The sequence below is a fragment of the Haliotis rubra genome, unplaced genomic scaffold (assembly GCF_003918875.1).
Source record: "Haliotis rubra isolate DU_JTF1 unplaced genomic scaffold, ASM391887v1 Scf46, whole genome shotgun sequence".
In the NCBI taxonomy this organism is placed as follows: domain Eukaryota; kingdom Metazoa; phylum Mollusca; class Gastropoda; order Lepetellida; family Haliotidae; genus Haliotis; species Haliotis rubra.
Genome location: NW_025767146.1, coordinates 1,698,988 through 1,771,076, shown reverse-complemented (window position 1 = coordinate 1,771,076; position 72,089 = coordinate 1,698,988). Strand labels below are relative to the sequence as shown.

General features: G+C 42.9%; 3 protein-coding genes across 5 annotated transcripts; all 3 read right to left on the bottom strand.

Annotated features, from left to right (window-relative positions):
* Positions 1 to 28,365: 28,365 nt before the first annotated feature.
* Positions 28,366 to 30,285, bottom strand: LOC124290225 (adenosine receptor A3-like). The gene has a single exon (XM_046726938.1). The coding sequence runs from the start codon at positions 29,507 to 29,509 to the stop codon at positions 28,454 to 28,456; it is 1,056 nt and encodes a 351-aa protein (XP_046582894.1). The 5' UTR covers positions 29,510 to 30,285; the 3' UTR covers positions 28,366 to 28,453.
* Positions 30,286 to 36,867: 6,582 nt separating this feature from the next.
* Positions 36,868 to 39,554, bottom strand: LOC124290205 (somatostatin receptor type 2-like). Of its 2 annotated transcripts, none has more exons than XM_046726918.1 (2): positions 39,068 to 39,554; positions 36,868 to 38,261 (listed from the first exon to the last, which is right to left on the bottom strand). In XM_046726918.1, the coding sequence occupies exon 2, from the start codon at positions 38,208 to 38,210 to the stop codon at positions 37,227 to 37,229; it is 984 nt and encodes a 327-aa protein (XP_046582874.1). In that variant the 5' UTR covers positions 38,211 to 38,261; positions 39,068 to 39,554; the 3' UTR covers positions 36,868 to 37,226. The 2 variants fall into 2 exon arrangements, with proteins under 2 accessions (XP_046582874.1, XP_046582873.1); XM_046726917.1 differs by lacking the exon at positions 39,068 to 39,554 and adding an exon at positions 38,884 to 38,896 and having other exon boundaries at positions 36,868 to 38,263.
* Positions 39,555 to 46,876: 7,322 nt separating this feature from the next.
* Positions 46,877 to 60,479, bottom strand: LOC124290223 (intraflagellar transport protein 56-like). Of its 2 annotated transcripts, none has more exons than XM_046726937.1 (17): positions 60,387 to 60,479; positions 59,197 to 59,334; positions 58,864 to 58,956; positions 58,556 to 58,670; positions 58,054 to 58,249; positions 57,540 to 57,609; positions 57,051 to 57,152; positions 56,501 to 56,575; positions 55,889 to 55,991; positions 55,485 to 55,594; positions 54,591 to 54,654; positions 54,138 to 54,226; positions 53,210 to 53,293; positions 52,901 to 52,970; positions 52,068 to 52,174; positions 50,805 to 50,938; positions 46,877 to 49,357 (listed from the first exon to the last, which is right to left on the bottom strand). In XM_046726937.1, exons 1-17 carry the CDS (start codon positions 60,387 to 60,389, stop codon positions 49,246 to 49,248), a joined length of 1,665 nt encoding a protein of 554 aa, XP_046582893.1. In that variant the 5' UTR covers positions 60,390 to 60,479; the 3' UTR covers positions 46,877 to 49,245. The 2 variants fall into 2 exon arrangements, with proteins under 2 accessions (XP_046582893.1, XP_046582892.1); XM_046726936.1 differs by having other exon boundaries at positions 46,877 to 48,327.
* Positions 60,480 to 72,089: the final 11,610 nt, after the last annotated feature.

Here is a 72,089-nt window from a genome sequence, read left to right as displayed (position 1 = left end):
CTGAGGTTACTGGTGGTGAGTCTCTGGGGTTACTGGTATTGAGTCTCTGGGGTTACTGATGGTGAGTCCCTGAGGTTACTGGTGGTGAGTCTCTGGGGTTACTGGTATTGAGTCTCAGGGGTTACTGATGGTGAGTCCCTGAGGTTACTGGTGGTGAGTCTCTGGAGTTACTGGTATTGAGTCCCTGAGGTTACTGGTGGTGAGTCTCTGGAGTTACTGGTATTGAGTCTCAGGGGTTACTGATGGTGAGTCCCTGAGGTTACTGGTGGTGAGTCTCTGGAGTTACTGGTATTGAGTCTCAGGGGTTACTGATGGTGAGTCCCTGAGGTTACTGGTGGTGAGTGTCTGGTGTTACTGGTGGTGAGTCTCTGGGGTTACTGGTGGTGAGTGTCTGGAGTTACAGGTATTGAGTCTCTGGGGTTACTGGTGGTGAGTCCCTGAGGTTACTGGTGGTGAGTGTCTGGGGTTTCTGGTGGTGAATCTCTGGGGTTACTGGTCGTGAGTCTCTGGGGTTACTGATGGTGAGTCCCTAAGGTTACTGGTGGTGAGTCTCTGGGGTTTCTGGTGGTGAATCTCTGGGGTTACTGCTGGTGAGTCTCTGGGGTTACTAGTGGTGAATCTCTGGGGTTACTGATGGTGAATCTCTGGAGTTACTCGTCGTGAGTCTCTGGAGTTACTGGTGGTGAATCTCTGGTGCTACTGGTGGTGAATCTCTGGGATTACTGGTGGTGAGTCTCTGAGGTTACTCGTTGTGTATCTCTGGGGTTACTGATGGTGAGTCCCTGAGGTTACTGATGGTGAGTCCCTGAGGTTACTGGTGGGGAATCTATGGGGTTACTGGTGGTGAATCTCTGGGGTTACTGGTCTTGAGTTCCTGAGGTTACTGGTGGTGAGTCTCTGGGGTTACTGGTATTGAGTCCCTGAGGTTACTGGTGGTGAGACTCTGGAGTTACTGGTATTGAGTCTCAGGGGTTACTGATGGTGAGTCCCTGAGGTTACTGGTGGTGAGTCTCTGGAGTTACTGGTATTGAGTCTCAGGGGTTACTGATGGTGAGTCCCTGAGGTTACTGGTGGTGAGTGTCTGGTGTTACTGGTGGTGAGTCTCTGGGGTTACTGGTATTGAGTCCCTGAGGTAACTGGTGGTGAGTCTCTGGGGTTACTGGTATTGAGTCTCAGGGGTTACTGATGGTGAGTCCCTGAGGTTACTGGTGGTTAGTCTCTGGGGTTACTGGTATTGAGTCTCAGGGGTTACTGATGGTGAGTCCCTGAGGTTACTGGTGGTGAGTCTCTGGAGTTACTGGTATTGAGTCCCTGAGGTTACTGGTGGTGAGTCTCTGGAGTTACTGGTATTGAGTCTCAGGGGTTACTGATGGTGAGTCCCTGAGGTTACTGGTGGTGAGTCTCTGGAGTTACTGGTATTGAGTCTCAGGGTTACTGATGGTGAGTCCCTGAGGTTACTGGTGGTGAGTCTCTGGTGTTACTGGTGGTGAGTCTCTGGGGTTACTGGTGGTGAGTGTCTGGAGTTACAGGTATTGAGTCTCTGGGGTTACTGGTGGTGAGTCCCTGAGGTTACTGGTGGTGAGTGTCTGGGGTTTCTGGTGGTGAATCTCTGGGGTTACTGGTCGTGAGTCTCTGGGGTTACTGATGGTGAGTCCCTAAGGTTACTGGTGGTGAGTCTCTGGGGTTTCTGGTGGTGAATCTCTGGGGTTACTGGTGGTGAGTCTCTGGGGTTACTAGTGGTGAATCTCTGGGGTTACTGATGGTGAATCTCTGGAGTTACTCGTCGTGAGTCTCTGGAGTTACTGGTGGTGAATCTCTGGTGTTACTGGTGGTGAATCTCTGGGATTACTGGTGGTGAGTCTCTGAGGTTACTCGTTGTGTATCTCTGGGGTTACTGATGGTGAGTCCCTGAGGTTACTGATGGTGAGTCCCTGAGGTTACTGGTGGGGAATCTATGGGGTTACTGGTGGTGAATCTCTGGGGTTACTGGTCTTGAGTTCCTGAGGTTACTGGTGGTGAGTCTCTGGGGTTACTGGTATTGAGTCCCTGAGGTTACTGGTGGTGAGACTCTGGAGTTACTGGTATTGAGTCTCAGGGGTTACTGATGGTGAGTCCCTGAGGTTACTGGTGGTGAGTCTCTGGAGTTACTGGTATTGAGTCTCAGGGGTTACTGATGGTGAGTCCCTGAGGTTACTGGTGGTGAGTCTCTGGAGTTACTGGTATTGAGTCTCAGGGGTTACTGATGGTGAGTCCCTGTCTCTGGGTTACTGGTGGTGAGTGTCTCTGGTGTTACTGGTGGTGAGTCTCTGGGGTTACTGGTATTGAGTCCCTGAGGTTACTGGTGGTGAGTCTCTGGGGTTACTGGTATTGAGTCTCAGGGGTTACTGATGGTGAGTCCCTGAGGGTTACTGGTGGTGAGTCTCTGGGGTTACTGGTATTGAGTCTCAGGGGTTACTGATGGTGAGTCCCTAGGGTTACTGGTGGTGAGTCTCTGGAGTTACTGGTATTGAGTCCCTGAGGTTACTGGTGGTGAGTCTCTGGAGTTACTGGTATTGAGTCTCAGGGGTTACTGATGGTGAGACCCTGAGGTTACTGGTGGTGAGTCTCTGGAGTTACTGGTATTGAGTCTCAGGGGTTACTGATGGTGAGTCCCTGAGGTTACTGGTGGTGAGTCTCTGGTGTTACTGGTGGTGAGTCTCTGGGGTTACTGGTGGTGAGTGTCTGGAGTTACAGGTATTGAGTCTCTGGGGTTACTGGTGGTGAGTCTCTGGGGTTACTGGTGGTGAGTCCCTGAGGTTACTGGTGGTGATTGTCTGGGGTTTCTGGTGGTGAGTCTCTGGGGTTACTGATGGTGAGTCCCTAAGGTTACTGGTGGTGAGTCTCTGGGGTTACTGGTGGTGAGTCTCTGGGGTTACTAGTGGTGAATCTCTAGGGTTATTGGTGGTGAATCTCTTGAGTTACTGGTCGTGAGTCTCTGGGGTTACTGGTGGTGAATCTCTGGGGTTACTGGTGGTGAATCTCTGGGGTTACTGGTGGTGAATCTCTGGAGTTACTGGTGGTGAGTCTCTGGGGTTACTGGTGGTGAGTCTCTCGGGCTACTGGTGGTGAATATCTGCGGTTACTGATGTTGAGTCCCTGAGGTTACTGGTGGTGAGTCCCTAAGGTTACTGGTGGTGAGTCTCTGGGGTTTCTGGTGGTGAATATCTGGGGGTTACTGGTCGTGAGTCTCTGGGGTTACTGGCGGTGAATCTCTGGCGTTACTGGTGGTGAATCTCTAGTTACTGGTCGTGAGTCTCTGGGGTTACTGGTGGTGAATCTCTGGGGTTACTGATGGTGATTCTCTGTGGTTACTGGTCGTGAGTCCCTAAGGTTACTGGTAGTGAGTCTCTGGGGTTAATGGTGATGAATCTCTGGGGTTACTGGTCGTGAGTCTCTGGGGTTACTGGTGGTGAATCTCTGGGGTTACTGGTGGTGATTCTCTGGAGTTACTGGTCGTGAGTCCCTAAGGTTACTGGTGGTGAGTCCCTAAGTTTACTGGTGGTGAGTCTCTGGGGTTACTGGTGGTGAGTCTCTGGGGTTACTAGTGGTGTATCTGTGGGGTTATTGGTCGTGAGTCTCTGGGGTTACTGGCGGTGAATCTCTGGCGTTACTGGTGGTGAATCTCTAGTTACTGGTCGTGAGTCTCTGGGGTTACTGGTGGTGAATCTCTGGGGTTACTGATGGTGATTCTCTGGGGTTACTGGTCGTGAGTCTCTGGGGTTACTGGTGGTGAATCTCTGGGGTTACTGGTGGTGAATCTCTGGGGTTACTGGTCGTGAGTCTCTGGGGTTACTGGTCGTGAGTCTCTGGGGTTACTGGTGGTGAATCTCTGGGGTTACTGATGGTGATTCTCTGGGGTTACTGGTCGTGAGTCTCTGGGGTTACTGGTGGTGAATCTCTGGGGTTACTGGTGGTGAATCTCTGGGGTTACTGGTGGTGAGTCTCTGGGGTTTCTGGTGGTGAATCTCTGGGGTTACTGGTGGTGAGTCTCTGGGGTTACTAGCGGTGAATCTCTGGGGTTATTGGTGGTGAATCTCTGGAGTTACTGGTCGTGAGTCTCTGGGGTTACTGGTGGTGAATCTCTGGAGTTACTCGTCGTGAGTCTCTGGAGTTACTGGTGGTGAATCTCTGGTGTTACTGGTGGTGAATCTCTGGGATTACTGGTGGTGAGTGTCTTGGGTTACTGGTGGTGAATCTCAGGGGTTACTGATGGTGAGTCCCTGAGGTTACTGGTGGTGAATCTCTGGGCTTACTGGTGGGGAATATCAGGGGTTACTGGTGGTGAGTTCCTGAGGTTACTGGTGGTGAGTTTCTCGGGCTACTGGTGGTGAGTCGACTCCCAACTCTCTATTGCCTGCACAACACGGGTGATGAGATTGCATGTTGACTGACGACTCGGTCACACTGATTGTCTTCCTCGGTCTTCTAGGTTTGGGTCGATCCTTCATTTACCCTGTGGCCAAGAATTTGTCTCTTAGGTCGACCAATAACAGCGTAGGTAATGTGCAAGTTAGCTCAGGACATGCCTGCCATTAACTCGCCATCGCGTGTGTTCTGAAAGTCGACGTCTTACCATGTCAAGAAAAATGAACTTTTGTACTGTCGTATGTTACATCAGTTCAGAATACTGTAATGCACATACTGCCATTATGAAATAAATTGCCCATAGATTCAAGTTGTGCTTTATTTATGCTTGTGTGTATACATTCAACCATGCGATATTGGTCAAGGATGAAGTGTTTGAATCATACTGAAACCAACCACGTTTTGTGAAAACGCAACAACCGAAATAATTTCAACTGATCAGGGAGTAAATACAATGTAGTTCCATCAGTTATATCAGACAGACAGACAGACAGACAGACATTTTACAGAAGAAAACATCAGATTTATTTCTTTTATTTTCCCAACATTATATAAAAATAGGCATAAAGTATTTATAACATTTATGTTTGTTGGAGACATTATGTTGACAAAACTGTGTTGTGATAAAGGATGTTTCAAATATGTATCAAGAAATGTATTCCTTATATCTAGGTACACATTACAATAAAGTAAAACATGTATTTCATCAATTAAATTAAGATTCATTCTTTTTGCAAAAAGGACAAAATCCTGAACGATAAAGGACATCGTTATATTTACCGGTCTCAGAACTAAGTTTAAAATTACCAATTTTGTCAAACAATTTCTTAAATATGAGAAACTGAGATAAGTTTCAACATCTAAGAGGGACTTGAAAAGTATACAATTAGAACACGTGGTTGTATTATGTATGGATGTGTACCAATCTTGTGAAAGATTATCAGACAATCTCAGTTCTATCAAAAACTGACAAACTATACTTGCTTGAGATTTTGTCCTTTTCGAACTTGAAATATGCACGTTGATTGGGACAATAGGAGTGACACACCCTTTCCACAGCATCTGTAGGATCACGACTCTATGATGAGGGTGAGTTTATAAATGACTATAAAACAGTGGTGATTCCAGAATCGATATAAGCATATGGTGCCCCATCAGTGACATCCGTTGTAAACACAAGCCAATTGTTAACAAAACGCGAATATATGGTACACGTCACAAGTTAAAACTGCCCCGAAATTAAGGTTTTCAGGTATGCGTCAAAGGTGAACATGTGCTCCCCATGGCTGCATGAACCATATAACCTTTAGAAGTCCATAAACAAGTTCTTGATCTTTTGTGTGGTACACTAAGAGTCGATGAACATTGATTTTCAATAGTACGCATTAATAAGAGTGAATATGATCATGAAATAGTCCTACAATGGGTTCCAGTGTAAATTAATATTGAATATCTTCAGGAATGTCGCAACGAGATCGTATTACTTGTGCATTTCGTTCAAGCACCATCGCCTGTTCTCAGCTGTTGGCGATATGGCCAAAATACATAATACCTTGTATATCAGAAACTGCCTTCTAAATGAGAATATACTTACAATACATGTGACAATAGCGATAATATGAAAGTATATTAAAATGAGGTCACGGTGCTCTTTCACTCAAGTACATATTACATACTCCTTAACATTTGACATTTCGTTCCAAATAATATAGTACTTGTAATATTTTGCATGAAATTCAATGAAAATATAACTATTTTTAAAAATGTGGCTACGTATTTGTCTCCATACATTAACCACTCCATTCTCTACCCTCCATTATCCCAAGTACCACATCTCCACTATGTTAGGATGAAGAAGAATCTGTCGCGGGGACATGCCCGGGGTATTTGTGACAGAATCCAGATATAATACGTTGCATTATCGAAGATGTCATTTCCTGTTCTTCCGCCAGTGTTTTGAGTTCCCAAACTGTATTGTATATCCTAATGCACAAAGTACATGTATGTCAAAATGAGTTGATTACACTTAATCCATATTGATGTGCTGTGTTATCGTGTTACAAGAACCCATTGGGAGATAGCCAATACCCTCACGTCACAGGCTGATCTGATAATGTATTCCTAATGACTGGTATTGGTTGAGAGACGGACGGAAGCCATGTCCCCACATTAATTCTGAGGATTATTCATGAGGAAAATAATAGTTTCTGTGAAAATCAAATACTTTATGTGGCCTAATTCGGCGTATTAGTATCGATGTTGCTTCATTTAGCCACACGAGTCACTGTGTTTGTGAATGCACCAGGATGACGATCCTATATGTGGATCGGTGACCGCCGGAACCTGCCACTTAAGACTTGACGAGAGAAAGACATAAGCATGGTGACTGGGCAGACATGTGGTGATGTAGGAATGTAATGTGTGTATGCGTTCAATGCTGAAACACTGTGTTTACTAAACTAGATCATATGCAGAGCCAACTATGCTCTGTAAAGTAGATCCTACACAAAACCAACTATGCTCTGTAACTTGAAAATAATTTTCCAAATGAAATAATGATTTTGATAAAAAAATTAATAAAAATGGTCTCCACTATTCGCTTAACTTTAACCAAACCGGATATTGAAAAAAGAAATAATGATTTTCATAAATTTTCATAAACTGGTCAACTTAAATCCCAGTTTATTAACCTGATAAAATCGGTTAACTTGTGATATTTTACCTGTATTTATTGGAGAACTGCTTACATATTTCTATATGAACTTTATATTCTTGTGTACTTGATTTTGGAACAATAAAAAAGCAAGAAATGCAAAAACAAAAACAACTTTACTCTGTAAACTAGATCATATACACAACCAACTACCCTCTGTATAACTAGATCATATACACAACCAACTATCCTTTATATAACTAGGTCATATACACAACCAACTATACTCTGTAAACTATATCATATACATAACCAACTATACTCTGTAAACTAGATAATATACATAACCAACTATACTCAGTAAACTAGATAATATACACAACTAACTATACTCTGTAAACTAGATCATATACATAACCAACTATACTCTGTAAACTAGATCATATACATAACCAACTATACTCTGTAAACTAGATCATATACATAACCATCTATCCTCTGTATAACTAGGTCATATACATAACCAACTATGCTCTGTGAACTAGATCATATACATAACCAACTATCCTCTGTATAACTAGGTCATATACACATCTAACTATGCTCTGTAAACTAGGTAATATACATAAACAACTATCCTCTGTATAACTAGGTCATATACATGACCAGCTATGCTCCGTAAACCAGATCATATACACAACAAACTATGCTCTGTAAAGTACATCATATAAATAACCAACTATGCTCTGTAAACTAGCTCATATACATAACCAACTATACTCTGTAAATGAGATCATATACATAACCAACTATGCTCTGTAAACTAGATCATATACATGACCAACTATACTCTGTAGACTAGATCATATACATAACCAACTATACTTTGTAAACTAGATCATATACATAACCAACTATGCTCTGTAAACTAGATCAAATACTTAACCAACTATGCTCTGTAAACTAGATCATATACATAACCAACTATGCTCTGTAAAGTACATCATATAAATAACCAACTATGCTCTGTAAACTAGATCATATACATGACCAACTATACTCTGTAGACTAGATCATATACATAACCAACTATACACTGTAAACTAGATCATATACATAACCAACTATACTCTGTAAACTAGCTCACATACATAACCAACTATACTCTGTAAACTAGATCATGTACATAACCAACTATACTCTGTAAATTAGATAATATACATAACCAACTATACACTGTAAACTAGATCATATACACAACCAACTATACTCTGTAAACTAGATAATATACATAACCAACTATACTCTGTAAACTAGATAATATACATAACCAACTATGCTCTGTAAACTAGATCATATGCATAACCAACTATGCTCTGTATAACTAGGTCCTATGCATGACCAGCTATGCTCTGTAAACAAGATAATATACATAACCAACTATACTCTGTAAACTAGATCATATACATAACCAACTATACTTTGTAAACTAGATCATATACATAACCAACTATGCTCTGTAAACTAGATCCTATACATAACCAACTATGCTCTGTAAACTAGATCCTATACATAACCAACTATGCTCTGTAAACTAGATCATATACACAACTAACCTTGCTTTGTAAACCGGATTATATACATAACCAACTATACTCTGTATAACTAGGTCCTATACATAACAAACTATGCTCTGTAAACTAGATCATATACGCAACTAACCTTGCTTTGTAAACCGGATTATATACATAACCAACTATACTCTGTATAACTAGGTCCTATACATAACCAACTATACTCTGTAAACTAGACCATATACACAACTAACTTTACTCTGTAAACTAGATCATATACACAACCAACTATACTCTGTAAACTAGATCATATACACAACCAACTATACTCTGTAAACTAGACCATATACACAACTAACCTTGCTTTGTATAACTAGATCATATACACAGTCGAGCCTGGATATAATCAGCATATAACCAAACAATAATAATCACACACGCAGCCCATTTTTCGTAAATTTGCAAAAGAACAGTGTTAGTAAGCAACGTGTCGCGGTCTACTTACTGGACTGAGGATCAAGGAAGCTATACCTTTCAGGTGACTTTACTATTATGAGTATATTCTTGATTTTCAACAATATCTTAAGTTGACGAAATGTTAATATCCAAATGCAGGAATTATACTAAAACAGCTCTGAAAGATTACCCCAGAAAGGGTGTAGTGTTTAGATATAATTAGGTTCGCAAAGACGTCCATAAGGCACATCAGCTGATCTTCGGGTATCAAATACATCGTATCTGTGAAAATCAATATATTTGTTTGCTTTGTTTGCACATTTGTTATTACATTTCAAACATTGTAGGTGTTATGTGTTTGTAAATCCTTACATAAAACAGTCTTCATTTAATCAAGCTATTTTTACTAACCTTTTCCCTTCCCATCGGTATAAACTGACTCGGTGAGTAGGCCTAAGTCCCTCAAATTAGTGGTGTCTTTGACAGTCATGGAAACCATCCTACTTAACGTTGTGACCTGTAATTCGTGAAGCATGGCCAGGCAAACCAGTGCCCGATAGCAAGTGTTCCGTTGCTCGCTACCGGAGTACGTTGCCTTATTACACTACACATCAGATCTTACAGACTGAATGTGTCAGTGAGTGAGTGAGTGAGTTTGGTTTTACGACGCTTATAGCAATAGTCCAGCCATATCGCGGTGGGGACACCAGAAATGAACTTCACACATTGTACCCATGTGGGGAATCGAACTCAGGTCTTCGGCGTGACTAGCGAACGCTTTAACCACTAGGCTACCCTACGGCCCCTTTTGTCAGTAATAATACGAACACAAGGTGAAAAAACAATAACATATACTTTATTGATGAGATCCGGAGATATATGGAGCACGGAAAATATCTTACACCGTCACAATGGTACCGTACCGGTCAGTTCCATTTGCTTAATTCCATAAAAGGTCACATTGCTTTTGTATATGTCATTAACTAATCACATGGATTTGTGTCGGATGTATCTACTCCTGGGAGCTGGTGTGCTCTGCATGATCATTATCTGGTAGTGCGCTGTGTAGCAATGTCATAGCAACTAAGCGTACAAAAGATAAATCAACAGGTCTGTAGCTCATCTCGTTATGACAGAATGGATAATGAAATACATGCATGTGGATTTCCAGTCATTTGCTGAGCAATCACCACAAATAATTGAATTGAAGTTCAGTTGTCGAGCACTTGTAAAATACACACGTTTATAACTGCCAGGTGCATGTGTGTGTTTACTTATGGAAAATATGGAAACTGAATACAAAATCGATGCACCTAACTTGCAAGTTGAACAGTTATGTAACGCCACGGATTGACATGTAGATTAAATGTCAATATTGACTGCTGATTCAATGAATGATCAATGCCAAGCTCCTGATGCGGATTCCGATGGACACCCCCCTCTCCAGGGCTGTACACCAATGTTTACCACATGAGCTGTGTGTTTTCCTTGTTCTTGAATCTGAAACACCGCCACTAGTCTTGTATCCCAAACCTTCAGGGCCATTCCCAGGAGACGACGATACTTCTCCAAACACGACGTTTCTGTAAAGTCGAGAAGGAACTGGGTTTACATATACATCGTGTGACGCTACCTGTTGCTATGATGTTGTGCTTGTTTCATTCTAAACCATTCGTTATTCACCATTTTGATGCCGCTCACAGAGCTATATTTAATCCTGCAGTTTTCTTTCAAACACTTGTTTCCAGCTCAATTCGTTAATCGCCTGTACTGTTGGCTCTTAATAGAGCGTGTATTCTTGATGCTGAGCTATATCTGTCACATATCGCAAGGAATCAAACGGTGTTGCGTACTTCCAAATACTGCATGTTGCAATCACCATGTTTCCATTTATCTTCATAAACGTGTTTGATTCCCGAAGCCCAACCATGATTAGTGTTTACCATTTGTGTGCTGCTGCCCTGCATTATCCCAGCATCAGTACGACAGACTAACAGCCAATCATCATCCTCTTTACATGGAGATGCAGTAGCGACAAGAAATCTACTCTATGCGTGTTCCCAATTCATGTTTTTTTCAAACGGAATCGGTCCCCGTGGGCTTTTCTTGATGTGATCGCTTAATGAAACGCTCACTCCTCATGCAAGCACTTGTTCACGAACGTCAGGTTGTATATGGTTTGTAAAGAGGGATAAGTTTATAACCTCACTCATTTCTGATCTATCACATCAGCTCTTAAATACTTGAGAGTGGACCAGATTAGCCAGTGACTCACTGAGCAACGATCCACACCACATACATTGATGACCTAATCCCCATTTATGTCGGCTCTTGCGACAACGTCGGGATCTCCTCCAGCTGACACACCGTGATTTAACTGGGGTACTTCTCGGCGTTAAACCCGACTCACTAACCCTCTCTGACGACTAGATCTATACCACTGCAGGCACCTGTAAGTGTACTCACTATTAGTCATGAATACACAATGCCATTTAGAAATTGGTCAAATGTAACATATGTTATATTTGGGATTACACTTTCTTAGTAAAGTACATATTCTAGTACCTTTTTTATGAGTTGAGCCCCATCCGGGATTCGAACTCACACCCTCAGAGTCAGGCACCTAAGCGCCAGCACACTAAGTCAGCCGCCTAACCCGCTCAGCTACCGCGACTTCCACCCTGGAATTTTTACTTTACTAAGAAAGTGTAATCCCAAATATAACATATGCTACACTATTAGTCAGTTTCCTACAAATGAAATAAACAAAATGAAAACGTATGGAGCGACAATAGTGTGCATACCCACATAACGTTACTACATTAAAGTCATGTAACAAGTAAGCTCACTTTTCGTTGTGTATATCATCTTATAATGAAAACAAATACTGAATAAATATATATCATATCATATCATATCATCATAACATACTTTGTCATTGAGACATCCATGAAATTTACAACGGGTTCTATACTCTGTATGTGCCATGACCCAGTCTTACACTGTTTACTGAAATGAACCTATTTATCAATTTATTTATTAACATTCAACTCAGCATGTTTCCAGCCACGCCACCAAGGGCCTGTAATGTATTGAACATCAGTTGAGTGGAGCCTGTCTCCACAGTGTTTTGAATGCATGAACACATGCGACTGTTGATCAGACAGCTCTCGTTCTAGTCCCTGGTTCCGATTGTGAGTAGTTAGCGTAACCTCGTGTGAATATGCAACATATAGCGTGCTATGTGTACATTAACCTCGAGTTGGCCTACGATGATGCAGCCAGACAGCGCTGATGTTGTTGTTGACGAAGCGACTATAATATGCACATATGACGTAACTGTAACGGATACAGATCTACATCCTGGTACGTGGCCAAAGAGTCAGCTGTCTCTGCATTCATCACATCAGTATCTTCACACTGGCTGATTCACTTGGGTATCGTGTCGGCATCATCACGCCATCAGTAACATGACACCATTCATTGTACCAGAACGGTAACGCAACATCTGACTGGACACAAACACAGCTTAAGCTTTTAGGTATTGATATTGATTTAGAAAATACGGTTAATTTGAATTACATGTATATGAATAAAGATGACATTAAAAAGGAAATGAAACAAAGAGAACTTTAACACCAGTGGGTAGAAATATTGTTTTAAATCATTATTACTACTAAAACTAAACCATTTACTATTATTCAGCAGTATACCAAACCCACCTAAAATATAATAGAATCTTTTCAAAAGAAATGTTTTCAATTTGTTTGGAAATTTAAACCAGATAAAATCAAGAGAGATACAATGTCATTACAGCCTAAGTATGGTGGCATAAGTGTACCCATATTAGAAAAAGTTATTGCAGCTCAGAAACTGTGTTGGATGAAAAGACTATCTGGTAGTAAGTCCAAATGGGCATGTTTCTTTTATGATCATTTAGTTGAGGAAAAAAATAATTGCTGATGCTTTCTACATAGATATCAATATTGGTCAAAATATCCACAATCAGTTTTGGAAAGAAACACTGTCACTATATGCGCCATATTTAAACTGTTGTGATGATATTAAACTATCTGTTACAGATGTAATGATTAACTCAATTTGGTACAATAATAACATAACAATTGAAAATAAGCCAGAAAATGTTTCCCATTGGTATGAAAAAGGTATAACATATATAAACTATTTGTTTGGTTAAATTTCATGAATTTATTAAAAAATATGCTTTGAATACAGACTTTTTAACATTTCATGGGTTAAAACAATTTACTTACAAAGAATTAACTATAGTCAAATACAAAAGATCTCTCAAAAACCAATAATAATAACTTATAATATTCTAAAATCAAAAGTAATTCAGGTAGTAGATTATTTTATGAAATTTTGCAAAATCCCAAAACTATAGGAAATGGGAGCTTTATCTTAAGAAACACATTACTGAAAGAGAATTGATAAATTATAGTTTGATGGCAAAAAGATGTACACAAAGCAGTGACTTAAGATGGTTTCAGTTTAAGATTTTACATAATGTTCTTAGCACTAATTGTTATTTATATAAGATAGGCTATGTTAAGTCACCACCGTGTTCATTGCGTAATGATCCAGCTGGGACTACAGCACATGTGCTCTGTAATTGTCAATATGCCATAGATATTTGGACAAAATTTACTGAATGGATTGAAGGATACATAGAAAGTAAACTTCATTTAAGTGAATGACATACATTATTTGGATTTAAAGGCAAACATAACAATCCTCTTAATATGGTGATAATAATAATCAAATATATGTCTTTCAAAAAGAAATAGTAAAATATGAAATTTCAAAATTCATTGCGTTTTCTAATTTTAATTATGCAAGTTTTCATTGTTTCTGGTCATCCTTCCATTTACTTTTTAGAAATGCTATAACTGACTGACTGACTCTACCTTGTTTTTATGTGTACTGTATATAAGAGGTAATGTACACACTATATATTTACATCAACACTATTCACTGTACATTTAAAATACTTTCTATTGGAGAACATGAAACTGCTGTAATGGGAATTGTAAGACAACAACAAACAAACACACACCCCAAGAAAACAACAACAACAACAACAAACAAACAAAACAAAAACAAAACACCTCCACTCACTCATTCAACACGTGTTGCGTCCATAGTGTTCACATGCCTTTAAAAGTGTGTCTACTTGACTGTCAACCGGTGTTCATGTCTACCCGGAAAGATATCCGACCTCATGGGATGACACCCTGGTTCTCTGGTCTTGTCACTGTCATGACCTTGGCAATGAGACCCGTGAAGATCCGGGTTAGAATTGGTCTTCAGCAACCCCTGCTTGTCGTAAGAGGCGAAACGGGTGGTGAGGCTCGCTGACTTGGTTGACACATGTCATCGTATCCCATTTGCGTAGGTTAATGCCCTTGATGTTGATCACTGGATTGTCTGGTCCAGACTCCAATATTTACAGATCACCACCATATAGCTGGAATATTGCTGAGTGTGGCGTTAAATAACAAACAAAAAACCCACAAGTCTATCAATGTATGCCATTCCGTAAAAATATGTCACATGTCTGTCATGTAGGCCCATCTGTCAACGTATGTTATGTCTGTCAACTAGTCCATCTTCTGTCTATGTATTCACCTGTCTATGTCTGTTCACCTGTCAGACAACGTATGACTATCTGTCTATCAACGTATGTTCGCCTGTCTGCCAGCGTCTGTTCACCTGTGCGTTCATCAGTTAGTCAATCAATATGTTCTTTAGCCATAAAACACATGTATTACTCAGTATGTTAGCAACCCGAGTGTTCTGTGAAGCTGTGCGATAAACATAAATATATCACATTTGTAATGCACCTTTATTTACCAGTTACTGTTTTATTCAGTCACATACCCCAATGGGGTATATCTATTTACAACCCTCCTCCAAATAATTTATCACACGTCCATGGTGATACGTCTGTGTCCCATATGTGCTGTGTCTCTATATAACTCTATTGGGAAACATATGTGCTGTGTCTCTATATAACTCTATTGGGAAACACCTGAAACTAGTCTTTGTTTATGTCTTCTGGTCCAACTGTGTTATAATCCAGGTGGTTGGATAGACGGATAACAACCGACTCAACTCCCCTGATGAGGACTACATTACTTATTTACGCGAACCCCGCGCCAGACCGTGTCACGGAACTCGCCTGATTAAATTGGTCCAAAGCAATTGTACGACAGCGTTCGTTCAGACTCCGGCTGTGCATGCTGTGACCTTCATGTTACACGTCCAATAGAAGACTTGCAGGATGAAAGGGATGGTTTACACATGTGTATTATGATACTGAGGTCGTGTCGTCTTTAACTACATCCTGTTCTATAGGAAATCTGAGACTGTTCAGGAATCTTAATTACTGAGCGAGTTATCGAAAACTAGTGTGAGGTCATACCGTTACATTTTGACTAACCCGACGTTGTCTTTCTGTTTCCAAACTCCAGGTCCGCCAGAGTATATTTCTTGTTTGGTCTGCGCCATACCTGTTCACCAAAGCGGTAATCTGCAGCGGTAATCTCCCTCATCAACCTGACTTGCCAGGAAATACAGGAAGTACCATTCCAAGTGGGGTAAATCAAAACCTGGCAAAACCCGAGACCCAACATTCTATTTAATAAAATATCAACAACAACCATAAATACTGCAACAGATAAGCAACAGAAGGTAAATGGTTCTAGCAGATCTTTGAAAAATGTAATGAAGAAATAGCAAATGGTATTTGCAAGAGATACTGTCCGGACTTGAAATATACATACTCGTTCAAAAGGGAATAAAAGTAAATAAACCCTTCCAATATCCTAAAATAGAAGAGACAGCAACTAGACGATTGTACGGTTCCTACAGCATCGTGAGCATCGTGAATATCATAATGATCGTGATCAAAGAGTCATTATTCCAGGCGTTCGCGAAAAGTAAATATACGGTCCAAGTCAAAAGCAAAAGTTGTCCCCCATCTATTTTTCACCGATTGGTAAATTTAGATGTGTCCTCCGCAATGTTACATAAACTATAAAACGTTTTGAAAGTCAATAAAAAAGTCCGCGAGACTAAGAGAAAAACTAGGAGCCGACGAAGTTTGATTTTCAATGCTGCGTTTAAATAGTCTACTTATTCGAAATTAATGTAATGATAGTGAGATGGGTTTTTCTTAGTTATATATCATCCGTGAACATCTGGGTTAGAATTAGTCGTCAGAAACCCACGCTCGTCGTAAAAGGTGTGTCTACTTGACTGTCAACCAATGTTCATGTCTGCCAACCAGTGTTCATGTCTGCAAACCAGTGTTCATGTCTGCAAACCGGTGTTCATCTGTCTGTCAACATGTGTCACATGTCTGTCTACCCGGAAAGATAGCCGACCTCATGGGATGACCATCGACACCCTGGTTCTCTAGTCTTGTCACAGTTACCTTGACAATGATATCCGTGAAGAACCGGGTTAGAACTGATCTTCAGTAACCCATGCTTGTCATAAGAAGCGACTAAAAGGATCGGGTGGTCAGGCTCGCTGACTTGGTTGACACATGTCAACGTATCCCAGTTGCGTCGTTAAACCACAAACAAACTTAGTCATATATTCTGAGGAACTATAAACTGAAGAGGTTGGACACCGGTCGTTGTCGAGTATGTAGGCGTCGTATCGAGACATATCACCAGGAAATGATCCATGCAGCTGAACCCTTGGGTGGTGGCTCAGTGATGGTGTGGGGCTGTGTTTCGTGTGACTGCAAGTATGAGTGAGTTTAGTTTTACGCCGCACTCAGCAATATTCAACCTATATGGCGGCGGTCTGTAAATCGAGTTTGGACCAGACAATCCAGTGATCAACAGCATGAGCATCGATCTGCGCAATTGGGAACCGATGACATGTGTCAACCAAATCAGCGAGCCTGACCACCCGATCCCGACCGCAACTTTGATCTAACAGTGCCTTGAATACTCAATGATCACTGTTATCAACTAGTACTGGATACCGCCGTCGTGCCACAGTTTGATAACCATCGCCTTGCCAGTCATCCGATATTAGCTACACGTTACCGTTCTCAGGCCATCATCGATCATTTGCAAAAGAACGCCACCAAAATATTATCATAGCCCACAAGAAGCGCCGACCTGCATCCTGTCCAAACATCTTGGGGACTATTTTGGACACCAAGCCCGAGATCCTGTTCAAATGTGCAGAAATTGACGCAGGTATTCCTTGAGGAATGGCAGAGGATTCGATGCTGAAAGTTCGACTCCTAATTGCCAGTGTTAGGGGGACACTGACACATGTTATCAGTGCGAGGGGTGGCTACTCCGGGCACTGATGTGGTCGCCAGTTCTGGTGCCTACAATCACAACAATCATTAATTGAGAATAGTGTAACAATAAAACTGCTCTCGTCGTCATGGTACCCATACTTTCTGGTATTGTTGATATTCACGTTTTTATGTATTCCTCTCAGATTTCAGCTGTATTTTTCTTCGAATACAAGATGTTGCATTTACCATTGGAATGTGGTGTTGTCGGACTTATCACATCATACATGTACATGTTGCTTGATTAATGCTCATGTGTATATGACACTCCTATATGACCATGCATATGTGTAGCCCTAGTCTAGGCTTGAAGTGGCTGGGTCCGGCGGACAAGCATCCATATATATAATCCTCATCCTGGTACATTCACAAACACAGGCACTCGTGTGGTTTGTGCTCAATCTAGCAACATCGATACTAATACGCCGAATTAGGCCAAACAAAGTATTTGATCTTTCTCAGGATACTATTATTTTCATCATGAATATTCCCCATAATTATTGTGTGCACATCGCTTCCTTCCGTCACTGTATCAATAACAGTCATTAGGAATACATTATCAGGTCTGCATCAGTCTGTGACGAGTGGGTATTGTCTGTCTCCCAATGGACGTAATGCGATAACACACGACATCAATACGGACTGAGGATCGGGATCAAGTTTAATCAACTCCTTCGGGCACACATGTACGGGAGGTATCAGAATATTGCTGTACAACCATTTGTGATCGTGATGATCGATTGTTCAGTGTATAATATCGCGATTCTGTCACAAAATATGCCCTGCCCCCTTCTCGACCATATCTTTGTGTTTAATCCTAACATAGTGGAGATGTGGTACGCGGGATAATCGAGGGTAGAGACTTGTACGTTTAATGAACACAGGTAGACACAGAATTAATTCATGAAAACATTTCTTAAGGAAGTTCTGTGTTTAATTGGCTTTCATGTACCAACTAATTCAAAAAATATAAATTCGATAGTCAGTCCCCAGGACTAGTTTGTATGTTGTATGTCGAATTAGAGCCAAAGCAACGTTACTCACTCATTCAAGGTAAGTGGATGTTGACGGGTGGACACAACACAAAAATATATCAGAATGTGTACGTTACTGAGAATGTGTGAATTCCAAATAGAACATTCTGGCGATGGACACTCATGTAAATCAACTCTGCAGAATATGCTTCTTTCATCTACGAGCCATTGGCAGAATACGTCATCTCAACAGTCGTGATGCAGCACACGGTCTGGTCCAGGGACTCGTTACCTCATGAACTGATTACTGTAATAGCCTCCTTTTTGGTATTTCTCAGAAGCTGCTATCAAAATTACAAAATGCCCAAAATACAGCCTCCCGAATCATAAACAGAACTTCAAAGCGCTCCCACATAACACCTATCATGAGAAACCTGCACTGGCTGCCTGTTAAATCAAGAATTGACTTTGAAATATTACATACTAGAACATACATAGGTAAGCAACCCTTTGTGTATAAACTAGAACATACATAGGTAACCCTTTGTGTGTAAACTAGAACATACATAGGTAACCCTTTGTGTATAAACTAGAACATACATAGGTAACCCTTTGTGTATAAACTAGAACATACATAGGTAACCCTTTGTGTGTAAACTAGAACATACATAGGTAACCCTTTGTGTATAAACTAGAACATACATAGGTAACCCTTTGTGTATAAACTAAAACATACATAGGTAACCCTTTGTGTATAAACTAAAACATACATAGGTAACCCTTTGTGTATAAACTAGAACATACATGGGTAACCCTTTGTATGTAAACTAAAACATACATAGGTAACCCTTTGTGTATAAACTAGAACATACATAGGTAACCCTTTGTGTATAAACTAGAACATACATAGGTAACCCTTTGTGTATAAACTAGAACATACATAGGTAACCCTTTGTGTATAAACTAGAACATACATAGGTAACCCTTTGTGTATAAACTAGAACATACATGGGTAACCCTTTGTATGTAAACTAGAACATACATAGGTAACCCTTTGTGTATAAACTAGAACATACATAGGTAACCCTTTGTGTGTAAACTAGAACATACATAGGTAACCCTTTGTGTATAAACTAGAACATACATAGGTAACCCTTTGTGTATAAACTAGAACATACATAGGTAACCCTTTGTGTATAAACTAGAACATACACAGGTAACCCTTTGTGTATAAACTAGAACATACATAGGTAACCCTTTGTGTGTAAACTAGAACATACATAGGTAACCCTTTGTGTATAAACTAGAACATACACAGCTAAGCCTTCGTTTGTAGACCATACAAACAACCAACCCTGGTTTCTGCAGTCGAGCCTGGTTCCACAAAGCCAGCTTAGAGCTACGTTGATCGTACGCCTATGTGATAAGTGTAGAAGTTACGAACAGCTCCACGATCGCTATGTGTAACGGGGAGCTGGAATGTAGACAGTATCAAATACACGACTCTCTCGCTCCGTCTGGCAAGTCATACCCCAGGCAGATCTCTCTTCTCTGTAGGGTGCCCCATCGACTTAAACATTGACTTTCTTTCTGTCCGGGAAATGAGTGCTGCAGTCGATGAAAGCCTTCAACCAGTTGGCCATCTGGTTATCACGCACGCAAATTAACAATTATATCATACACACTGCTCACTTTTCGCCGTGTTTACCGATTGTTCTAAACGTTGTACAAGAACAGCGTCAGTAGGCGTCGAATCACGAACTACTCTCTAGCCTGAGCAGCAAAGGAAGTATACTTCGATTGTCTTTATCAAATTTTTAGCTTTCATTTTTTAATATTTTAGTGATTTTATACCCATAAAGATAAAACAGTACATAGAACTCCAACAATACCCCTTCTTTAAATATACTTGACTTATAGTTTTTAAGAATGCAAACTATTCTATAAGACGCTCTTGGGATAACATGTTAGTTTTGACAACTGTTAAGACACAAATCACTCTTTACAAACTGTTGCAGGAATGACTGATGGTAAATAGACATAATCAGATTTAACATTTTTATTTTTTTCCAATTTATTTTATCAGACAAACTCGGTATACTTTCTTCCCCTCTAGTATCTTAAATCGTCAGTACTTTTTGCTAGCATAAAAGTAGAACTTCAAGCTACACTGACACCTAAGTATCTCGAAGTCCTGAGAATCAGTGACGGATTTGAGAGCAACGATAAGCACTCACCTGGGCGAGACAGATACGTCGTCCTATGTAGATGTGTAGAGTGGATGCTACACCAATGGAAACAATTAAATCGTTACGCCACAAGTTCTCCTGATAGTTACAATGTGCGAATATCATTTCTGGTGCACTTGCCGTGAAATATCTGGAATATTCGTATACACCACTTCACTCTCAAGTTCAAGGTGTCAGGGTAACTGATTGGTTCAGCGCGTCACGTAAAAAACTTTCTTTGGAAATGTGAAGTAAACAGTGTTTATATAATTGTCCCATGTGGAATATAGCTCCAACGTTGGAATAGAGAAGAAACAAGACACCTCTATGGACGAAGTTCTTTATGAGCGGGAATATTATGAGATAACTACCACGATCCATCTGTTCACATTTATACCAGATTATCTGTTCACATTTATACTAATAAAGTATGATCCATTTGTCCACATTTATACCAGATTATCTGTTCACATTTATACTATGATCCATTTGTCCACATTTATACCAGATTATCTGTTCACATTTATACTATGATCCATTTGTCCACATTTATACCAGATTATCTGTTCACATTTATACTAATAAAGTATGATCCATTTGTCCACATTTATACCAGATTATCTGTTCACATTTATACTATGATCCATTTGTTCACATTGATACCAGATTATCTAATTACATTTATAATGGGATCCATCTGTTTACATTCATACTGGGGTCCATCTGTTCACGTCTTTCAGAATGTCCTCATTCCGTCTGTTTATGTTTATCCGGGGCCGATCCGTATAGTTGCATCGATACCGGGAACCATCTCTCTGTATATGTGCTTGGATCCGTCTGTTCACATTTACCAAAGATACTAAACCAGTGTTTATTATTGTGTTCAAGCTTTTTATTCAGTTTGTCTAGTGTAACACCCCATTCAGCAACTTAACGCCGTGACATGTACGTTTCTGGGCACTGGTCAGGCAAACCGGGGTTGATATTGTGATGAGACACTCTGCATCAACACAAGATACATTCTCATCAGTTCTTACAGGCTTCTGAACTAATATCTCAGCAAAAATAACGAACAGAAGGTAAACAACAAACACATCTCCCTTTTATTGAAGCAATACAGCGTTTTATGGACCACGGAAAGGTATTTATACCGCCACAATGGTTCAGTATTGGGAAGTTCCATTTGTTCAATTCCATGAAAGGTCACTTTGTGCTTGTATATATGGATTTGTGTCGGATGTATCTACCTCTGGGAGCCTATAGTGACCTGTCTGATCATTGTCTACAGAACCCGTATTTCACGTCCGCCGTCGGGTAGTGTTGTTTTGTCTGGCAGTGCGATGTGGAGCAATGTCATAGCGATACGTCAGTTCATAGGATAAATACGAATAATATAAGTTGTCATAGCAACTAAGCGTAAAAAAGACAAATCAACAAGTCTGTAGCTCATCTCGTTATGACAGACTGGATAATGAAATACATGCATGTGGATTTCCAGTCATTTGCTGAGCAATCACCACAAATAATTGAATGGAAATTCAGTTGCCGGGCACTTGTAAAATACACACGTTGATAACTGCCAGGTGCATGTGTGTGTGTGTACTTATGGAAAATATGGTCATAGAATACAAAATCAATGCTCGTAACTTGCATGTTGAGTCAATGATTTACGGAAGATAAATTAGTGATAACGATTGTGGACTCACTGGATCCGGAGAGGTATTGTATTGCTGTATATGTGTCCTGAATGAAGTTGATGAGGGGCTTCCCGACTTGCAGGGTTGCAGATGGCGAGACTTCACTACACAAACTTCATCCATAGGTGTTCAGTGGTGTTTACATGCCTGACACTACCGAGAGGAGTCTCATTTCGACAAGCATTGTTGTGGGTGGAAATGAATAATCCTGTTCTTGGAAGCAGAGTGAAAGGTCATTTCTACGCGAAAAGGGTACCATGACTGGTCTTGTAGTCGAAGGTCAGCCCCTATCACCAAAGCTGTTATTGGGACATAACAATACTTAGCATATTTAATTAGAACCGACAAAACCCTTTCCACATCCATAAGACATCTCTGCTTAAAGCAGAGTTGATTGTACGATTCTGATTATATCATGATTATGTACTTGCTTCAGCAGTAAACACATCCCTAACACCCCTCTGCTATGAAGTAGAGAAGGAACTGGATTCCCAGTGCCGCTGCCTCATGTTATATGATGTTCTGCCTAATCCATTCCGATATATTCGTTATTCATCATTTTGATGCCACTAACAGGGCGACATTTTAATCCCGTAACCCCGTGACATTCCCACCCTTTACTCGCCCAGAAGCATGACCTTTATCACAGCCTATACTATTGATGATAATCTATATCTGTCCTGAACTTTAATGGACTTGACGGTGTTAACGGTCTGTTATTGCAGCACGGTAACATCGACTACACTACATTTTATATCTTCATTATCATCATTATCACTTGTTTTCAGAACCATGTTGGAGTCTCAAAACCCGCAAATAGTTCCGCTAATGATGATTAATTTGACACAGCAACAATCTTGGATCATCCTTTATGTTCATTCCAACAGGAATCCGTCCCTGTGGATGTGACCTCTTATGGAACTGCTCACTCCCAATGCCATCACTTTCACGGACCATGCTGGAGTCTCAAAACTCGCAAATGTTTCCGCTAATGATGATTAATTTGACACAGCAGCAATCTTGGATCATCCTTTGTGTTCATTCCAACAGGAATCCGTCCCTGTGGATGTGACCACTTATGGAACTGCTCACTCCCAATGCTATCACTTTCACGGACCTGAACACCCATTTGAGTATGGTTTGTCGAGATATGCTGTATCCAAAGTCAATCTGGACCAGATTAACCAGTGATTCACTGAATAACGATCCACAAAACAAGATGCACGTAGCCAGGCATGGCAGCCGCATCCCCATTTATGTATACCGTTAGAACAAACTCGACAAGCATCAGTTCTGAGTTCAATATATATAGTCAGTTCGGACTAGTTTATTCAAGTATATCACATTTTGTCAGAAAAAAACAAAACAACAAAAAGGTATGGAACGACAATATTGTGTACATAACGTTACTTCATTAAAGTCACAGTAAGAATGTTGGGACATTCGTCTTCTCATTGGACACAGTGAGAGTGTTGGGACATTCGTCTTCTCATTGGACACAGTGAGAGTGTTGGCACGTTTGTTATTTGCTAGCTATTTTTTACACTAGCTATTGGGACATTTTTTCACTTGGAATGTTTTGTGATGTTCGCCGATTACTCAACACCAAAATAAATTCCGCTATTGAGGCGGGCTTCTCTCCTCGGAGTTTCGTGAATAAATCACCATACAGGATGAACACATGCGACTGCTGGTCAATCAACTCTCGTTCAGGTCCTTTGTTCTGAGCAGTCAACGTTATATCGCGTGTTATATGTACACATCCACGAGACCTGGCCTCCGATGAAATCAGACAGCCCTGATAGAACTGCTGACCGCCTAAAACATGCACATACATAGGCACCGTGGTACGTGACCCTGTATCCTGAACTGCATTAACAGCTAACACTGCTCCTTCCCTGCAAGCATCACTTTCGTACCATTCCACCGTACCTTGACTGAATACCTCCTGTACCATGACAGTGAGATAATGCCACACCTTGACTGAATACCTCCTGTACCATGGCAGTGAGATAATGCCACACCTTGACTGAATACCTCCTGTACCATGGTAGTGAGATAATGCCTCCCTTGACTGAATACCTCCTGTACCATGGCAGTGAGATAATGCCACACCTTGACTGAATACCTCCTGTACCATGACAGTGAGATAATGCCACACCTTGACTGAATACCTCCTGTACCATGGCAGTGAGATAATGCCACACCTTGACTGAATACCTCCTGTACCATGGCAGTAAGATAATGCCACACCTTGACTGAATACCTCCTGTACCATGACAGTGAGATAATGCCACACCTTGACTGAATACCTCCTGTATCATGACAGTGAGATTATGCCACACCTTGACTGTATACCTCCTGTACCATGGCAGTGAGATAATGCCACACCTTGACTGAATACCTCCTGTACCATGGCAGTGAGATAATGCCACACCTTGACTGAATACCTCCTGTACCATGACAGTGAGATAATTGCCACACCTTGACTGAATACCTCCTGTACCATGGCAGTGAGATAATGCCACACCTTGACTGAATACCTCCTGTACAAAGGCAGGGAGATAATGCCACACCTTGACTGAATACCTCCTGTACCATGGCAGTGAGATATTGCCACACCTTGACTGAATACCTCCTGTACCATGGCAGTGAGATAATGCCACACCTTGACTGAATTCCTCCTGTACCACGGTAGTGAAATAATGCCACACCTTCACTGAATACCTCCTGTACCATGACAGTGAGATAATGCCACACCTTCACTGAATACCTCCTGTACCATGACAGTGAGATAATGCCACACCTTGACTGAATACCTCCTGTACCATGGCAGTGAGATAATGCCACACCTTGACTGAATACCTCCTGTACCATGACAGTGAGATAATGCCACACCTTGACTGAATACCTCCTGTATCATGGCAGTGAAATAATGCCACACCTTGACTGAATACCTCCTGTACCTGTACCATGGCAGTGAGATAATGCCACACCTTGACTGAATACCTCCTGTACCATGACAGTGAGATAATGCCACACCTTGACTGAATAACTGCTGTAACATGGCAGTGAGCTAATGCCTCCCTTGACTGAATACCTCCTGTACCATGGCAGTGAGATAATGCCACACCTCGACTGAATACCTCCTGTACCCTGGCAGTGAGATAATGCCACACCTTGACTGAATACCTCCTGTACCATGACAGTGAGATAATGCCACACCTTGACTGAATACCTCCTGTACCATGGCAGTGAGATAATGCCACACCTTGACTGAATACCTCCTGTACCATGGCAGTGAGATAATGCCACACCTTGACTGAATACCTCCTGTACCATGGCAGTGAGATAATGCCACACCTTGACTGAATACCTCCTGTACCATGACAGTGAGATAATGCCACACCTTGACTGAATACCTCCTGTACCCTGGCAGTGAGATAATGCCACACCTTGACTGAATACCTCCTGTACCATGACAGTGAGATAATGCCACACCTTGACTGAATACCTCCTGTATCATGGCAGTAAGATAATGTCACACCTTGACTGAATACCTCCTGTACCATGGCAGTGAGATAATGCCACACCTTGACTGAATACCTTCTGTACCATGACAGTGAGATAATGCCACACCTTGACTGAATACCTCCTGTATCATGGCAGTGAGATAATGCCACACCTTGACTGTATACCTCATGTACCATGGCAGTGAGATAATGCCACACCTTGACTGAATACCTCCTGTACCCTGGCAGTGAGATAATGCCACATCTTGACTGAATAACTCCTGTACCATGACAGTGACATCATCTTGTTTTCATCTTGTCTATAACACCTAAGAATCATGTCTGCATTATCATGACTGTGGCATGTGCACTTCATCAACCATGTTGTATCAATAATGCATCACCGTACCATCCATATTGCATCCATGATGCATCACCGTATCCTCTACAATGTGTCTCGGCTCATCAGTAATTATTCGATCTGAATAATCTCTGTATTAGTGTGACATATATAGTATGACCAGAAATTATTGAGAATTTTAGGAATATGTTAAACAACCTTGACGAGCTATCAAGTGCTTGGTTTCATTCAAGAGAGACAACTCCGTTAATCCTTTTTCATTAGTTTGTGAAGAGTTATCCCCCTTTGTTTACTTGCTAGCAGACGACATTTTCAGTGACCCTCAGTATGGATGATTTAGAGAAGAGGAAGTTGATTTTAGAGTATTATAACAAGGACATCAAATCAGCTAAAGTGATTTCAAGTAGAACAGGCATCCCTTTGTCTACTGTTTATCGTGTTTTGAAAAATATTGCAAATGGATATGACATTGAGCACCAGGGAGGCGCAGGTAGGCCCAGAAAATTGACTGTCGGTGACAAGAGGCGGCTTGGTATTCTTGTTTCTAAAAACAAACGAAGGAGTTTAGAAAACTTAAGGCTGGATATGATTCATAGAGGAACTGTGGCTGTCTGTAAGGAGACAATTAGAACTGAGGTGCATTCAATGGGTTGGCAGAAAAGTCGCGGAATTCCATCACCGATCATGAAACCTGAACAAAAGGAGCGAAGGTTGAACTGGTGCTTACAGCATAGAAATTTTAACTGGGACAATGTGATTTTCTCAGATGAAAGTCCTGTGTGGCTGTTTTCTTATACACTGAAATTCTGGACCAAACAAACTGAAAAACCTTTGTATCAGCGCCCAAAGTACAGTCCGAAAGTTAACGTGTGGAGTGGCATATCTGTGTTAGGGGCAACGCCCCTCTGTGTATTTGAAGGGAATATGAACAGTGAGCGGTACACAGATTTGCATTTACTTCCATCTGCTCACGTGTTCTATTGCAATTTTTGGATTTTCCAGCAGGACAACGACCCAAAACATCGTTCAAAGCATTCACAGGCCTGGTTTTTGACCCCAAAAATGACATTATTAGATTGGCCAAGCTATAGCCCTGACCTAAATCCAAAAGAAAATGTTTGGGGACTTATGAAGGAAAGTGTCAATAAGAAAAATCTGACAAATATTTGCTGAAATGAAAGAAGAGGTGGTTCGATATTGGGACAGCATGGACCACGACTTTCTAACTTCTTTGATCAGTAGTATGCCCCGCCGCAATGAAGCCTGCATTGCTTCCCATGGTGACTTGACACAATACTAACTGTTCACCTGTCTTTAAATCTGGAGTTATGTTCTGCTAATATTCACATTAATACGTGAGTAATAAGTGAAAAATAAATGAAATATTACAATCTTTAAATTCTCAACAATTTCTGGTTGTACTGTACACTGTATCGTCCGTGTTGTATCACTTATGCATCAAAGTAACATCCATATTGCATCAGTAATGCATCACCGTACCATCCATTAACATTCATATTGTATCACTAATGCATCACCGTACCATCCATTAACATTCACACTGTATCAGTAATCTTACATCGTACCATCTATTAACATTCATATTGTATCAGTAATGTAACATTGTACCATCCATTAACATTCATATTGTATCAGTAATGCATCACCGTACCCCCCATTAACATTCATATTGTATCAGTAATGCATCACCGTTCCATCAATATTGCATTAATATCACAGTATTAGCATATTGTATCAGTAACACATCACCATATCATCCATATTGCATCAACAATACTCCACTGTATCCACGACGATGTGTCTCGACTCATCACTCCAGTCTGAATCATACCTGTATCATTGTGACTGTGACATACACACTGCATCATCCATGATATAGCACTCATGCATTATTGTATCATTCATGTTGTATAACTTATGCATCATCGTATTATCCACATTGTATCGAGACTCCATCAATAAAGATCCAACCACGTCTCTACCACAGCATCGTGTACACTGTATCATGTATTGTACCGCTGTACCCTCCACATTGTATCGAGACTCCATCAATAAAGATCCAACCACGTCTCTACCACAGCATCGTGTACACTGTATCATGTATTGTACCGCTGTACCCTCCACATTGTATCGAGACTCCATCAATAAAGATCCAACCACGTCTCTACCACAGCATCGTGTACACTGTATGATGTATTGTACCGCTGTACCCTCCACATTGTATCACGTATACATGAGTTCATTGCCCGAGGCGGACTTGTTCTCAGTGTCCGTGCGTTCATAATAACTGATCCGTTTAGAACACAACAGCAGGCAGTACGCACGGCGGAAATCTTGGTTTTTCACCCCATATATGATAAAGTTCATTCCAGAATTGAGCAAACAGGACAATACTAATAAATTCATGGTTGTCGGTTCGATCCCGACTGTGTTCCCCAGCACGATCCCCACAATCGCGGGACACCAACACACAAAGAACACACCAAACACCAATACAAACATCTTGATCATGGGCCATTCTCTTTTAAACGTGGACACCACGGCCCTGGTGTCTGTATCAATACTTTGGCGGGTCACATCGAGCATGGCCTTCCTCTGATGGTACGAGATTTTAAAGATGTATCCATAACTAGCTCCTGCCACCACACAACAGACGCAGAATATAGTCACCTGACCATACAACTGGTATTCCATGTGTAGGATATTAAACAGTTCACACGGCTTCACACCGTCAAATGTATTGTAGTATAAGGGTAGAGTTCCGTAGAAGATGCAACCACACCACGTGGTCCCAATGATTATGCGAGCTCGACGAGCTGTTGCGATGTACTCGTACCTTAAAGGGCGGACGATGTAGATGAGACGATCCACGGATATGACAACCATGGACACTATTGAACACCCTGCGGATACTATCAGGAGCACCGGGTGGCTGAGGCATAAGTATTTGTTTTGATTATACAGGTTTTCCATTCCAGGGAACATCTTTATAGCATAGAAGGGGAGGACTATTCCCACGATTAGGTCCGCGACTGCGAGGGACACAACATACATGTTGGGCACAGTGTGGAGTCGGGGCGTCCTCTTCACTGCTAAAATGGTGAGTACGTTGCCGCCGATGATGACGACGGCCATCAGTATCTGCATGACGATTACGACAGCGTCTACTACATTTAAACCGCTCCCCGATTCGGTGACACTGCTCGTGTTGGATTTAGTATACGTACTGTTTAAGGAGTAGTCGGGGCTTGAATCAAGAGCGGCGGTCGTTGACTCCATGGCGACACGACGTGCAGTCACAAGTGCAAAGTTGTTACTCACGCCGGCTTACAAAGCGGTGGTACAATCTCCAGAAGTTGTGGAATTCACAGTAGTTGTCCGAGTTCCACACACATCACCAACCCCAGAACTCAACCAGCGAGAATCCGCCTGCCCGCATTGATGATGAAGCGAGATCCAAATGGAATCATCCTGCGTTGACCCCCGTCCAGAGGCTGTCCGTGATCGGATGTTTGTATCCGATATATTGTAGTAACTGTTTAACAGTGTCGTGTCGCTGTGGCTGTTTTTCTGTTGATGACACAGTCCTTGGTCAAACTGGATATCATTCCGTGATTTGTTTCAGTGTGACAAGGATCAAGATGAACACAAGTAACTCAACTCTTCCAAGTGACATTAACTTCATCGATACAACGCGACTGGCGATACTTCCTTCCTAGTGTGAGAAACAAAGACCGGGAGACACAGTGACTATCACTCGGTGTCCTGTACTTGCACCCACGTGGAGTGAGTCAGTCTGTGGTCACACCCTCTTCTACTATACTTATTGGGGGGCGAAGGCGCGTGTCACGTCGAGGGAGTTTTCTGATGTGGGTCAGCTATCTATTCCGGCCAGATCAGCTGGCGAACCAAGGGTCACAGACCTACACATGCTACAACTGCAGTGGCCCGGTAGCAAATTGTTTAAATAACATCGAACGCAGGCGCCAACACACGAACAGTTAGCTTTATGCCTTTTACATGAGATCCAGGCTACGCTTCATGTACACGGTGTATTTTTGTCTCGTATCTTTTTTACATAATTGAGAGTGGTGTGCGTCAGTGAGAGAGAGGGAGAGTTTGTGTGTGTGTGTGTGAGAGAGAGAGAGAGAGAGAGAGAGAGAGAGAGAGAGAGAGAGAGAGAGAGAGAGAGAGAGAGAGAGAGAGGGGCATGTGCGGGTTATGATAAGGCTCCCTTGGTTTCACTGTGTGGAGAGGTTAGCGGGTACATGTCCATGGTTTATACATACCACAAGTGTACACACCTCTGTATTTGCTTGGGTTCAATTAAATAGGTCAGACTGGTGAGCATTAATGTGAACCCGAGACGCTCCAGTAAGCGGAGATTTGAATTCGCAGGATTATTAATGCATACAGCTCAACGGCGTTAATATCAGCCGAGAGAATGGTACACGCATGGCAGGATACATTCACAACACACGGCCATAGAGATAAGCATGCTGACTGGGTATAGTGTAGTATCAGTGATAATGCATGTGCACCATATGGGCGCCAGAAACACTACGTAAAGCATGCATTAGGTCTAATATGTAACACCAAGTATTGCCTGCATATCAATTGTGTGTCCAGTAATACCCAGTTATGTGTCCACACACACAGGGCGCGCGCGCGCACGCACGCACACACACACACACACACACACACATATAATCCGTCCAGCAACACCGATAAATAAATGTATATCATTTTTTTACCAGTAAAACTCAGGTATCTCTGAATATCGATTATGTATCCAGTAACACCACTAAATGCCAGTATATGGATCATGTGTCCAGTAGCACCAAGCAATGCCAGTATATGCATAATGTGCCCACTGATACCCAGTATATGCATAATGTGTCCATTAACACCCAGTAATGTCAGTATATGGATCATGTGTCAAGTAACATCCAGTAATGCCAGTATATGGATCATGTGTCCAGTAACACCCAGTAATGCCAGTATATGCATAAAGTGTCAAGTAACACCCAATAATGCCAGTATATGCATTATGTGTCCAGTAACACCCAGTAATGCCAGTATATGGATCATGTGTCCAGTAACATCCAGTAATGCCAGTATATGGATCATGTGTCCAGTAACACCCAGTAATGCCAGTACATGTATATGCATAAAGTGTCGAGTAACACCCAGTGATGCCAGTATATACGCATAATGTGTCCAGTAACACCCAATAATGCCAGTATATGCATAATGTGTCCAGTAACACCCAATAATGCCAGTATATACGCATAATGTATCCAGGAACACCCAGTAATGCCAGTATATGCATAATGTGTCCAGTAAAACCAAGTAATGCTAGTATATGGATCATGTGTCCAGTAATACCCAGTAATGCCAGTATATGCATAAAGTGTCCAGTAACACCCAATAATGCCAGTATATGCATTATGTGTCCAGTAACACCCAGTAATGCCAGTATATGCATTATGTGTCCAGTAACACCCAGTAATACGTGCTAATACCTAATGAAGTTCTAGTGTGTCTGGAAATGGCCAGTAATGCTTGACCCCCGAGAAGAATATAGGGTTAGAACTGATCTTCAGTAAGCGATGCCTGTTGTCAAGAGGCAACTGATGTCTGATGGGATCATATGATTCGCTAGCTCGTTTGATGCACGTCATCAGTCACAATTGCGTAGATCATGTCAGTCACTGGATTGTCTAGTCCAGACTCGACTCTTCACAGCCTGCCGTCATACAGCTGGAATATTGCTGAGTGAGGCGATAAAACAGTGAATTCTGTGACGCCCCGTGTGTCTAGTCACGGCCAGTAATGCCCGTGCATCATTAATGTTTTCAGGAATAGTCAGTAACACCGGTGACGACCTACCTTTGTGGAGTCAGGTTCCCTGGGGAGGCAGGCCGATCCTCGACTGTATCGTACAAACTAAGTTAGGATCTCTGCCTCGCATTTAGGGTTCACAACATGGGCTGGTCTTACCGTCTGCTAGGGGTGTCTGAGTATGCTGCCACCCTGGCATTTAGGATACACAACATGGACTGGTCTTGCCGTCTGCTAGGGGTGTCTGACTATTCTGCCACCCTGGCATTTAGGGTACACAACATGGACTGGTCTTGCCGTCCCTGGCATTTGCCACCCTGGCATTTAGGGAACACAACATGGACTGGTCTTGCTGCCGTCTGCTAGGGGTGTCTTGCCGTCTGCTATGCTGCCACCCTGGCATTTAGGGTACACAACATGGACTGGTCTTGCCGTCTGCTAGGGGTGTGCTGCCACCCTGGCATTTAGGGTACACAACATGGACTGGTCTTGCCGTCTGCTAGGGGTGTGCTGCCACCCTGGCATTTAGGGTACACAACATGGACTGGTCTTGCCGTCTGCTAGGGGTGTGCTGCCACCCTGGCATTTAGGGTACACAACATGGACAGGTTTTGCCGTCTGCTGCTAGGGTGTGCTGCCACCCTGGCATTTAGGGTACACAACATGGACTGGTCTTGCTGCCACCCTGGCGAATTACCTAGCTATGGACTGTCTGTTATGCTGCCAGGGGTAGGGTACTCAACATGCTGGCCACCCTGGCTGGTGCTGCCACCCTGGCATTTAGGGTACACAACATGGACTGGTCTTGCCGTCTGCTAGGGTGTGTGCTGCCACCCTGGCATTTAGGGTACACAACATGGACTGGTCTTGCCGTCTGCTAGGGTGTGTCTGAGGGTACACAACATGGTGCCGTCTGCCAGGTGTGTCTGGTATGCTGCCACCCTGGCATTTAGGGTACACAACATGGACTGTCTTGCCGTCTTACCGTCTGCTAGGGGTGTCTGAATATGCTGCTACCCTGGCATTTAGGGAACTCAACATGGACTGGTCTTGCCGTCTTGCCGTCTGCTTAGGGGGTGTGCTGCCACCCTGGCATTTAGACCCTGGCATTTACACAACATGGGCTGGTCTTGCCGTCTGCCTGGGGTGTGCTGCCACCCTGGCATTTAGGGTACGCAACATGGGCTGGTCTTACCGTCTGCTAGGGGTGTCTGAGTATGCTGCCACCCTGGCATTTAGAATTACACAACATGGGCTGGTCTTACCGTCTGCTAGGGGTGTCTGGTATGCTGCCACCCTGGCATTTAGGGTACACAACATGGGCTGGTCTTGCCGTCTGCTAGGGGTGTCTGAGTATGTTGCCACCCTGGCATTTAGGGTACACAACATGGACTGGTCTTGCCGTCTGCTAGGGGTGTCTGAGTATGCTGCCACCCTGGCATTTAGGGTACACAACATGGACTGGTCTTGCCGTCTGCTAGGGGGTGTCTGGTATGCTGCCACCCTGGCATTTAGGTTACACAACATGGACTGGTCTTGCCGTCCTGGCTAGGGGTGTCTGCCGCCTAATGCTGCCACCCTGGCATTTAGGGTGGACACAACATGGACTGGTCTTACCGCCGTCTGCTATGCTGGGCATTTGTGCTGCCACCCATTTGGCATGGGCTGGTCTTTCTGCTAGAGTTGTGCTGCCACCCTGGCATTTAGGGTACGCAACAGGCTGCCACCCTGGCATTTTAGGGTACACAACATGGGCTGGTCTTGCCGTGCTGCTATGGGGTGTCTGGTTATGCCACCTGGCATTTAGGGTACAATAACATGGGCTGGTCTTGCCGTCTGCATGGACAGGGGTGTGCTGCCACCCTGGCATTATAGGGACTGGTCTTGCCGTCTGCTATGGGGTGTCTGGTATGCTGCCACCCTGGCTGGAACACAACATGGACTGGTCTTGCCGTCTGCTAGTGGCATTTAGGGGGTGCGTGCCATGCCGCCCTGGCACAGGGAACTCAACATGGACTGGTCTTGCCGTCTGCTATGGGTGTGCTGCCACCCTGGCATTTTACACAACATGGACTGGTCTTGCCGTCTGCTATGGGTGTGCTGCCACCCTGGCATTTAGGGTACACAACATGGACTGGTGCCTGCCTGCTAGGGGGTGCTGCCACCCTGGCATTTGCCATGGACCCTGCCGTCTGCATTTGCTGCCACCCTGGCATTTAGGGTACAACATGGACTGGTCTTGCCGTCTGCTAGGGGTGTCTGACTATGCTGCCACCCTGGCATTTAGGGTACACAACATGGACTGGTCTTACCGTCTGCTAGGGGTGTCTGAATATGCTGCTACCCTGGCATTTAGGGAACTCAACATGGACTGGTCTTGCCGTCTGCTAGGGGTGTGCTGCCACCCTGGCATTTAGGTCTTGCCGTCTGCTAGGGTGTCTTCAGGTATGCTACACAACATGGGCTGGTCTTGCCGTCTGCTAGGGGTGTGCTGCCACCCTGGCATTTAGGGTACGCAACATGGGCTGGTCTTACCGTCTGCTAGGGGTGTCTGAGTATGCTGCCACCCTGGCATTTAGGGTACACAACATGGGCTGGTCTTGCCGTCTGCTAGGGGTGTCTGACTATGCTGCCACCCTGGCATTTAGGGTACACAACATGGACTGGTCTTACCGTCTGCTAGTCTGGGGTGTCTGAATATGCTGCCACCCTGGCATTTAGGGTACTCAACATGGACTGGTCTTGCCGTCTGCTAGGGGTGTGCTGCCACCCTGGCATTTAGGGTACACAACATGGACTGGTCTTGCCGTCTGCTAGGGGTGTCTGAGTATGCTGCCACCCTGGCATTTAGGGTACACAACATGGACTGGTCTTGCCGTCTGCTAGGGGTGTCTGAGTATGCTGCCACCCTGGCATTTAGGGTACACAACATGGACTGGTCTTGCCGTCTGCTAGGGGTGTCTGAGTATGCTGCCACCCTGGCATTTAGGGTACACAACATGGACTGGTCTTGCCGCCTGCTAGGGGTGTCTGAGTATGCTGCCACCCTGGCATTTAGGGTACACAACATGGACTGGTCTTGCCGTCTGCTAGGGGTGTCTGAGTATGCTGCCACCTTGGCATTTAGGATACACAACATGGACTGGTCTTGCCGCCTGCTAGGGGTGTCTGAGTATGCTGCCACCCTGGCATTTAGGGTACACAACATGGACTGGTCTTGCCGTCTGCTAGGGGTGTCTTGCTAGGGGTTCTGAGTATGCTGCCACCCTGGCATTTAGGGTACACACAACATGGACTGGTCTTGCCGTCTGCTAGGGGTGTGCTGCCACCCTGGCATTTAGGGTACACAACATGGACTGGTCTTGCCGTCTGCTAGGGGTGTCTGAGTATGCTGCCACCCTGGCATTTAGGGTACACAACATGGGCTGGTCTTGCCATCTGCTAGGGGTGTCTGAGTATGATAGGGGTGTCTGAGTATGCTGCCACCCTGGCATTTATGGTACACAACATGGGCTGGTCTTGCCGCCTGCTAGGGGTGTCTGATGTGCTAGGGGTGTCTGAGTATGCTAGGGGTGTCTGAGTATGTTAGAGTCGTCTGAGTATGCTAGGGGTGTCTGAGTATGCTAGGGGTGTCTGAGTATGTTAGGGTCGTCTGAGTATGCTAGGGGTGTCTGAGTATGCTAGGGGTGTCTGAGTATGCTAGGGGTGTCTGAGTATGCTAGGGTCGTCTGAGTATGTTAGGGTCGTCTGAGTATGCTAGGGGTGTCTGAGTATGCTAGGGGTGTCTGAGTATGCTAGGGTCGTCTGAGTATGTTAGGGTCGTCTGAGTATGCTAGGGTCGTCTGAGTATGCTAGGGGTGTCTGAGTATGCTAGGGGTGTCTGAGTATGCTAGGGGTGTCTGAGTATGTTAGGGGTGTCTGAGTATGCTAGGGGTGTCTGAGTATGCTAGGGGTGTCTGAGTATGCTAGGGTCGTCTGAGTATGCTAGGGGTGTCTGAGTATGCTAGGGGTGTCTGAGTATGTTAGGGGTGTCTGAGTATGCTAGGGGTGTCTGAGTATGCTAGGGGTGTCTGAGTATGCTAGGGTCGTCTGAGTATGCTAGGGTCGTCTGAGTATGCTGCCGACCTGGCATTAGGACAAGCAACAACAACACACACGCGCACACATACTTACACACGCGCACACATACCTACACACGAGCACACATACCTACACACATGCAACATATGTACAGTTAAATCCTGTTTTACCCCACTCACCAAGTTACACACGTTCAGTCCTTATTGACCTACATGTAGTTACACTATATAGTGCCTGTGCGTCCCAGATGTCCCTATATGCCTAATGTGTCGAGTAGTCTTCATTAATGTCGGTGTACCCGCGATTTGAGTCCATCTCACACCAACGATGAAGAATACCTTTAAAGCAATGGCAGTTACCCCAGTGGGAAAGGAGTCATTGTGTGAAGCTGCAGTAAAATATATTCAATACTCCTGTCACAGGTCAGCTGCCGACAGATAGCCCCCGCCCACATCTTCCCAATCATCATCTCCCTAGTCGTTGTCCAGTCGAAGTAGCTCACTGATTAAGACCAAGCACCTTCCAATGTTCGAAGGTTTCACCGAAGTAAACGTTTCATTGGTGCATAATGTCCAGCATTCCGTCCACATCAAGCAGACTGATCAAAGCTGTTTTAAGTCCAGACCAGCTAACTCACTCACTCACTCACGCATATATTTTGCCTTCGGACGTTTCCTGCCGATAGCCAGACTTGCTGATCGATTTTCCAAAGCCATGATAGCACAGTATTTTATTCTATTACATTATGCCCCATGCTATGTAACATCGGGGCTGGACAAAGTAATCTGACGACACATTGTAAACAGATGGAACTGACATGGCTACAGCCGACTCTCTCCTATAACACTACCTTAGAGAGTTCGCTGTGGCCAGTTATATGGTAGACATTATTCATAGAAAATACTGAATATAATTATAGTGTTGGAAATGGTGAAATCCTCAAGCCATGCAATATTTTACACGACGTGTGATGGACGTAAGGCGCCCTAAGTAGTGCAATAAACATCAATAAACACGTTTACACATTAGTAAACACTGTAGTATCTCGACACAACATTACCACAGAAATTAACTAATATCCATCTGCCTTACGGCGTTTTCCACACAAAATGTTTTTAAACGCACTCCTGAAATCTGAGTTTTTGAAAGCGTAGATGAAAAAGTTCATGCCGCAGTTGGCGACTGCTAGAGGAACGAGAAAGTTCATGACGTCTGTGTTGATTCCAATGGTGTAACCGAGAGCTAACGCCACCATGCACGGCGTCCAACACAAAATGAAAGTCCCGTAAACCATCATGAACAACTGTATCAGTTGCCACCCCTGACGAAGCCGTGACGATGTGTGGGCGATGTCTGGCGCCGTCAGCTGCTCCTGACGTATAATGTCGCGACGATGTCTATAACAGATGAAGCCGATGTAGCAGTAGCAGCAAGCGATGACGATGCAGCAGACAATATAGGCAGGGACGAGGGTGTACAGTTGGAGGTAGACTGTGAACACTTCGAACATGGTACATTGAGTCGCGGTTTCCCATGAGTTATGATACAGAGAGACGGTCCCCACTAAGATGGCCACACCCCACGCGGCACCCAGATTCATAAGCGCTCGGCGTGGGGTCATCATCCGGTCATAGTGCAGACAGAATTTAATATACACTAACCGGTCAATTGCCAGCACAACCATGGTCAGTACAGAAGCGGCGAGCGACGTCACAAGCAGCATGTGTCGAGTCAGACACATAAATTTATAGCAGTCAAATATTTTCTGCATTTTTGGAAGGTACTTGACACATTGATACAACGACATGACCCCAGCAAGGAGATCCGCAACGGCAAGAGACACCACGTACATGTTTGGCACGGTGCGCAGAGAGAGTGTCTTCCACACCGCTACAATGGTCAGCGTATTGCCGGCACAGATGATCACACACAACACCAGGTTGATGAGGACGGTCACCGATTCCACGACGGACATAATGTCAGCAGAAGTATCACTGCAGTTACTGTGGTTCATGTTGATGACTATTACACTCATATTCGCAGTAAACGTTTCCATTTTATGTCCCTTGTATATTTGAATCACAACCACGGCGTTTGAAACAGCAAACCCTGGACGAATTGACACACTAACTCTCTGTACCTGGACGAGGTGACACACTAACTCTCTGTACCTGGACGAGGTGACACACTAACTCTCTGTACCTGGACGAGGTGACACTAACTCTCTCTGTACCTGGACGAGGTGACACACTAACTCTCTGTACCTGGACGAACTGACAGACTAACTCTCTGTACCTGGACGAGGTGACACACTAACTCTCTGTACCTGGACGAACTGACAGACTAACTCTCTGTACCTGGACGAGGTGACACACTAACTCTCTGTACCTGGACGAACTGACTGACTAACTCTCTGTACCTGGACGAGGTGACACACTAACTCTCTGTACCTGGACGAACTGATAGACTAACTCTCTGTACCTGGACGAACTGACAGACTAACTCTGTGTACCTGGACCTATCATCAGACTAACACAAACCATGACTATAATTTTGAGATTGTACTTGCGTTTTTTCGCCAATCAGACTAACGCTATACCCCTGGACGTACAACCAGACTAACGCTATACCCCTGGACGTACAACCAGACTAACGCAATATACACCTGGCCGTACAACCAGACTAACGCTATACCCCTGGACGTACAACCAAACTAACGCAATATACACCTGGCCGTACAATCAGAATAACGCTATACCCCTGGAGGTACAACCAGGCTAACGCTATACCCCTGGACGTACAATCAGAATAACGCTATACTCATGGACGTACAATCAGAATAACCGTACACCCCTTGACGTACAATCAGAATAACGCTATACCCCTGGATGTACAATCAGAATAACGCTATACCCCTGGACGTACAATCAGAATAACGCTATACCCCTGGACGTACAATCAGAATAACGCTATACCCATGGACGTACAACCAGAATAACGCTATACCCCTGGAAGTACAATCAGAATAACGCTACACCCCTGGACGTACAATCAGAATAACGCTACACCCCTTGACGTACACTCAGAATAACGCTATACCCCTGGACGTACAACCAGAATAACGCTATACCCCTGGACGTACAACCAGAATAACGCTATACCCCTGGACGTACAACCAGAATAACGCTATACCCCTGGACGTACAATCAGAGAAACGCTACACCCCTGGACGTACAATCAGAATAACGCTATACCCCTGGACGTACAACCAGACTAACGCTATACCCCTGGACGTACAATCAGAATAACGCTATGCCCCTGGACGTACAATCAGAATAACCGTACACCCCTGGACGTACAATCAGACTAACGCTATACCCCTGGATGTACAATCAGACTAACGCTATATACACCTGGCCGTACAATCAGGATAACCGTACACCCCTGGACGTACTATCAGACTAACGCTATACCCCTGGACGTACAACCAAACTAACGCTATACCCATGGACGTACAATCAGAATAACGCTATACCCCTGGACGTACAATCAGAATAACCGTACACCCCTGGACGTATAATCAGACTAACGCTATAGCCCTGGACGTACAATCAGAATAACGCTACACCCCTGGACGTACAATCAGACTAACGCTATACCCCTGGACGTATTGACTAACGCTATACCCCTGGACGTACAATCAGATTAACGCTATACCCCTTGACGTACCTGCTCGTCATAGGCCTGTTTTACCAACCTGCCATACATGTAGTTGTTCACCATGGATTTCACAAAATAACACTTTGGTCAAAGTCAGTATCGATCCTATGTGTAAAACACGTTAAATGGTGCGCGACCATTGAAGACAGTGAGGGCAACACTGACTATTCATTTCAGCACGGGATATCACCATCGCCTCAAAGTAATGCAGCTGTCTTTAGGATTTCCTGAATCACCTCAATGTCACTATCTTCGACTGGCTCGTTGTGTCCAGTACGCATCTTAAGTTTACTTCCACACAATAACTGTTGATGTAAATCCGACTTTTACAGCGTCAACCTGACATTGCACCCGCAATCTGACTCGTTCATCCTCAACTTGACGCGCCTGTCACTGCAGGTAACGAGAGTCCACGAACTGTTGCAGGTACAAAGAGTCCACGAACTGCTGCAGGTACAAAGAGTCCACGAACTGCTGCAGGTACAAAGAGTCCACGAACTACTACACAGTAACGCGCAGAAGTATATGGTCGGCAAGCCTCCTCCGTGAATTGTCAAACGAATGTGTTTCCTCCATGTAACATCCTCGTCGACATGCATTTACTGTTTATTGGCTGTATAAAGCCCCGTGCAGTTACACCATGAACATCAGCGGAAACCGAGACCTATTATATAGCTTATTCATGTTGACTCAGTCAGCAGGGGCGGAAGCATGCGTCACAGACGTTGCAGACAGGATGTGGTCAGGAATGAATGTTTTGAGGAATACCGTACTTCCAACCAGAGACTGGCGGATTAGTTTGATTTTCCATCATAATTTGTATGTCTGACCCATTCTACAAATGCATTCCTCTGAGCTAGGCGTCTAACCTGTCCGACAAAAATTTTACACTTGAGGTATCTGACTCCTCCAACAATAGTGTTACAATTGAAATATCTGTCACCTCCTACAACAGTGTTACAATTGAGGTATCTGACCTTTCTTACTACAGTGTTACGGTTGATGTCTCTCCCCTTCTTACAGTGTTATGCTTGATGTCTCTCCCCCGTTTGATGTTTCTCCCCTCCTACTAGTGTTACTCTTAATGTCTCTCCCCCTCCTAAAACTTCTACGTTCGATGCATCTGTTTCTTCGTACTACAGTGTTACGCTTGATGTCTCTCCCTCCTACTACAGTGTTCTGCTTGAAGTCTCTGACCTCCTACTACAGTAGTACGCTCGATGTCTCTCCCCCTCCTACTACAGTGTTCTGCTTGATGTCTCTGACCTCCTACTACAGTGTTACGCTTGATGTCTCTCCCCCTCCTACTGCAGTGTTCTGCTTGAAGTCTTCCCCCTCCTACTAGTGTTACGCTTGATGTCTCTCCTCCTACTACAGTGTATCCGCTTGATGTCTCTCCCCCTCCTACTACAGTGTAACGCTTGATGTCTCTCCCCTCTCCCACTAGTGGTATGTGTGATGTCTCTCTTCCCTCCTACCATAATGTTACACTTGATGTCTCTCCCCTTTTCTAGTAGTGTTATGCTTGATGTATCTCCCCTTCTTACAGCGTTATGCTTGATGTGTCTCCCCTTCTTACAATGTTACGCTTGATGTCTCTCTTTCTTACTACTACAGTGTTACGCTTGATGTCTCTCCCCCTCCTAAAACTTTTACGCTTGATGCCTCTCCTCCCTCCTACTACAGTAGAAGTGTCTCTCCCCTTTTCTAGCAGTGTTATGCTTGATGTCTCGTCCCCATCCTACTACAGTAGTACGCTTGATGTCTCGTCCCCATCCTACTACAGTAGTACGCTTGATGTCTCTCCCCCTCCTACTACAGTAGTACGCTTGATGTCTCGTCCCCATCCTACTACAGTAGTACGCTTGATGTCTCTCCCCCTCCTACTACAGTAGTACGCTTGATGTCTCTCCCCCTCCTACTACAGTAGTACGCTTGATGTCTCGTCCCCATCCTACTACAGAAGTACGCTTGATGTCTCTCCCCCTCCCACTACAGTAGTACGCTTGATGTCTCTCGCCCTCCTAGTACAGTAGTGCGCTTGATGTCTCTCCCCTCCTAGTACAGTAGTACGCTTGATGTCTCTCCCCTCCTAGTACAGTAGTACACTTGATGTCTCTCCCCTCCTAGTACAGTAGTACGCTTGATGTCTCTCCCCTCCTAGTACAGTAGTACGCTTGATGTCTCTCCCTCCTACAGTACAGTAGTACGCTTGATGTCTCTCCCCTCCTAGTACAGTAGTACGCTTGATGTCTCTCCCCTCCTAGTACAGTAGTACGCTTGATGTCTCTCCCCTCCTAGTACAGTAGTACGCTTGATGTCTCTCTCACTTCTACTACAGTAGTACGTTTGATGTCTCTATCCCCCCTACTACAGTAGTACGCTTGATGTCTCTCCCCTCCTACCAGTGTTACGCTTGATGTCTCTCCTTTTCATGTCAGCTGTCATTAATTGGGTTTCAGTGGCCATTTGTGTACAGTAGGGATTAGGTAGCCTAGTTGTTAAAGTGTTTGTTCATCACGCTGAAGATCCGGTTTTGATTCCCCACATGGGTACAATAACACGGATGCAATGTGTGAAGTCAGTTTATGGTGTGCCCCGCCGTGATATTGCTGTGATATGTTAATAGCGGTGTAAAACTAAACTCAGTCAGAATTTGTGTACAGATGGGGTGAGAATCACTCACAGGCGAACACAGTTTCTTTTTACTGAGAATGATCAGGGAGGGCACCTGGTGGTCTGAGTGTGCAGTTATCATGCCTAAGACCCCAGTTCCATTCCCAACATGAGTGGTATGTAAATAGTAATAATAATACGGAGGTTTCGAGATGTCACTCTTCTGCTTATATGGTGCTCATGTCCAGGCACATTGCCTGCTCATGACGCTACCTACATCACTATCCCCAGTCATAGGACAATATTGTACTTTCCAATACTTTTTCAAATGCCTGGAGAGCATACAGCCATGCTGCCTGTTAGGCGCAATGAACTAAACACTCACATTGCCAGCATATCCTCACAGGTACCATTTACAGCTGGGTGAACTGAGGTGAAGTGAAATTGGGTTTAACGTCGTGCTTGAGAATATTTCGTTCATATGACGACGTGCATGCGTGTGTATGTGTATGTGTGGCTGCTTGTACTAGCCCAGACTGAAGCTGGTTTTATAGTGCTTGCCCACTGAGATAAGGGTGAACTGAGACAATGTGGATCTAAGTATCTTGTCCAAGGATACTACACAAATGTGCCCACCTCTGGACCTGAACCAATGAGCCTCCATCGGGGATCAAACCCAGGCCTTCAGCGTGATAGGCAGACACCTTACCACTATTGGGCTCCATTATGTGTGAATAAACTCACCCGTGGTGTTGCTCTAATATTGCTAAATGCAGTATAAACCATAGTCGCTCACTTATTTCACCACACCAAATTCAACACAGCAGTTGTAAGTGCTCAAGCCAAGTTTCCTCATTATTTGTACAGATGGTTAACTATTGACAATGATAGTCTTGACATTTAATCCAGCTGGATACTTTAACCACTTAACACTTTAAATAGTCTATAAGGACGCAAATTTTCAGAAACACGTAATATTTATTATCAAATCGTCGCCTGAGAACCAGAGTGTTCTATCTCACCAAAACTTGGTTTCGAGATACGAAGTCCCAAAGATTGAAGTATGTGTAAAATGAATATTTCCCAAGGCAACTGTTTGTAACTTTGCATGCAGATGCTTGTTGTCATTCTGAAACTATAGAACCATATTTTAATGATCCAAAATGTAGATTTAACCTGTAAATAAGAAAAAGGTGTTTGGAGATAGAACAAATATCTAAAATCAAACGCTGTTTTGTTCAGTTCCAAAGTGTCCTATATCCATAAAATACTGAAATAGCTCCGAAAATGTACGTATATATCTTAATATTTTGAATTTTCTTATTTAAAAAACCCGAAATAAGACAAATGATTAGGAAAATACCTTTATTTTCAAAACAACACTTTCAGTAATGCTATTTTTCTGATTTCCATGCATGAGTGCATAGGCTTGAAACCGACATGTTATGTTGCTATTTCAAACCAAAAGTATGCTGGTCATTGATATTTTATGGTGATTTCCTTTAAACATATGGGAATATATAAGAACTCGGTGAACAGGGAACATTTGGCAAACGTCAAACAATTATGAACAAGAACTAGTACAGCAAAGTTAAAATATTGATATTGAGAATCAAACTTAGATTGTAATGTATAATTCAGACTGGATGTGCTGATTATCATCTTATTGATTAATTGGATGTAGCCATGTGTTTATGATAAGAGCATATCCCTAATAAATCAAAATCAAATAATCTCTTAAAATTTCAAAACTTGGAACAGGTATAAAGTACTTTGCCGTATGGAACTAGAACAGTGAACTCACTAAACACATCCGACACAAATTGATGTCATGGATCACTGTTGTATTGTTTAAGTAAAGACACTCAGTTTTGTGGTATCAAAAACAAACAATCTCTTAAACAACTTCAAAACTTGAAACAGGTTTAAAAGACTTTACCATTGAGTTACAAGACATATCAGACATGTCCCTAAAGCATGAACATCAAACATGTTCTTGAATGAGTTTATCTTATGAGATCTGTTGAGGTTATGAATTTTAACATAGATCTGAGGTCTGCAGCTTTGTCCTTGGGCAGTTCATGTTTTGTGGAACAGTGTTTGACTGTCAGACAATTATCAACACAAGCTCCTGTAGGTGGAGACGACATCCTCCTCATATCCTGTTCTTGAGGACAGACTGAGACACGACTGAGTTCAGCAAGAATAGCACAAAGAGCACTTGCTATTTCATTGGTTTCTTTTCCTGCCAGTTTCTCATGCCAAACTGCACAGTATGCAGTAGGTCCTATCGTACTATGTGCCGTAAGGTTGTACACAGCAAGTTTTTTGCGGTAAAAGAAGCTTGATATATTCGCTCTAGGACAAGTAAAACGTTGTCGGGATCTTGAGGGCTCAATCAACTCTTCATGATCTGCAGGATTTGATTCATTTATGTGTGGAGTGCATGTACCTGTGAGACACACCAACCACAAACAGATATCCATGCATGTACCTGTGAGACAAACCAGCCACCAACAGATATCCACGCATGTACCTTTGAGACAAACCAGCCACCAACAGATATCAACGCATGTACCTGTGAGACAAACCAACCACAAACAGATATCCACGCATGTACCTGTGAGACAAACCAACCACCAACAGATATCAACGCATGTACCTGTGAGACAAACCGACCACCAACAGATATCCACGCATGTACCTGTGAGACAAACCAACCACCAACAGATATCCACGCATGTACCTGTGAGACAAACCAACCACCAACAGATATCCACGCATGTACCTGTGAGACAAACCAACCACCAACAGATATCCACGCATGTACCTGTGAGACAAACCGACCACCAACAGATGTCAATGCATGTACCTATAAAACAAACCAACCACAAACAGATGTCAATGCATGTACCTATAAAACAAACCTACCACCAACAGATGTCAATGCATGTACCTGTGAGACAAACCAACCACCAACAGATATCCGATCATGTACCTGTGAGACAAACCAACCACCAACAGATATCCACGCATGTACCTGTGAGACAAACCAACCACAAACAGATATCCACGCATGTACCTGTGAGACAAACCAACCACAAACAGATATCAACGCATGTACCTGTGAGACAAACCGACCACCAACAGATATCCACGCATGTAACTGTGAGACAAACCAACCACCAACAGATATCAATGCATGTACCTGTGAGACAAACCAACCACCAACAGATCTCAACGCATGTACGTGTGAGACAAACCAACCACAAACAGATATCAATGCATGTACCTGTGAGACAAACCAACCACAAACAGATCTCAACGCATGTACCTGTGAGACAAACCAACCACAAACAGATCTCAACGCATGTACCTGTGAGACAAACCAACCACCAACAGATCTCAACGCATGTACCTGTGAGACAAACCAACCACAAACAGATCTCAACGCATGTACCTGTGAGACAAACCAACCACAAACAGATCTCAACGCATGTACCTGTGAGACAAACCGACCACCAACAGATGTCAATGCATGTACCTGTGAGACAAACCAACCACCAACAGATCTCAACGCATGTACCTGTGAGACAAACCAACCACAAACAGATCTCAACGCATGTACCTGTGAGACAAACCGACCACCAACAGATGTCAACGCATGTACCTGTGAGACAAACCGACCACCAACAGATCTCAACGCATGTACCTGTGAGACAAACCGACCACCAACAGATCTCAACGCATGTACCTGTGACACAAACCAACCACCAACAGATCTCAACGCATGTACCTGTGAGACAAACCGACCACCAACAGATGTCAATGCATGTACCTATAAAACAAACCAACCACCAACAGATGTCAATGCATGTACCTATAAAACAAACCAACCACCAACAGATGTCAATGCATGTACCTATAAAACAAACCAACTACCAACAGATGTCAATGCATGTTCCTATGAAAGTGAAAAATCAGCAATTAACAGACCAAGGCATCTATTTCTCAAATAAAAAATCCAGACAATAACAAAGACCAAGGCAATGACGAATTAAGAAAAGAGAAAGAAGCCAGACATTAACAGAGACCAAGGATATATAAACAAAAGAACAAGCCAGCCATTAACGAAGACCAACACTTCTATCTAAAAGAGAAACAGGTCAACCCTTAGCAGAGAATATGGCATCCACCTACACAACATTCATGCTATAGAAACCTGCTACATCCATCCCCATCACTGGTTTCAGTGACTTCTCTCTGGCTAATCCCAATAGCGTCCCTGTTATATTTGTAATACGATTCTGTGTAAACACATTGACATTAGTCATGTTTTCCTTGAAAGGGCAATGAGTACCAAAAGCAGAATAAACAACACAAGGATCTTTTCAAAACATTTATTTATATAAATAACACTTTTGACCAAGCAGTATGCACACAATCTTGGACTGTGCAGATTAACAATGAGTAAAAATGGACGGATATTTTTGCAGAACTACAAGTCTTGGGGACATGAACAAAACTTTTATTATATTTGTACACTTTATGTACACATTTACATATTTAGTAATATAGATAACACAACCTCATATCCTGTGTTGAGTGTCCGAACAAAATATGTCATACAACAGGTTGGAACAGATCCTGGTAGGAAGTCAGGATACTTCCCTGTCGTAAATGACATTGTTTTCACCAGCATACAGCTATGGAACAGGAACAACTTTAATCTGTGTGGGTCTGTATGATGCATCTGATAATGGGCCATGTTTCTTGCATCACAGTTAGTGTGAAAACTTGAAGATGAAGGCAAATGGTATGACAAGTTGACTCTGCCATTACAGGCAGCCACTATGACAGACAAATATACTCATGAAAACAAATAAGGGAATACATGAAAGTACAAGTGTTCCTTTATTTATTTGCAGAATTTCACCCACAGAGCAGAAATATAAGACATTACTTGAAATGAGTCCAAGAACACCAGCAATTTAGAAGGCTGTGTCTCGCAATACCCACCAGTAATGATAAGTTAATCATAGTGATGTGATACAAGCTTCTTTCTGTGTATGTTGTTGCTCATGTCTAAAGATGTGAAATTGTTTGAAGTGAGTCTGGAAAAAGACAAACAGCTTCACAAGGAACCATATAGATTGAAAGTGGATTCAAGATATACATGTAGAGGTAACAAAGGTGACACAGAAGAACCATGCCATGTTGGATGTAGTTTTTCATACATATCAAACATGATGTAGCAGTTTTTAATTAAAATACTGACTATGCTGCGAAGCAGGGGTGGACACATAAAACCCTTGCAGAATCAAACAAGACCACCTTGATAGGGAACTTGCCTTAACACTAAACAATTATCTAAACAAGTTCCCTACTTTTTTGGTTAAAGTATTCATCCAGTTTGCCCCTTCTTCAGGAGAAATGAACAATACAACAAATACAATGATAATATTTCATATTGTCCACAAATGATCAAAGTTGGAACCTAATCGTAAATTCACCTGTGCTCCTTCGTCAGAACAAACCTAACAACTATTGTTAGTCCGAATTTGAACATAGACTTGTGACAGTTGCAATGATGAGATTGCTTGTGGAATATGGTCCAGGTGTGCGGTCATCTAGTGGACCAGTGTATGGGTGGAACATTGATGGAGATCCAGATGACCATGTACTTCAGTGATCATGATGACTATACAGGGACGAGTGATTCTCAGGGCAGAGGAACCAGGTTCTCCTTGGCCCATTTCTTCATGGTCCTGATGATGTATTCCACCTGCGGGTTGCTGGTATTACGCAGCATGTTGATGACATCACGCAGCATCTCCCTAAAACATGGTCCACATGACACAACATGACACAACATGACACAACATGACACAACATGACACAACATGACACAACATGACAAGACACACACTCAGCATGCAAACAGGACATGGACAAAGACTGGAAATCAATTAGAGAATTGTGGAAAATGAGGTTCAGTACACAAAAAAGATGCTCTGACTGGTGTTGCTCTCTACTGCAGGTGCTAGGATTGCACATGCTAACCTGTACAAGTCTTGAGGAACTACTGCATAGAGATGCTGAGGAAGCAAGAGTTGTTGTGATGGTGCCAAGGACCAAGCAGACCATGATGCCTGGGATATGTGAATTGTGGTGAGTGTGGATAATCCCAAGGCAGGGACAGATGCATTGTGTAAGTGTACTAGCACTAACAGGTATGCTTAGTATGCCCTTTTGAGTGTGTCCAAAAGAAGAAATACTGTGACCTAGGTAATAGGTAACTGTAACTTATAAAGTCAGCCTCTGTACTTTTCTGTGAGATATATAATACATACTTTTAAATATTGACTGTAACCAGCGTTCGAAATACCTGCCTGCCTGACCGCCTGGGATGGGTTGTTTTCAACATGGACTGCCAGATTAAAATTTAGACATGTATATGAAGATATTTTGTGGGCAGGTAAGTTTTGGTGAGGGCTGGCATTTTTTACATCTAACCAGCCCTGTGGTCTGAGTTTCATACCCTGCGATAACAAACCCTGACCTTCAGGACATTTTGTATTTTCATTGTACCATTACAATTGTAAATGTGTCTTTAGCAGTGGGTTACTACAAGTAATTTTGAAGCTTGCCAGGATGTTGAATGTTAGATACAGTGACAAGAGTGTTAGATGGAGGGCAATGAACAGAAGGAAATGAGTGAACGGGTAGACAGTAGAAAACTAGGGCAGAGTCTGCTAGACATGAACTTTGTTGTCGCGGGCCCATTTTTTCATGGTCCTTGTGATGTATTCCACTTGTGGATTGCTGGTGTTTCTCAGGAGGTGCAGAACTTCACGTAAGTTTTCCCTGCAGAGGCAAACAGCACAGCCAAGTTACTAGCAAGCAGGGGACCATCACACTGCATGGCCACCACTGGAAGTGCAAGGATTCCTTCAGCCTGATCTCACCAATTTTCATCACCGTCCCACCAATCTGAAGAGTTCTAGGCTGTGTACACACTGTCATCCACAACTATCCTTGCACCTCCAGTTTAGGGGATCTAGGGGGAGAAGGTGTGGGAGGGAGATTGTGTCTAACACAAAGGAAGAAGATTAGACAAACATGATTAGTCATAGTAGGGGTGATTTGTCAGTTTGTAGGGGTGGGAGCCAGTGTTGTGAGGTCCGGGGGTCCTGAAGGCGTTGAATTAATGGAAATGTTTTTAAAATTCGCAAAGGGATAAAGGTCCCAGGATGACATTATATTGAAAACTGGGAGGTATTACCACAGCTTGGGCATTTGTGCAGAACTATCTTCTTAAGAATTTCATGAACATAGTTCTAAGTACAATGTACAATGTTTTCTCTGTAGTCATGGATACCAAATGTAAGGTGGTGGTGGTGTTATGGGGGAGGGAGGAGTAGGTTGTGGGGGGTGTTTGTTAGTGTAAGGTAGGTATCAAGGTGGGACGTGAAGCAGTTGGTTAGTAGCAAGCAGCTGCCACTAAGGATCTCACATCATTTAGCTTTTGACAAAAACAGCTTTCATTGGAGTTAGTGCATCCAGATCATTGTGACATTTTCGGTTGCCATGACATCACAGTCATATGACATCCATATTCTCCCTGCCACTGAAGCTACCCAGCTGTAATATTTACTTTCAAGATGTCGGCATTCTTCAGTCACTAGGAAACCATGTGAAGCATCCTCGCCTTTAAAACAAGTCCTATCATATCTCTCCACTCTACCACATTCATGCCCTATCACTCCAGCCTTGCAGACCCAGAAGATCATTGTGGTCAGTAATGGACCAATATGTTGGTTATATATAGAAACATGAATAAGAAGAATAAGAAAATGTTCTTTTTTTTCCATTGTGGCCTGACTTGAAACAGACTCTCCTTCTTTATCCAACCTCTATTGCCCAGTGTATTTTATCTCACTTTCATGAAGATAAGTACCCTGCAATACCTGCAACCATATCTTCATTTCAGAACTGAAACACCATCTTCGTTTCTAATATCACTAACCTGACACAGAATGACCTCGAGTGTAATTTGATCTGATGTTTGCATTGTTATTTTGGTATTCAAATGAGGCTGAAACTGATCTAGCTCCACAAGTAGATCTTGGGTATCTCTCACAATAGAAAGAAGAGATAACATATTGGGTATGGAGGATGTCATAATCCTGTTACACAAGATGACGGGTGCCATTTTCCACTATCCCATTACAGGATATATTGTAGGAAAAAATACACATGCTGTGGTGAGAAAACTCCGAGGTGTAGACATCTGGACATGATCTGAACTCACCTCTGCTCATGACCGGCAATGATCATCTGGAACACGCCGACACAGGCACCTCGCTTGCCCTCCCAGTACTCGGGGTTAGGGTCCAGGCGTTCCAGAACATCAAATGCTTTGGCTGCATAGTAGAACTGACCCATCTGCCACAACAAACAAGAACATGTAGCACAGCTGCGACATAGTTGTAACTCAGGTTGGAACAGAACAGTGCAGTTTCATGTGAGGAAAAGTCCAAATGTGAAAGGAAAGCCCAGCTGATGCACATCAGTCAACTTGACAAGTTGAGGAAAAAGTCCAAATGTGATTAAAGAAATTATTAATGAAATGTCATGATCCAGCTGATGCAGGTGTATAAGTTATCTTCATCGGTGTAAAAATATTCACCATCAAACTTCTGCTCAGCAAAAGTGATGACTTGTTGTTGTGTTGTCTGGGGTTTGTCTTTCTTCAAAAGGAGATTTCTTTCTTGATCAATGGTGTAACTTCTACTCAGGCTCGCTTAGCAGGTGGTGTACTCGTGACAGACATCTTGTGATGAAAACTCATGTCGGTTGTAAACATTTTATACAGCTCGCTCTACTGTTATTTCTTGATTAAATCGTCTCAATTAATTATCCTGTGTTCCTAATTAACAAGTGTGATATTCACCGACGTCGGTGTCAAGCAGCCAGTAAGGAACACGCTAATTACCACTCACGTGTGATTGTTTGTATACGTACGGTCGGATCATCCGAACGCCTGTGTTGATTGTCGGATTAACGAATATTTTTACAATGTATTTACAATAATCAGTTGCTAGATTGGTGTGTCGGAGTCGGAATGCGAGAATGTCGGATTAACGAGAGTAATTATCACTGTTTTAAATGGTTCCCTAATTTGTACTACTCTGGTAATCTTGCAGCAGTAGGAATGGTACTAACAAAGCAACAGACAAAATCAGGGGGAATACGGATGTTAACCTGTGATCATAGGTTTCTGGCACACCTAAGGGACACAACTCCGCATACATGATGTGCCTGAGGAGGTTATAAAGGTGACATGGACAAAGAAATATCTGCACACCAGTCAGTGGTCCAACAAACCCTGATTCACCTCTACTTAGCTGAGGCAAATATACTCATCAATATAATAAAAGGCACTGATGAAGACGTCTCCTAAAGCCTGGCAGACTGTTAATCAGCAACACATTTTTATCACACAATACAAATATAGCATCTTCCATCTATAAACGACATCAAACATGAGTATGTCATCTCAAGTTTAAGGTACCTTGTAGCAGTCATTAGCAATGAGCTGCAGCAGGCTGAATGACTCCCCCGATGTCTCCATCTTCAGGTACAGCTCCCAGGCCAACCTGGCCTTGTGGTTCATTATATCTGGCAAATACACAGAGTTGGGTATAACACTACTTTGTACAGTACAATAAGGGGGCAGTGGGGTGTCTCATGGTCAGATTTTTTGCTCAGCATATCAAAGCCATGGGTTATATTCCCACGAGGATACACTGTCTCTGGTGGCCCTCGAAATGATCTTGTTTGAATACTGCCAAAATCAGTGAAAAAACATATTCACTCACTCATTAATGAGGGAAATGTGATGTAAGATTCAGCAGTTTACAAATGAGATGAACAATCATCAGGGCAAATCTGAGAATGTGATCGAGGACCACAGGTTTACCATAACAAAGGGAGACAACTCTGCATAATAAGTGTTATTGCTCAGGGCAAATCTGAGAATGTGATCGAGGACCACAGGTTTACCATAACAAAGGGAGACAACTCTGCATAATAAGTGTTATTGCACAGGGCAAATCTGAGAATATGATCGAGGGCCACAGGTTTACCATAACAAAGGGAGACAACTCTGCACAATAAGTGTTCTTGCACAGGGCTAATCGGCCACATGTGCTATTAAATATGTCATTGCAAATACAGGAAACAGCATAGGCAACAGCCTCAACAAACTTATTTCTTCAGCCAGCCAAAATGACAAGTGCAACAAATTTTACTGCAGATATGAAAATTGTCAAAACATGTGAAAACCCTCAGTGCCATGTGCTCTACAACAGCTGTGTTGAAGGGGTTATGATACTGATGACTTACAACATCGGGCCAGCCAGCTCAGGTAGGTGTAGTCATTCTTCACCTTGTCGCTCTGTATCAGCATAAATATCTGAAACACAGATATGTACATGACAGCACACACCCCACAAAAGATAGGAACCTGAAGCAGAGGTAGTTGCTCCACCAGATACTTTGAGATAACACAACACCATTCACCTGTCTTGTACACACACAATCTGACACACATGACAGGAATCTCCTACCGCACACTTGAACATCTGAAACAAATGGTATTGGTACTTCTAATGTGAAGATGATCTCATACAAGATGACAGAAACACCACCTACCTCCTCTGCTTCTTTGAAGTTGCCCACGGCTGCCTTGGCTTGTGCGTAGTTGAAGTTGAACATGTCGTCATTGTAGAAGTAGCTCTGTAACATGGAATACAGAATCAGCATATCTGATGCCGTCATGGGAAATGCTGTCTACACAACACTTTACCATTCTGCAGTTATTATAGACTGGAGAACATTTTAGATGACATAAAACCTGCTGACATAGAATGAAAGAATTTAATGAAATACAAAGGTACAGTCAGCGCTTGTTAATCCGACACTTGTGGTTGCAGAGAAATATGTCGGATTAACAGAAATGTTGGACTAAGCAGACTGCTTCAGGAGGTCAGATATGGTTGATCATCCAATCTTCACATCAAACTTCTGCTAAGCAAAAGTGATGACTTCTTGTTGTGTTGTCTGGGGTTTGTCTTTCTTCAAAAGGAGATTTCTTTCTTGATCAATGGGCGTAACTTCTACAAGGGGTCGCTTAGCAGGTGGTGTACTCGTGATAAACATCTTGTGATGAAAACTCATGTCGGTTGTAAACATTTTATACAGCTCGCTCTACTGTTATTTCTTGATTAAATCGTCTCAATTAATTATCCTGTGTTCCTAATTAACAATTGTGATGTTCACCGACGTCAGTGTCAAGTAGCCAGTAAGGCACACCCTAATTACCACTCACGTGTGATTGTTTGTATACGGTCGGATCATCCGACGGGCTGTGTTGATTGTCGGATTAACGAATGTTTTTACAATGTATTTACAATAATCAGTTGCTAGATTGGTGTGTCGGAGTCGGAATGCGAGAATGTCGGATTAACGAGAGTAATTATCACTGTTTTAAATGGTTCCCTAATTTTTTGTCGGATTAACGTGATTGTCGGATTAATGAGTGTCGGATTAACGAGAGCTGACTGTATATCCTACCACCCACCTTAATTGAGTTGAGATAGATCAGCACATCTTCAAATTGCTTGAGAAGGAAGAAGCACTCAGACATACACTGACGTCCAGGGATGGTGTCTAAGACAGAGATGTTCAACATTATACCTCCACACACACAAGGTGACACAAAGTATACAGTGTGAGCATTTTATGCAGTGAAGCCAGGAGAAAGATCTTAATTCTGATATCTCTGTATAGTGTCAAGTTGAACCATAAAGACAGTTGCAAAGATAGACAGCGTGTTAGAGTCAGTGAACGATATTCACAGGGAGACAACTTTGCACAGTATATGGTGTCTTGGAACCAGATAACTGTACCAAATGTATACAACATTCCAGATTTTGTGTTCAAATGTGTTGAAGTTATGAATAGTATGAGTTGAGGCAAAACCACTGATTCAGGGGATAATCTATCCATGACTATCTATCACCTGTGTACGTACCACATTCACTGGCAGAGCCTCCCACAAGCTGGAAATACTGTTGTGCTATTTTTAAGTGCTCTCTCTCTGAAAAGAGAACAAAGGCTTATATGAGTAAGCTTACGGCAGGTCACATTGCTAACTCTGGTTCATATCAATAAGTGACCAGTAAATGACAAATGATTGTTTTGTTCCTCTGTGGAATGCTGGACAACCCAGTGAATGTTATGATGTACATGTCCCATGTCATCAAGTAATGGTGATCAGCTATATCCATGCGTCTGACCATGTGATCCATGTACCTCTTGCCATTTATTGTCTAGTATAGGGTGTTTAGAACCTTTCCCAATATTTAAACCATTATTAGGATATCACAGTAGTGTTGTTTCCGTTTCTTCAGAACCTGCTGGTCATTATACAAAATCATAGACAGGTAGTATACATCAACCATACCATACCACTTGTCAGAGAAAGAACTCAACTATCTATCAGAAAATACTTGCCAGAGAAAATAGATTCAATCAATAGATTCTCATGATTTCTGCATTATACAAGCCCCATGGGTAGGGAGATATCGCTTTACATAAACTGTCAGGGGTGGAAATAACCCATTGCCCGACGCCCGAGTCCAGTGGTTTTTTCTGTCAGGCAAGCAAATTTGTATATCACGCTGTACCAGTGTCCAGTTGATTTTCCAATATTAATTACATTGTTTATTTAAAAAATCAACAAGAAAATGGCTAGTATAGTGGAAAAATTATCAGGGCAAGTGATTTTACATGTGCCACTGTACCGGAGTACACTAGCAATTTTAAAGTTATTTCCTCCCCTGACTGTACAGTTTACTAACAACTAACGTGGCCAAGTAAACCAATCAATGGTTCAGATCATGAGAGTGACACAGTGAGCACATACAGATCCCTGCTCCTGTCCGAGTGCAGCGTTCACTACTCCCTTGAGGATGTACTCCTGCGGCGTGGTGGGTTCCAGATCTCGGATCAGGTTGTAGGCTTCGGCCACATCATCTGTAATAGCAACATTCACACCCAGATACAACAAACCCAGTGTGTTGGTATTCAGAGTATTTGACTTATAGCTATTTAAAAAAACATGGATGCTTCATCTATGGAAGGGGTATTAATCGCTCTCTGAACATGATTGAGCTACATGTACTTATTAACCACCTACTACCAAATTCATTATATACCATCACTGCTACTGCAGATAACACTCACCATTTGAACATTCTTGCTTGTATAACGTCATATTGATAAAACATGTTCAGTTACGTAATAATATGGTGCATGAACCTCACTCACCCTGCTTGAGGTAGTAGATGACCAGATTGAGGCGGGCTTCAGGGATGACATCGATAAGGGGAGGTAACACCTGGAGCGCCCCCTCGCCACCACGAAACACCACCTGGGATGAAACACACCTCAGTTTTAGACACTGGTAGAATGAATGATAAAGTACACATGATGTTGGTGTGTGACAGGGCTGGCTTACACTGATACTACAGGCTTACTAAACATATGTTTCTGATGTTCTGATCAAATCATGTATATATAATGAGGTCTCAGCTCAAAGTCAAAGGTTTACAAAATGAATATAGTGAAATATTTTAAACTCATTTACCTATGTATGTATAACCCGATTATGATGTTTCTGCTTACAGACAGATAACTAAAGACAGTGTTTAAAATTCAGATAAATTCAGATAATAGACACCCAGACTGGCACATGTAATATACTGCAGGTCTAGTCAAAAGATTTTCGGTCAACTACAAGTAAAAACAAAACACACTCATGTCATCTTAATTGAGAACAGGCTTCCATGAACAATGTGAAATTATTAAGAACTGTACCGGAGCACTGACTCAAATACATGTAGATGGACGTATAGTATGGCTGAACTTTTACCAACATACCAGATTATGCTTGATGAGATCCCTGGCGAAGGTGAAGGACGGTGAAGACATCTCCTGTAGAGCCTTTAGTTCAGCCTGAAAATGAAGCAATAACAACTGCAGCAACCAAAGGAACAACAGCTAGCAAAGGAACATCAACACTTAATCAGATCTGTAGGAGGGATTCACTGCTATGCATTAGTGACCAGTCGATGCCAAATAGCTAAAGCAGAGTAGTAAAGAACTACATCATAGTTGTGGTCTGTCCCTGCCCATGCATGTACTTCAGGTTTTATCAGTTATGAAGTCTGGCAATACAGTGACTGATATCGTGACCATTTTCTAAAACAATAAACCAGCCATCTGATTCATTAGTGGCTACTTTTAGCCAACATGGGCTGGTGTCGACATCGTAATGGCTGGAGTTCACAGCCACTATAACTCTGGAAGCTCTATCAAGCATGTCACACAGATACTAGAATTTGTAAGTCCCACCAGTGTTAGCTACAGCACTAGTTCTACAATCCATCGCTAGTTATGACTTGTTGACTGTCTATGATAAACTACTCACCTCTGCAGCCTTGCCATTGTATAGTCGGAAGTGGTTGCAAGCTTTCAGATTGAGAGCAATGGCGCTGTCTGGAAACTGCTGTAGGTAAACTGCCAACACTTCCTGCAGAAGAAAACAAACAGGTGACAGCAGGATGCAGACCAAGAAGGATTAACGACTTAATCTTCACAGGTGTAGGTACGGAAATAATATTCCAATATCCATGGTAATTTGGTACTTACATTCATCATTTTCCAGCAACTATTAATCATGACTACAAATACTTTTTCCTGCACCTGTTACTTTTAAAACATGCACATTAATGGTAGATTCAGTGATAGTAATTCCTGTGTCAGAATATTGGCTGCATTTGGCTATATTTTCAGAATAGCAGACATTTAAGCCAATTAATAACAACGATATTGAGGAGGTGGAACTTGGTGTTTTTCTTGCAACTGCAATATGCCAGCCAAACACGTGGCCAGTTAAACATGGACAAATGGTTCCAACCTGTGATACATCGTAGTAGTCCAGCTTGTAGTAACACAGCGCCACATACACATTGAGAGCCAGGAAGTCTCTGCAAGTAGAGAGAGTGCTCATGTAATACCTGTCTGATATCTGTGCACCTTACAGATAATTAAGCGTAAGATAGTCCTGACAATGTATACAAATAGTTGCTCTGTAAGCGCACATCCAAACACATACATGTACATGACTTCAAAACTATAAATAAATCATTTGCTCTTTTGTTTCAGTTCAAATTAGGAAAACTATAAAACAATGTTTTTCGTGTTCAAGGCATGTGTTTCTGCCTGATCCTGCAGAGATGTACATGTATCTCGACATTGCCCAAGCCTGATTGGCAAGTGTCTAGAATAATTCCCCAAAATGATTAAATTATTATTAATTACGATCACCATAATTCTCTCTCAATTATACATGAGAAGCCTGCATATCCATTGTGTGAAACAATCTACAGAAAAGATGGACAAGATATTGACAGGTATCTGGTATTTCTTACCGATTATCTAACAGTATGCGCTTGTAGATGTCGATGGCCTCTTGGTAGTGTGATCGTAGGTAGTGGATGGAGGCAAGGGACAGCTGGTCCTCGATGATATCCTGCAGGGCCTGATGGTGCCCCATCAACCTACGCTCATCATTGAACTTGTGCGACAGGTGGAACTGCAGGCGGTTCTGTAGACGACTCTTGGGAGCTGGAAGCACATACATATCTGTCAAAAAGCTGGTACTATCATTGTCTTTTTCATAATTCTCTGTTTAGTGTGGGTTTTACATATGCACGTTCCATAATAGCACTTTATAGACAATAAATTACCTGGGGACATGGTTGTTTGGCCTATTGGTGAGTCAAACTTCTATACTGCATACACAAAAGTCAATTATTTATCTACTTTCTGACAGTATAGACATTAATGGTAGATATGACAATAACATTTGTTGAAGAACACATGGACATGGTGATAAACGTTGTTGCTTGTTAAGAGACAGTTGGTACTGACATCGTGCTACAGCTGTGTCAGCATCTGAATACATCCCCAGGAAGAAGTAGCAGCAGGCTAGGAAGGCGAAGATGTCTGGGTGACAGCCATCCCTCTTGGACAGCCTCTCGTACTCCTGTACACAAATTGGTCATGTTAGTCAGATGTTCAGGCATTTTAAAACAACAACAATCACTTCTGATTCAACTATAATTACAATGATAAGCAATAGACTTGGAAGCTGAGTTGTCCTGAACCATGAAAGAGTTGTCCCCCATGTTGTTTTATCTCAGCTTCAAAAATGGTGCACAAACACTTTGGTTACATACCTCCATAGATCTCTTGTAGTCTCCCAGGTGGAAGGCGCAGTATGCAATCCACATGTCTACTTCTTCGTTTCCCTTTCCACTGTTACGGCTAAACTGTAAGAAACCATGTTGACACAAATTTACCAAAAAATACAAATGCAGCTGTGGATAATTGTCAGTATGGGTCATGACAGTTCATACTTAAATGGCTCATCATTCTCACAGGAGTACATACAATATTAATGTTTATTAGATGACTTAAACTGTTGAAACATGGCATTGTTCAACAGTATACTTGACAAGTACTAGCTATTACGCTGAAAAGAGGCAGTCAAGGCAGCAAAGACTATGTACCTCCAGCAGAGTGATGGCACCTGTGTAATCTCGAGCCGACAAAAACTCATCTAACTTCGGAAATTTCTTCTTTTTCTTCTGCTCCTTTCCTCCTGTGGCAGCCCCCGGCCCCATGGCCGGCTTCATGCGTGAGAGCATCTGAATAATACAAAAACTGTATAGACCACGTGCACTGTGAATAAAACCATCTTTTATCACTTTGAAGTGCTAAGAAACAATCAACATGATCAATCATTCAATGGAATGAGGTTGTTGTCTAAGTTAGTCAGTTGACATCTGTTTTTCTAGTTATACATACTGGCTAAAGCATAGCCATAATCGGTAAGACTTCCGCCCGTATCCCCCCTACATTTTAACGATGAGGAAAATTTCTTTCAGAGGCATTTTTAGAAGTTGGATATGTCCATCAGTATGTTCAGATACAATTAAAGAAACATGTTAAAACTCATCCTTATCAGATGAGCAATATAGATATTCAGGTGATATGATTTGACTAGGATGAAATTTAAGGGGGGATACGGGATTTCTTTCCGCATAATCTTTCAAATACAAATATTTGAATATCTGACTGCATTTTGGATAATTGTATGTCACAGAAATTAAAGGTCAAGAAACGGTCTTATACGAAGGATATTTGTATTTGTGAGGTGTGTTTCTTTTTTGTCATGAACAGTGGGCACCACTGAATGTTTGGACCAGTACCATAATTTTGGGAGGGGGAGATAATCTGAACCAAATCATTGGACAAAGATGTTTGGAGCCGTTTCTGTTTGCATTACCAAAAATAAAAATGTATTACTATAGCTTGCCACGTTTGTTGTTGAGCCACCGACACCCCCATACTAAATCAATGACCGGTCCCCCACGATGAAATCCCCATTTCTTGTAGGCTTGGGCTTCAGCATGTGATGATATGATATAAATGAAGTGCGTCACATGTCGCTAGCGTGAGGAATGCCCTATGCACCAAAAGTATATCAGTAAGAAACCCCTTTACTCGATACCACTGACAGAAGTAAATCGCTGTGAAATCACTTGTTAAAATGTTATTTCGAAGATCTAGCAACGAACATCAACAGGGATGAGCAGCCAGTTGAGAATCTTAAGCTAATCCTAAACCAAAATTAGTGTTGCATGTCCGTGATACGTCTTGTCAAACCATTTAGATACATAAAATGGAAATAACATACCATCTTTACGGTGTTAGTGTGAGATCAACCAGACGTCAAGATTCGCATTTGTTTGGAATGTCACTATAGAGTGACTGCGATTGCGTTACCGGAAGCGGATGTTAAAATATTAACCAATGAAACACCAGAAGGGTCATTCCGAATCAAGTTTACTTAAACCGGTTTCCCAGATTCTTTTCACTGTGGCGCTGTCGTGAGTATTTTACGACGATTGAATCACTATATAACCACTTAGGGACCGTTCATAATCTATGGCTAGGGGTGGTGATGATAGGTTGTTTTTTTTCACCCATTTTGTTCTGAGAAGCTGGGTGGGGTGCAATTTTGTCGGCAATTTTGTACACACACGTATTAAGGGGTCAGCAATTTTGTACATACAAATATTTTTAAAATTATGCTTAGAATTTATGGGAAGTGGAGGGGGGGGTCATTGAATTTGTACATGGCATGCAGGGCGGGGTCACTAATTTTGTACATAAATTTTAGGGGGGGGTAATTCGCATTGTACATGCTTCTCCATAAAAATCATCATCACCCCCTAACCATAAATTATGAATGGTCCCTTATATACAGAAAAAGGGCGTGACAATAAATTCAACTAAACAATCAAAGAAATACCCACCCTAGAATACCCAAAAGTGGAAGACTGACATTACTAAATCTAAATTCCCTTAAAAGGTTAATTTAAATACATTTCGTATATATAAAATGAAGGAAAATATTAACGCACGAGAAAAATTTTTTAATTGTCTATTAACAACTGAAAATTAGCTAAATATATTGTTTTTCTAAAACTGTAAGTAGTAAATGGCTCGTCAAACCATGTGCGCATCAGCAGCCTAAAAAACACAATCCTAGGCCTCCCTCCATTTCACTGCTGTAGACTCTGAGTTTAGTTTTACGCCGCTTTTAGCAATATTCCAGCAATATCACGGCGGGGGACACCAGAAATGGACTTAACACAATGCCCATGTAGGAACCCGGGTCTTCGGCGTGACGAGCCAACGCTTTTCTAGGCTACCCCACCGCCCCCACTGCTGTAGAAGATTCTACAAGGTGTCCTGTAGTGGTTATTACCATATCTGGCACCTGCCATTAGAGGGACAAAACAATGATGCACACTGAACGCGAAAACCCGACATTAAACCCAATGTCATTAAACCCTGTTACACAGATCGGGCTGTGTGTTTTGCCCTGTAACACAGATCGGGTTGTGTGTTCTGCCCTGTAACACAGATCGGGTTGTGTGTTCTGCCCTGTAACACAGATCGGGTTGTGTGTTCTGCCCTGTAACACAGATCGGGCTATGTGTTCTGCCCTGTAACACAGATCGGGTTGTGTGTTCTTGCCCTGTAACACAGATCAGGTCGGGTTGTGTGTTCTGCCCTGTAACACAGATCGGGCTATGTGTTCTGCCCTGTAACACAGATCGGGTTGTGTGTTCTGCCCTGTAACACAGATCGGGCTGTGTGTTCTGCCCTGTAACACAGATCGGGTTGTGTGTTCTGCCCTGTAACACAGATCGGGTTGTGTGTTCTGCCCTGTAACACAGATCGGGTTGTGTGTTCTGCCCTGTAACACAGATCGGGCTATGTGTTCTGCCCTGTAACACAGATCGGGTTGTGTGTTCTGCCCTGTAACACAGATCGGGTTGTGTGTTCTGCCCTGTAACACAGATCGGGTTGTGTGCTCTGATCGGGCTATGTGTTCTGCCCTGTAACACAGATCGGGCTGTGTGTTCTGCCCTGTAACACAGATCAGGCTTGTGTGTTCTGCCCTGTAACACAGATCGGGTTGTGTGTTCTGCCCTGTAACACAGATCGGGCTGTGTGTTCTGCCCTGTAACACAGATCGGGTTGTGTGTTCTGCCCTGTAACACAGATCGGGTTGTGTGTTCTGCCCTGTAACACAGATCGGGTTGTGTGTTCTGCCCTGTAACACAGATCGGGTTGTGTGTTCTGCCCTGTAACACAGATCGGGTTGTGTGTTCTGCCCTGTAACACAGATCGGGTTGTGCGTCTTGCTCTGTAACACAGATCGGGTTGTGTGTTCTGCCCTGTAACACAGATCGGGTTGTGTGTTCTGCCCTGTAACACAGATCGGGTTGTGTGTTCTGCCCTGTAACACAGATCGGGCTGTGTGTTCTGCCCTGTAACACAGATCGGGTTGTGTGTTCTGCCCTGTAACACAGATCAGGCTATGTGTTCTGCCCTGTAACACAGATCGGGTTGTGTGTTCTGCCCTGTAACACAGATCGGGTTGTGTGTTCTGCCCTGTAACACAGATCGGGTTGTGTGTTCTGCCCTGTAACACAGATCGGGTTGTGTGTTCTGCCCTGTAACACAGATCGGGCTGTGTGTTCTGCCCTGTAACACAGATCGGGTTGTGTGTTCTGCCCTGTAACACAGATCAGGCAGGCTGTGTATTCTGCCCTGTAACACAGATCAGGCTGTGTGTTCTGTTCTGCCCTGTAACACAGATCAGGCTGTGTGTTCTGCCCTGTAACACAGATCGGGTTGTGTGTTCTGCCCTGTAACACAGATCGGGCCTGTAACACAGATCGGGTTCTGTGTTCCCTGTAACACAGATCGGGTTGTGTGTTCTGCCCTGTAACACAGATCGGGTTGTGCGTTCTGCCCTGTAACACAGATCGGGCTGCCCTGTAACACAGATCGGGTTGTGTTCTGCCCTGTAACACAGATCGGGCTGTGTGTTCTGCCCTGTAACACAGATCGGGTTGTGAGTTCTGCCCTGTAACACAGATCGGGCTGTGTTTTCTGCCCTGTAACACAGATCGGGTTGTGTGTTCTGCCCTGTAACACAGATCGGGTTGTGTGTTCTGTGTTTGAAAATGAGCCAAAGTGGAAATCTAAACTTGCTTCATTTGGGCATTTACATTACAGAAAGGTCTTAGTGATAGGGAAACAAATAGGGTTCCGGGGCTGTTTACAAGACAGACTATACCCCAACACGTGAGCTCTGTTCCAGGGTCTGCGTGTATTACATTTCACATTGAGTGTCTATAAGAGATAATTTCATGGAATAAATACACACGATCCCTTGAGGTAGGATAATTAATAATGACCTTTGGTGCTTGCAAACTTTCAAAGAAATCTGTCGAAGTCATTCAGCCCTTCGTTTCCATTCTGGGCACAGATTGCATGCCTAAATACCATTTGACTTTTAATCTAAAGTGAAAACAGATTTAATCACTTTTGACTCCCGTTTATTTTTTACTCTTTTAAACATGATATTGCTTTGGTCTGTACACCGACTTCAGTCAACAGATTCCCATCAGGCAACCTGTCAAATGTTTAATCAATTTGTAAATTGGCTGAGTGAATCATTCATTTTGAAAATTGCCTCCCCGAAAACGTCATTTTTGTGTAAATTGTCTGGACATCGCTATTGATTATAACATATAAATGTCAAAACGAACAGGACAAACATCATAGATTATCTATTCAATATTCTAAGTCGGAGTCATATGTCGCCATTACCTAATTCACTGTTTCCGATTTTTGAATGTATACAGCAGGAAGTGACATTACCGCTGGTATGCTGGCTTTGTGTTTGTTCATCAAACAGATGGAAGCTAACATACCGTAAACAGGAGAACGCCATCGCGCACGCACGCACACACACGCACGCACACACTCACGCACACACCCTACCACAGTCACCGAACATTAACCACTTCCATTAAGTGACCAGTCCTGTCAGGATCTATGTTAGGGTCTATGGTTGGGAAGGGTTCTGAAAGCTAGTCTCTGATATGTTCAGTGGTTCGTGAGTACCAAATTGCAAGCAACTTCAGAATTTTCAAACCAATTTTGCAAATCGCAGTAGAAGGCAGGTTCGACGGACCCAAAGTGTAAGCGTGTTGTATGCTGGCTGGAGGTCCTGCTTGAGATGCAGGTGAGGAAGTTAATATACGCAGTACCCTAACGAAGTGTCGGCGACCCAGACGCGTGATCCATGTACGTGTATTAATATCGCCATGTTTCGCCACTCAGTAGCTGCCTGATGACAGCCAGCGCTTGGCTAACATTTCTTCTATAGACAGAACGTATCCCTCTATCAGCAGTTTCATGGCGAGTATCGATCTTGTATTCCTGTGGGGATCGGAGTAAGAATCTACGTACAGTGTCTAATATCTAGCCTTCAGAACATGATTAAAGCGTCTCTTTGTTATTGTTTTGTGAGTCGCCGCCAGACCAACGTGGTATATCCCTGTCTCATCCACCAATACGTTGTAAGATGGTTTTAGGTAAATAAACATATTTCATTATTGTATGTGAGGCGCTGTCGTAGGTAACAGCACGTCCTTAATATTCTAAATATCCTCATCCACTGACCCTACATACTCGAGACCCCTTGTTCTTGACATACTAGACGTTGTAGTGTACGCCAGACAATTGGTAGTCGACGTCATTGACGGTCGGACGTTAACCCAAAACTGGATTCGGCAACGTCTCACACGACAGACGTCTGATTAGACTCAAGGAACGTCACGTACACAGGTAATGTTAATTCCGCCTGGATATTGCTGACGTCACGCGCGACTTTCAATTTGACGTGATTGTACGTAGCATCGCTGCCTCCTACTCTATGATGCCAGGGGACGTCATGCACGACAGACTGCTGTTAGTGCGACATCGGGACGGTGGAACGCCTCCCTCTGCTTGTATTGCGGGAAATAACAAGACATGTCCGGTAGCTTACTCTCTGGTCGTCTGCAACATTTCCACCACGAGATTCTGCCCCGCCAGTTAACCGAGATTGCTAAATGTAGCGTTTGCTTTTCTAAAGATTACGGCAAATCGTCGTAGTCGGCTGCAGGCGTTCTCTCTGTACCACGGGGAGTAATAAGAGTGTGGGGGGTGAAGAGTAGCAGGGGGATCAGGGGAGGGGGGAGGGCCGAAGGGTCTAGAGGAAGGCAGTATAAGTATTGATTAATCCGGAGGATTCATTTTGAACTTTTATGAACCTATTTAATAACAGTCTCGATAAGACAAATTGAAATTTTATCAGTAGCTCTATCGCTTAGACGCTGGATTTGCCACATAATTGATATGAACAGTGACTCAAGTTTTACAACTAGTGAAGGATTTCTCTTGTCTCGACCCAACTATGAAAGTCAATTGATTTGAGTTGTAGACCAGCAGTTGTCTCCCTTAGACCAGTTTCTCAGATCCCGGGAGGGGAATTACTCTCGGTGAGATTGTGGGCAGGCTGAGATACGGCGTCTAGTCGGCTGCTCGATGTTGCAACGCTGGAGGTTTCCAGCGAGATTATCTACTGGTTTCAATTTGCCAAATGTGAATCCGGCGTGGTTCGACCAGTGGCTTTTAGAAGGGCTCTTGTACTGATAAACGTACGCCGAAACCCAGCCGCGAACGACATCAAAATGGTTCATGATTATTCGTCTCTGTAGAATTGTAGAGAAGCCACAGAATGAATCTCTTTAAATAACATGATGTCCTAGACCGCCAATGGGATATAACCTCCTCGATATGATTAACGTACAGGGCACGTTAAACATACCATTTATCACTTAATGCGAGAAAGAACGACAAAAATATGGTGCTGTGTTGTATCAGAATAAAAAGAACATACAAATCGTTTCAAAATTCCAAGGCCTATTGCCTAAAATCAATAATTTGCAGAAAAAAAAGATCTCTCCTAGATGTGATGTTGGTGTTTTTCAACTGGATTAACCGACTCCGCGCCCATTGCGCCTCGGCCGTCAATACAGAACACTGTGATGGGGAAACATGCATGTATAAAGCAATTGCAGAGACGGAGCTCGGTCTGGTTAATGTCGCTTGTCTTCCGATGTGTTTACTGTTTAAATGATGACAAAGATGATAACTTGCAAACTCCCCGTCATTTTGAGTAACCCTTTATGGTCTGCCACACATACTAACGGCTTAGATCCGTGAAGCCCACCCTGGGTACTAATCGTCACGTCAGATCAATTTTGAGTGCCAACTGTCAATTCACATCCATTCTGAGTATCAGCTTCGTGTCACATCCATGCAAAGAATCACCAAAACTGAGTATCAACTATCATGTATCAATCCTCTGTTTTGTCGTAAAACATGACAATACGAATGTAGTTTGATATACTGATAGCCTCACGCAGAATGAACTGTCTATAGTGAAGTCCTTTATTGTGGACATTACAAGATGTCACAGAGGCATATCCACAGAAACATGACTCTATGAGCAAATTGTTTCCATGTGACATGTCATCACAGTATTCTGGAATCCGTGACTTTAGGAAAATAAACAAACTAGAGAACGTGCATTGATCAGGTACTAGCAGGGAAAGGGCTCAACACAGATAGGTACTCATGAAGCTGTGAGTATAACACTAGTGAAATGTGCCCATTCTAACGAAACCGTCCTAAAAGGCCAGGGATGTCAACATCACCTGAAATGATGTGACTTCACGACATGGGTATGACTAAAGGGCATGCTGAATCAGAAGGTATTTCCCAGGAGAGAGTATACTCCATCATCGCAGAAACTATCAGACAGTATCGACTCGCGGGTTCCATCGCCCTGTTTGAATCTGGTTAAGGAAGGTTCTTGCAAGATTTGTGATTGTGGATAAAACATTGGCTTACCAGTTCATGAAACAACAAACAAAAGTGGACGCCTTTCACATCACCACCATCAAATACTGCCCCATCAAACGTGGCTCAAGGTTTCGTCACGGTAAATTTTCTCCCCAAAGGCCAAAATACACACGAACCACATTAATCTGTTTATTTTGAAATTAAGACTAAGAGACGTTGGAGTCTGAGAAAAGCTGTGCTTTCTCATCAGATGCACCAGAGCACATGTGGGGCGTTTCCATGCTTAAAATCCTCGATGTAGCTCTTATATGTCAGCACTTACCGTATTCTCTTGGCCCGGCTCTGTCAAACCTCCAGAGAACGCTCTACACCTTATTCATTTCAACTAGAACAATGATGTCCCAGCTCCGCGTGGACCTTTTGGGACAGCAAGGAAAAGGTTTTTTACTAAACTGAATTATATTTCCCCCAAATCAGTGTACAAGGGTATCAATGTGGAACGGGATTACGTTGAAAACTAAATCTTCATATCAAGCTTTCATTTTGAGAAACAACTCTTATAAATATTGTTATATGTTTATTTAGACTTGTGCCATACGTCGACAGAGTTCTAGAAGGTACCTCAGAGTGCTACAACTCTATGAGGGTTTCTTACCAAGAGGGTTGGAGAATATTCTGGAGTCTTTCTGAGGCATTAAGGTGAGATAACTCTTGCCTCGCATCTCAAATTAAATCACAAATTACAAGCAGAATACCATGGTTTGTATTATACTGCCTTTGAATTTGTATTGCCACTCTATTTTGAACACTGTAATACTTTTGTAATGACTAGTAGGAATTTGCAAATTTAGTTAATCTTATAATACAAAAGTTAATGTTTGCCCATCTCTTTGTTGTGTGTTGGTTTCACGCCGAGTTCTTTCACTGACTGACCCCCGGCTAACCTTTAGCTTCAACTTGTGAAACAATCCGTAACCGTATCTCCTCATACACCGTCAACCACCTGACCTTCCCTGGGTATCAAACGTCATGTCACATCCATCCCCGGTGTCAAACGCCATGTCACATCCATCCTCGGTGTCAAACGTCATGTCACATCCATCCCGGGTATCAAGCATCATGTCACATCCATCCCGGGTATCAAGCGTCATGTCACATCCATCCCGGGTATCAAGCATCATGTCACATCCATCCCGGGTATCAAACGTTATGTCACATCCATCCCGGGTATCAAACGTCATGTCACATCCATCCCCGGTGTCAAACGTCATGTCACATCCATCCCGGGTATCAAACGTCATGTCACATCCATCCCGGGTATCAAGCGTCATGTTACATCCATCCCTGGGGTATCAAACGTTATGTCACATCCATCCCGGGTATCAAGCATCATGTCACATCCATGTCAAACGTCATCACATCCATCACGGGTATCAATCGTCATGTCACATCCATCCCGGGTATCAAGCGTCATGTTACATCCATCCCCGGGGTATCAAACGTTTTCACATATCCATCCCGGGTATCAAGCATCATGTCACATCCATCCCGGGTATCAAACGTCATATCACATCCACCCGGATATCAAACGTCATGTCACATCCACCCGGGGTATCAAACGTGATGTCACATCCATCCCGGGTATCAAACGTAATGTCACATCCGTCGCAGGGTATCCAACGTGATGTCACATCCACCCCGGGTATCAAACGTCATGTCACATCCACCCCGGGTACCAGTCACCAACAGCCAGATCTATTTCGTGAGTTATATCTAATGAAGCGGCCATAACTAGTCCCGTGATGAGATTCGAAACTGGGCCCTGCCAACCCAAGTCGGACGTTTCCGCATGGCCATTGTGGCTAACCTCGTCATTCAGCAAACTGACAAAGTAAGCATGTCATCTGTTGGACTTCCGCACCAACATCGGTACGCCTCTCACTTAACAAAACCGTCGTCTTTTACATCTTTCAAACCGACAACCGTTTAATCGTCGGCTTTTATGTCAATCTGGGATGACAACAGGTATGTTTAATTCCGTCGCTCCTACTCCAAACGATAACAGCACGAACTTAGTTGGGAAGGAACAGTCCAAACTTATGCGCGTTCCACCAACTATTCCTCACAACTACTCTGTCACATTCACCCTGGGTAACAACATTCATATCTCTACTTTCTCACATACACCCAGTGCAACAACATTCTTCCCTATAACCAATACATTCACCCTGGGTAACAACATTCCTCTCTACCTTCTCACATACACCCAGTGCAAAAACACTTTTCCCTATAACCAATACATTCACCCTGGGTAACAACATCCCCCTCTTCGTCCGTCACATCCACCCACGAGATCAACGCTCGCACAGCGTTCAGCGTACATACACGGCAGTACCAGACAGTGACTGTTTACAGTGGGCTAGGTGATATATCTTCCTTTGTCATGTACCGTGTATTTATAATTATATAATAGCATCGGATGATCTATGTAGTCTTCTCTATGTCGAAAACTGTATATACCATGACAACAGACAACCTGTCACTGTCTCTATTCATCGTGGCCGGCTGTCTGCTGCTCGAGATCCACGTGTTATTCACAGAAATGACGCATCAGTCACGTTTGACTTGTCAACCCGGGTCGGAAATCAGCCATAATAATGCTGTCGATAGTCAAGTCTTGTTACGTGATTTATGGTCTCCCTTTGTAAATGTGTTAACGTAGAGAGCTTCCGACTGTTGTTTCCTATCATTAAGCTCACATTTCTGCAAATCTCACAGATGTGGGCATTGGGGTGAGCATCTTTGACATCTGAGGACAGTATCTGTGGTATAATAACCATCCTGGAGGACATGTGATGCCCGTGCAGTGTGCCGGCTTGGCTGATACCAATGTTTGAACGTGTGTGCATCAATCTGCAATTATCACAACTATCCGACTGATCATGTGACCATGATTAGGATATACTCAATTTGTCTTACACTTCATCTCAATAAATTTGTCATGGATCATGCTTAAGTAGATTCGGTAAGTTGATTACCCCCACCGATGGTCTGATTTGATAGCGATTATCGGGGACTAGAGGGTGAATGTCAAGGTCGGCGTTTTTGAGCTTTAGGGCTGGGGGTGGTCCCGGTGGAGGTTGATATGGGGCACAAAGTAAACTGTAAGAGAAATCAACAATAAACTTGCACATGTCAACAACACAATAAAACATCCATGACACAGATGTGCACATTCAAAACAGTTCCACAGATTACCAGCACAGTTACACAACACAGTAACACAGATCTGAAACCCAGTAACTCACGTACAAATCCATACTTCATTAACGCAAATCCACAACATATGAGACTCCCAAACACATTAACGCACAACCATGACAAAGTGACACACATCCACAGCACATTAACACACATCCACAACACAGCAACACAGTACCGTACATAGCACATTAACACAACACTTTACCACACATATACAGCACATTAACACAACACTGCACCACACATATACAGCACATTAACACAACACTGCACCACACATAGACAACACATTAACACAACACTGTACCACACATAGACAGACAACACATTAACACAACACTGTACCACACATATACAACACATTAACAACATTGTACCACACATATACAACACATTAACACAACACTGTACCACACATAGACAACACATTAACAACATTGTACCACACATATACAACACATTAACACAACACTGTACCACACATATACAGCACATTAACACAACACTGTACCACACATATACAACACATTAACACAACACTGTACCACACATAGACAACACAGTAACACAACACTGTACCACACATAGACAACACAGTAACACAATCCCTCGACACAGCAACACGGAAATAAACCACAGTAACAAACCCCAGGAACACAGTAAAACACACCCACGTCACACTAAAAGTATCGCACGTTCAATAGACACTAACACAGATTCATATCACAGTAACAACACATGCATAACATATTTGCTCACACACAAAAAGTACACCGATCCAGAATACAGTTTAAGCAATTTGCTCTTCTTGTATCGACCCGTTAAGATGAGAATAGTTGGTGAAGCAGTCTTGATCCCTATTATCCCCGAGTGCAGAGCAGACAGCATACAACATACACTCCGCTGGTAATCTCGGCAAATTCCATTTAGTTTCATGATCAGCCATAAAAGTCATGTTTTGGTGTTTCCCTTTCTGATGTTTTGAGAGGATATCACGATAATCGACAATTCCTCTTTCTCTACATCGACAAACCTCTTAAATTAAGTATGTATTTTCCGCCAGAAAGGCAACTGCATTTCGATTACATGCATGAGAAAACTTCCCTCGCGTAGAAAAGCTAAACACTGAACAATGTTTGTTCACTGCAGAGTATTAGTACAGTGTTAAGCACTTGAACATTGCTGGTTCTCCAAGAGTTGAGTCTTTTGCTTCAGTGTTTATAGTATTCCCAGAAATTATTGAGAAAGTTGTTTCGGCAAATATCTAATACATGTATATAAACTATAGACGTTTTACTTAACTGAATATGTTGAGATATGATTCTTTTACAGTCTAAGTGTCTTTTCAGTACTTTGTGAGACCTGATTGCCCTGCAATACACGACTGAATGCGCCTAGGTACACCACCGATCAAAGTTTGAAGGAAGTCGTGTGACAGCGTATCCCAATATTCAACTTCTTTCTTGATGTCCTCCAAGTCCTTCTTAGTGTACTCCTCCATTACTCCCCACACATTCTCAATAGGGTTAAGATCTGGGCTGTAGCTGGGCCAGTCTAAAACTTGAAATTTTCGTCCGTCAACCACTGTTTTGTGTAGCCCGCGGTGTGTTTAGGGTCGTTATCATTCAGATTGCCATTTACAAAGATGCTTTGTGTTCTTCCATGAGTTGTCATGTCATCAATAGCATTTCACTCATACCCCAAACACTGACGACATTGTACTCTCCACCCCAAAGACTGACGACATTGTACTCTCCACCCCAAAGACTGACGACATTGTACTCTCCACCCCAAACACTGACGCCATTGTACTCTCCACCCCAAAGACTGAAGACATTGTACTCTCCACCCC

Excerpts from the sequence above, each read along its gene's own strand:
- LOC124290223 (XM_046726936.1), bottom strand. Across the intron at positions 53,294-54,137 it reads TCTATCTCAACTCAATTAAG|AGCTACTTCTACAATGACGA; the intron begins GTGGGTGGTAGG and ends TCCATGTTACAG. Across the intron at positions 52,971-53,209 it reads ACTTCAAAGAAGCAGAGGAG|ATATTTATGCTGATACAGAG; the intron begins GTAGGTGGTGTT and ends TCTGTGTTTCAG.
- LOC124290205 (XM_046726918.1), bottom strand. The coding sequence starts at position 38,210 with ATGGAAACGTTTACTGCGAATATGAGTGTAATAGTCATCAACATGAAC.
- LOC124290225 (XM_046726938.1), bottom strand. The coding sequence starts at position 29,509 with ATGGAGTCAACGACCGCCGCTCTTGATTCAAGCCCCGACTACTCCTTA.